Below are 72,089 nucleotides of genomic sequence, written 5' to 3'. Positions count from 1 at the left end.
CTATTCTATTACAGTATACAGTCCTGTACTATTCTGTTACATTCTACAGTCCTGTTTCTATTCTATTACAGTGTACAGTACTAATACATTCTACAGTACTGTACTATTCTATTACAGTATACAGTCCTGTTTCTATTCTATTACATTCTACAGTCCTGTTTCTATTCTATTACATTATACAGTCCTGTACTATTCTATTCTGTTACATTATACAGTACTGTACTATTCTATTCTGCCACAGTATACAGTCCTGTACTATTAAAGTATACAGTCCTGTACTACTACAGTATACTATTACAGTATACCAAGCATCTGCCTCTAACCCTAGGAAGCTCTTTGCTACCTTCTCCTCCCTCCTGAATCCTCCTCCCCCCCCCCCCCCCCCCTCCTCCCTCTCTGCGGATGACTTCGTCAACCATTTTGAAAAGAAGGTTGACGACATCCGATCCTCGTTTGCTAAGTCAAACGACACTGCTGGTCCTGCTCACACTGCCCTACCCTGTGCTTTGACCTCTTTCTCCCCTCTCTCTCCAGATGAAATCTCGCGTCTTGTGACGGCCGGCCGCCCAACAACCTGCCCACTTGACCCTATCCCCTCCTCTCTTCTCCAGACCATTTCCGGAGACCTTCTCCCCTACCTCACCTCGCTCATCAACTCATCCTTGACCGCTGGCTACGTCCCTTCCGTCTTCAAGAGAGCGAGAGTTGCACCCCTTCTGAAAAAACCTACACTCGATCCCTCCGATGTCAACAACTACAGACCAGTATCCCTTCTTTCCTTTCTCTCCAAAACTCTTGAACGCGCCGTCCTTGGCCAGCTCTCTTGCTATCTCTCTCAGAATGACCTTCTTGATCCTAATCAGTCAGGTTTCAAGACTGGGCATTCAACTGAGACTGCTCTTCTCTGTGTCACGGAGGCTCTCCGCACTGCTAAAGCTAACTCTCTCTCCTCTGCTCTCATCCTTCTAGACCTATCTGCTGCCTTTGATACCGTGAACCATCAGATCCTCCTCTCCACCCTCTCCGAGCTGGGCATCTCCGGCGCCGCCCACGCTTGGATTGCGTCCTACCTGACAGGTCGCTCCTACCAGGTGGCGTGGCGAGAATCTGTCTCCGCACCACGTGCTCTCACCACTGGTGTCCCCCAGGGCTCTGTTCTTGGCCCACTCCTATTCTCGCTATACACCAAGTCACTTGGCTCTGTCATATCCTCACATGGTCTCTCATATCATTGCTATGCAGATGACACACAATTAATCTTCTCCTTTCCCCCTTCTGACAACCAGGTGGCGAATCGCATCTCTGCATGTCTGGCAGACATATCAGTGTGGATGACGGATCACCACCTCAAGCTGAACCTCGGCAAGACGGAGCTGCTCTTCCTCCCGGGGAAGGACTGCCCGTTCCATGATCTCGCCATCACGGTTGACAACTCCCTTGTGTCCTCCTCCCAGAGTGCTAAGAGCCTTGGCGTGACCCTGGACAACACCCTGTCGTTCTCCACCAACATCAAGGCGGTGACCCGATCCTGTAGGTTCATGCTCTACAACATTCGCAGAGTACGACCCTGCCTCACACAGGAAGCGGCGCAGGTCCTAATCCAGGCACTTGTCATCTCCCGTCTGGATTATTGCAACTCGCTGTTGGCTGGGCTCCCTGCCTGTGCCATTAAACCCCTACAACTCATCCAGAACGCCGCAGCCCGTCTGGTGTTCAACCTTCCCAAGTTCTCTCACGTCACCCCGCTCCTCCGCTCTCTCCACTGGCTTCCGGTCGAAGCTCGCATCCGCTACAAGACCATGGTGCTTGCCTACAGAGCTGTGAGGGGAACGGCACCTCCGTACCTTCAGGCTCTGATCAGGCCCTACACCCAAACAAGGGCACTCCGTTCATCCACCTCTGGCCTGCTCGCCTCCCTACTTCTGAGGAAGAACAGTTCCCGCTCAGCCCAGTCAAAACTGTTCGCTGCTCTGGCACCCCAATGGTGGAACAAGCTCCCTCACGACGCCAGGACAGTGGAGTCAATCACCACCTTCCGGAGACACCTGAAACCCCACCTCTTCAAGGAATACCTGGGATAGGATAAAGTAATCCTTCTAACCCCCCCCCTTAAAAGATTTAGATGCACTATTGTAAAGTGGTTGTTCCACTGGATATTATAAGGTGAATGCACCAATTTGTAAGTCGCTCTGGATAAGAGCGTCTGCTAAATGACTTAAATGTAAAAATGTAAATGTATACAGTCCTGTACTATTACAGTATACAGTCCTGTACTATTACAGTATACAGTACTGTACTATTACAGTATACAGTCATGTACTATTCTGTTACATTCTACAGTCCTGTTTCTATTCTGTTACAGTATATAGTACTGTTTCAATTCTATTACATTCTACAGTCCTGTACTATTCTATTACATTATACAGTACTATTCTATTACAGTATACAGTAATGTTAGATGATACATAATATATGTTTACTTGGTATGTTCATATACATTTATTATTGGTTTTATGACAAAGTTATGGTAATATTTTGCCACAATGTTCTGACGCAATGTTTCTTATCACTTTGTAGTATCTGACTGTCATTAATGTGATGACATGCTATTTTAACAAATCGATTACCTAACGTTTAATTGATTACGTGATTGAATTAAATCATGTAACAATTAACTCAGTAATAACCTGGGGCACCATAGAGAAGCTTATTTAAAGGAGTTCCGTCTTCCGAATTAACTCTTACAGATCTAAAAATATCTTACATTTCAGTCATCCATTATTCTTGACCTCATTCAGTCTCATCTGAACATCATAAAAGTCTTGGTTATCTGCACGAACTCTAGTTTCCATAATGAATCAGCAATATACAAATTGGCTTATGGGCTAAATTGGCTGTGGGCTAAATAAGGGCACCCTGTCCAGAAATTCCTCAATGGTGACCACACCATCTTTGTTCTTGTCCATTTTCTAACAGAGAAACAGCTGAATATGCAACCCTTTCTCCTCCCCGAGGTGTCTCAGGAGGAGTGGGATATGCAAAAAACACATTTCCATTTCACACCACACACACAATGTACAGGTTACACACTTACATCTGAAACAGGACAAATATAAGCACAACCTATTTGACCTTTTTGGTCCTGGTTGTTCATAAGGTCTGAGTGCACCAATAAGGAGAAGGTTATGTCCCCGGGATCCTTTTAAAACACTTTGGAAAACACAGGATGTAGACGTATCTAACCCTAGGGCCTGGATCCAATTAGAAACCACAGGATGTAGACGTATCTAACCCTGGGGCCTGGATCCAATTAGAAACCACAGGATGTAGACGTATCTAACCCTTGGGCCTGGATCCAATTAGAAACCACAGGATGTAGACGTATCTAACCCTGGGGCCTGGATCCAATTAGAAAACACAGGATGTAGACGTATCTAACCCTGGGGCCTGGATCCAATTAGAAACCACAGGATGTAGACGTATCTAACCCTGGGGCCTGGATCCAATTAGAAACCACAGGATGTAGACGTATCTAACCCTGGGGCCTGGATCCAATTAGAAACCGTGCTAAAGCATTAAAAAGGTCATTTACAATTGAGCCGACATCTGCTGTGTTTACCTTGAATGTGATCTCCACTAACGCAGGAACTTTGCCTTTAAATAAACGTATTGTCTACAAGCACATTAGGATTGAATCAAGGGCCACAGTTGATTCAGAAAGTATTCAGACCCCTTGACTTTTTACACATCTTGTTAAGTTACAGCCTTATTCTAAAATGGATGAAAATGTTTATTTTCCCCTGAATCTACACACAATACCCATTAATGACAAAGCAAAAACAGGTTTAAAAATGTTTGCAAACATGTAAAAAAATACTGAAATATCAAATTTACATAAGTATTCAGACCTGTGGTTAGTTCTGTTACCTGGAATAAGTTGTCGACATGCTCCATGGGTAAATTGTTCTGCATACAGGGGTACGTTTTTTATATTATTTAACCAAGTAAGTTGACTGAGAATACATTCTCATCTACAGCAACGACCTTGGGAATAGTAACAGGGAGAATCAGACAATTGGAAGCTGGGGATGATTAGGTGACCATGATGGTATGAGGGCAAGATTGGAAATTTAGCCAGGACACCAGGGTTAACACCCCTACTCTTACGATAAGTGACATGGGATCTTTAATGACCTCAGAGTCAGGAAACCCGTTTAACATCCCATCCAAAAGAGGGCACCCAACACAGGGCAATGTCCCCAATCACTGGCCTGGGGTATTTTGTTTAGACCAGAGGAAAGAGTGCCTCCTACTGGCCCTCCAACACCACTTCCAGCAGCATCTGGTCTCCCATCCAGTGACCAACCCTGCTTAGAATCAAGCCAGCAGTGGGATGCAGGGTGGTATGCTGATGGCAAACACATTCCCATCATACTGTATCATAGATGGAGAGCATGATATCAGTCATCCCCTGAAACACACACACACACAGCTCTGGTCAAAAGTATTGCACTATATAGGGATTAGGGTGCCATTTGAGACAGAGACAGTGTAACAGAATATGACATTGCCATGTTGTACCAATACAGACATCAGCTTGTAGTGGTATTGTTAGAGAGAGGTAAAGATAAAAGGTCATGTTCAGTCACCAGACAGGTATTAACCCTGCTGAACTGGAAAGAGTAGGATAGATAGAGAACCACTACCAGACAGGTATTAACCATGCTGAACTGGAAAGAGTAGGATAGATAGAGAACCACTACCAGACAGGTATTAACCCTGCTGAAATGGAAAGTGTAGGATAGATAGAGAACCACTACCAGACAGGTATTAACCCTGCTGAACTGGAAAGAGTAGGATAGATAGAGAACCACTACCAGACAGGTATTAACCCTGCTGAACTGGAAAGAGTAGGATAGATAGAGAACCACTACCAGACAGGTATTAACCCTGCTGAACTGGAAAGAGTAGGATAGATAGAGAACCACTACCAGACAGGTATTAACCTGCTGAACTGGAAAGAGTAGGATAGATGGAGAACCACTACCAGACAGGTATTAATCTGCAGAACTGGAAAGAGTAGGATAGATAGAGAACCACTACCAGACATCAGCAGAAGATACTGCCTATAGGGTAGCCTGTTGGCCAGATAGCCAGTGGAGGAAAAGACACCATATAAAAACACACACACACGTCACAGCACGGGGGTAACCCAACCAATAATACCTCACAAAAAATGAATGTCAAAGCAATTCAAAGGCAACTTCCTAGAAACAATGGACAAGAAAGAACCCAGTCATAAAACATAGAGAATTTGGAATAGTCTGTATTACCTCCAAGTGGAGGAGGGAGGGGGTATGAATGGGTGTGTGTGGGTGTGTTCATAGACAACAAAAGTCCTTGAAATGTCAAAATGTCAGTTGTCCCTCACAAAATCAATCAAGTTCAAAAAACAATATACTCACGCAACCTCCCTTTAAGTAAAATGTCAAACAGTCCTAAAGTGCATTTTTAGTTCACTGAAGGCACTGAACATGAAAAGAGAGCACAGCAGAAAGAGAGAACATATTTCACTGTAAACACTGAAGAAGGAGATAGAAAGTGAGATGGGCTTAGCTGTTGTGTCCAGGCTTGAACGTGCATTTCTCCGTCTGACACAATCCTTGGTTGTTCATTTGACAAAAGCTTGCAACAATGTTGCTAGTAATCGATGAGATCGATGTATATCCACTGGGATATATGTAAGAGCAGGACAGATCCACTGTTGACCCCTTCAAGGTACAGATACTATTCTTGGTGTAGGTCACACTCCACTGGAACACAGTTAGACATCACAAGCACATTACATTAAGAGCAAAACCTATTGGTTCACCCTGACAGTAGGGTTTGTTCACACTTTGTTGCTGTTTCGTGTTGCTGTTTGAGTAGGTGTTGCTGTTTGGAATAGGCTGTCCATTTTTATACCAACTGTAGACTGTGATGGGGTCCAGTGTACATTTGGTTCTACATGTCAGTGTGACTCTCTCCCTCTCTGACACAGATGTAGGATCCATCTCCAACACAACATCTAGAGTTAAAGGAAACAAATCATTATTCTCCTCCTATATATGTCCTCTTATGTGAAGTACTAGATTTGTTTTTCCCTGTTACATAATGCTGCAGGGTCTGTATGACTGCCCTTTAATAAGTGAATTACTGTCATTCATTTGATTTATTTAGTCAGGACAGTCAACTCTGTAATCATTTCCCACTGTCCTGGGTTCAATAGAATCAATTTAAACAGATTAAAACTCAACATTCTCATTAGCATACATACAAAAGCACAGCTAAATTCACAGCAGACACTGAAGCACACACATCATATGCATTAGCATACATACATAACCACACTCACATTACAGCTATCTAGATATGTGTCATATATGTTAGATGAGTGACAGATTACCTGTGACAGTCAGGGAGACAGGTGAGCCAGAAAACTTTCCTCCAGATGTTATGAATCTGAACCTGTACCCAGCAGAGTCACTCAATCTCAGGTCTGTGATTCTCAGGGTACAGTTACTCTCCTTATCCCCAAGGTACTCTATATGACCCTCATACCCTGGCACTGAGCTCAGATCTTCAGCATCCATACCAGACCATTTAGTAAACCAGAAAGCTTTTTTGATCTCATGATAACTGGGATATGTGTAAGAGCAGGATATGTTCACTGTTGACCCCTTCAAGACACAGATACTCTGATGGGTGTAAGTCACACTCAAACAGTTCTGACCTGAAATACAAGACAATATAACACCTTTATAAAATTATTTAATTACAATATCTACTGTATACACTTATGCTGTTACGTTCCCCAGCAAGATAACCTAAAATGTCACCCAAACAAAAGGGGGAATTAATAAAAGAGTCACTGACAAAGACAAAAATGAGATCAGTGGGTTTTTAGGATGGGTTCTGAAAGACACTCATGGGGGTGTCCATTGAAAATTGACTAGTATCAACAACTGGAACCAAAAAGACATGGGCGCCCACCACGAGCGCCCCACCACGAGCGCCCACAACATTTTCCCAAGAAGAGGCAAACAAAATAAAAACACACATGCCAGCACAGTTGTAACACATACTGACTAACGTGTGAGGCCAATCAGGGCACCCCACCTCCAAATATAAATAGAAAAAAAAAATCAACAATGTTTAAATCATATGCTGTGAAAGTAACCAGGAAGTGACTATCCCCTCAGCTTTGTAGTTTTTAAGATGACATGATGTATGATGCAAAAATTACTTCCTAATGGATACAATAAAGTCATCATCATCAACAACAACAACAACAACTTATTGATGTCACGTTCTGACCAGTAAAGGGGTTATTTGTTATTGTAGTTTGGTCAGGACGTCGCAGATGTTTGTTTTATGTGGTTCGGGGTTTGTTGGGCTATGTGTTTAAGTAAGAGGGGTGTTTGTTAAGAGTGTTCCGGGGTTTTGGTCTATGTTCTATGTTAGTGTTTTCTATGTTCAGTCTAGTCTATCTATTTCTATGTTAGGTTAATTGGTTTGACCTTCAATTGGAGGCAGCTGTTCTTTGTTGCCTCTGATTGAAGGTCCTATGTATAGGGGTGTTTGTGCTATGGGGGTTTGTGGGTAGTTATCTCCTGTTTTGTGTCTGTTCACATGACAGGACTGTTTAGTGTCGTTCGTTGTGTTTGTACACGTGTTTCTTTTGTTTTTTCCTCCTTTATTAATAAATAAGAAGATGAGTATACACTTTCCCACTGCACCTTGGTCCAATCCTTACGACACCCGTTACAATTGAACAGATGTGTAGTCCTGTAAACACATATTTCTACATTGATTGTTCTGAAGGTGTTCATTCTCAGAACCCCAAATATAGGAGGATAAATGTTCAACTCTTCTACGGTCCGTCAAGCTGTACAGCAGCCTAAAGACTGACCACCAGGTTCAATGATAGCTCCTATCCCCAAGCTGTGAGCACACACACACACACACACACACACACACACACACACACACACACACACACACACACACACACACACACACACACACACACACACACACACACACACACACACACACACACACACACACACACACACACACACACACCCTTTTATATAATAATTGAATGGACTGGGGGCCCTGATCCTAGATCAACACTGGGGGGCAATGACACACTTGTTGAATACTGGCCCTGATGTAACAACCAAAACACAGCTCAAAACATAACAAGAAGTAAATGATACATTACCCTCAAGTACATTACTTATGACTAAATACAAATAACCAAAAACTATATTTCAAGATATTGTCAAGTGTACTTACAGAGTGAAGTGAAGGGGAGAGGTCTTGTACAATGAGTCAACTTACTGGTTGTGCATGAAAACTGACAGTAAGTGTGTGTTCTGTGGTTGATACATATTTAAAGTAGTTAAGACACAAGTATCTGATGCAGAACTTCCTTCCTCTTTAAGTCATTAACATGCATGAGGACCAGACCAGCACATTATAAAGGGGAGGTTTTATTTCAATAGAAAATACACAACAGACTGCATATCTAGTTGTATTTCTTCATTTGAGGAGTGGGCTTACATTTTTTAAATGTGACCCATTTCCAATGTATTCTATTGACTAAATACAGAATCATGTTTACTATAGCCTACTATATGGAATGTTTATAATATCTTAGAATGTGTTGTCTTGTCCCTCTGAGTTCTACATGGAACAGGTCAACGTTTCATTTACATTTGGTCAGTTCCATGATGTCATTCATTCTATTCTACTAACCCATTCAATTTACACTCCTCATCAGCTGTATCAAAGTGCTACTGAAGGCTCCAGTATTCTAGACTAGAGCTCTCCCTACTGGCATCTCAACATTACTGCACCATCCTAATAATAATGTCCTCAATAATGTTGGGCTAATAACAACATTACAAACTGACAGTACATCAGATAGAATAAGCACACAAACACTTGTAGCGAAATCCTGCATGGAGTCTTCACCGTGCACTGCCACTTTAAGAGCGCAGCAGCAGTCAGGAAGGAGGAAATCAAGACGGCTCTTCCGGCTCATCGCGCTACTCCTGACGAGTTGGAAGCGTTCTGGCCTCTGCACTCCATAGGAAAGCCCCATTCATGATGTATCTTCACTCCATAGGAAAGCCCCATTCATGATGTATCTGCACTCCATAGGAAAGCCCCATTGAGTCAAAGTGTGAGCACCTGTAGGTGTGGTGAGGTCATCAGTCTGTTGTCAGGTGTAGTAAAGGGGTTAGCTTATGTTCTTGTCGATGTTTTGATCTTTTTTTGCCCTGCTATGATTTTCTCACATCAAGTTTGCCTGTCTGTGTCTCTCTCTCTCGCTTTATCCTCTGTTTCTCACATACACTCCCCCTTTCTCCCTCCCTCCCTTTCTATTCCTCTCTTTCTCTCTCCCTCTGTTTCTCCTGTGGAAAACCATGTCTGCTGTGGTGCTTGGCATTCTTGCGATTTGACTGGCACTTCCTGTCCTGAACGAGAAGTCCCATAGGGTGGCGCACAATTGGCCCAGCGTCGTCCGGGTAGGCCGTCATTGTAAATAAGAATTTGTTCTTATCTGACTCGCCTAGTTAAAACACACACACACACACACACACACACACACACACACACACACACACACACACAAACCAAAAAGTTATTTTGTTGTCATTTACGTATGTCCCCATTACCAGTAAAACATAACAAAACCTATTTCTTTCACTTACTGGCTGTACTGTTTCATAGTTAATTTGTTCAGTCGTTTCTTTCTCAACCAGGATTTCTATGGAACACCATTTGTGTCTTTGCTAGCTAACTATATAGCTAGGTGTCATCATCTAAAATAACCCTAATTTATAAGACAGTTCTTATTTGATTAATGGTGTTCAGCCCCATCTATGTGAAGCTAGCCACAATAAGGATTAGTCACAATAGTCGACTTTGCAGTTAGCCTTCAAAATAATACTATTTGTATTAATTTGCATCACTGTCAATGACATACATTTATTTTGAAGGCAAACTGCAAATTTCACTATTGTGCCTAATCCTTTTTGTGGCTAGTTTCACAACACATAAGCCGGTCCGGTTGAGCCTCACTAGCCAGATGAAGCTAGCTGGCTGCTTATAACATTAGCTTTGGCAACAGGGTTAAGTACCTGGCTAGCTATTTATTTTCATGAACTGAAGTTCAATTTCAGTAGGCGAACAAGTGGCAACCTAGCTAAAACTTACTCACAAGGATTCCTAAATCATTGCTAAGAATAATGAAAATGACTGCAGTTTCTACTGGTCATTGTTTTCAGGCTGGTTGTATTGGTGCTAGCTAGGTACCAAGCTAAAGCTAGCTACCCCAGAAGTTGCGGTCGAACAAATGATGCTTTATTACCAATACGCTATTGTAAACACATCGTTCGTGGCCAGTGTTTGCTTGTTTGCCGACTTTTTTGTACAGCCCTGACAGTGCTACGGTATCTTTTATGACATGCAAATACCCAGATGGCATTCCATAGTATGTATGACGTGAAGCTAATAGCAGTGATGCTATTACTGTGTAACTCGGTAGGGCAACATCTGAAAAATAGCGCACTTGGTAGTGTGTACCGGTGCTCAACCAGTCGGCAAAAGCCAACATCACCCACGACAGAGAATGGTTGATTGTCAAGGGTAATGAACTCCGTTATCTTGGCTTTAATGGATTTCGCCTTTGAGTTGTGTCGCTGAAATGTTCTTACTCTTTTAAATGACTGCTCGACTTGTTGACTGCTCAACTTGTTGACAGCTCAATCCACACAGCAGACATTTTGGGCTAGGTTAGGAATGCTGTGTTGCATGTGTAGTGCCAAATTTTACGTGGCGTCATTACGTCATGTACCTACGTTATATAGTTATGCACATCAGCTTTGTCATCGGTTTTGCACATCGATGTTAAACTAGACATCAGGCCAATACCGATGTTGGCATTTTTAGCTAATATCGTCCGATTCCGATATGTTCACCGATATATTGTGCATCCCTAGTATAAATATATAGAATAGTATATGTACAGCACTAGTTGAATAGGGTGGACTTGACTAGAACACAGTATATACATATGAAATGGCTAAAATAGTATGTATACATTTTCAAAGTGACCAGTGTTCCGTGTCTATTAACATAAGGCAGCAGCCTCTAAGGTGCAGGATTGAGTAATCGGGTGGTAGCTGGCTAGTGATGGCTATTTAACAGTCTAATGGCTTTGAGATAGAAGCTGTTTTTCAGTCTCTCGGTCGCAGCTTTGATGCACCTGTAATGACCTCGCCTTCTGGATGATAGCGGGGTGAACAGGCCATTGCTCGGGTGGCTGAGGTCTTTGATAATCTTCTTGGCCTTTCTGTGACACTGAGTGCTGTAGATGTCCTGAAGGGCATGCAGTGTGCTCCCGGTGACGTGTAAAGCTTATTGCACCACCCTCTGGAGAGACCTGCGGTTACGGACGGTGCAGTTGTCATTCCAGGCGGTGATGCACCCCGAAAGGATGCTCTCAATGGTGCATCTGTAAAAGTTTGTGAGGGTCTTTGAGGCCAAGCCGAATTTCTTCAGCCTCCTGAGGTTGAAGAGGCACTGTAGCACCTTCTTCCCAACTGTTTGTGTGGGTGGACCATTTCAGATTGTCAGTGATGTGTAAGTCGAGGAACTTGAAGCTTGTCACCTTCTCCAATGTGGCCCTATCGATATGGATGGGGGTGTGCGCCGTCTGCTGTCTCCTGAAGTCCATGATCAGCTCCTTAATTTAGTTGACTTTGAGGGAGAGGTTATTTCCCTGGCACCACTGTGCCAGGGCCCTCACCTTCTCCCTGTAGACTGTCTCGTCATTGTTGGTAATCAGGCCAACCACTGGTGTGTCGTCTGCAAACTTGATGATTGAGTTGGAGGTGTGAGTGGCCACGTAGTCATGGTTGAACAGGGAGTACAGGAGGAGGCTGAGCACGCATGCTTGTGGGGCCCCTGTGTTTAGGATCAGTGTAGTGGAGGTGTTGTTTCCTACATTTAAAACCTGGGGGCGGCCCGTCAAAGTCCTGGACCCAGATGCACAGGGCAGGGTTCAGACCCAGGGGCCAAAACTTAATGATGAGCTTGGAGGGTACTATGGTGTTGAAGGCTGAGCTGTAGTCAATGAGCAGCATTATTCCACACAGTAGATATTCCTCTTGTCTAGATGGTATACGGCAGTGTGCAGTGCGATGGCGATAGCATCATCCGTGGATCTATTGGTGTGATATGCGAATTGCAGTTATTCTAGGGTGTCGGGTAAGGTCCATCTCAAAGCACTTCATGATGACAGAAGTGAGTGCTTCGGGGTGATAGTAATTTAGTTACCTTTGCTTTCTTGGGTACAGGAACAATGGTGGACATCTCAAAGCAAGTGGGGACAGCAGACTGGGATAGGGAGAGATTGAAAATGTCCTTAAACACTCCAGCCAGCTGATCTGCACATGCTCTGAGGACACGGTTAGGGATACCGTCTGGGCCGGCAGCCTTGTTAGGGTTAACACGCTTAAATGTCTTACTCACGTTGGCCACGGGAGCGGCCCATGTCGGCGGCACTGTGTTATCCTCAAAGCGGGCGAAGAAGGTGTTTAGCTTATCAGGTAGCAAGACGCCGCTGTCCGCGACATGGTTGGTTTTCCATTTATAATCTGTGATTGTCTGGAGTTCCTGCCACATACGTCACATATGATAGTGGCATGTTGCACTACTACAGAAATCAGTGTTTGTGTGCTTAAATGTTACTTACAGGTGTGCTGCTGATAGGCAAAGAATTAATACCATTTGCAAAACATTTGGTCTGTTGCAAAACGTTTTGTAACATAAACTGTCTACTGTATACTCTAGTAACCAAACAGAGCAAACAGGGAAAAAACGAGGAGGGACCTACCTGAATTTGTCCAATAGACACTGTTTTTGTTGCAAAACTTTTTCCGATTGTGGTAAACAGTTTCCATTGCAAAACATTTTGCAACAGTCTAAATGTTTCACAACGGTCTGTGACTAATGAAAACACCCCAGTACAGGATTAAGAAACAACAGCCTACACAGTCATTACAGCATCACTATAATGATTATACTGACGCCTCTACTACCAGTACTGTACACAATGGTCAACAGTTAAACATAATTATAGTGGATGTTGTACTACTACAGACATGTGTTGTAATGGTTGTCGTACTGTAGAGAAGACCAAGGCGCAGCGGATTGCTTGCTCAACATCATAATTTATTAAATAATGAGAACACGGAAAAAAACAAGAAAATAACAAACCAACAGTTCTACAGGCTATTTCGATACTTACAGCAGTGCAAAATAAACAACCCACAACCCCAAGAGAAAAACACACACCTAATATATGACTCCCAATCAGGAACAACGATATCCAGCTGTTCCTGATCGGGAGTCACACAGACTAACACAGAAACAGAACAACTAGAAACTACATACAACACACAACTTCTGCTACGTCCTGACCAAATACTAAACAACTACTCCCTCTGCTGGTCAGGACGTGACATGTGTGCTTCAATGTGACTTTGTGAAGTAGCCAGTGTTGTGTTTCACTATTCTATCTGATCTATTTCCAGTTTGTTATGTTTTATTAGTCCAACATTATCGAGGACATTATTATTAAGATGGTGCCGTAATATTGAGATGCCAGTAGGGAGAGCTCTAGTCTAGAACACTGGAACCTTCAGTAGCTGATGAGGAGTGTAAATGTAATTGATTAGCAGAATAGAATGAATGACATCATGGGACTGACCAAATGTAAATGGAACTTTGACCTGTTCCATGTAGAACTCAGAGGGTCAAGGCAACACATTCTAAGATATTATAAACATTCCATATAGAATAATCAACATATTGTTAACATGGTTCTGTATTTATATAAAAGTGGAAATGGGGGACATTTTGTCCATTTTAGAAATATAGGGCCCACTCTAATACAGTAATCTTCCTTTTCTGACATGCTGTTCTGGTCCTCATGCATGTTAATGTCTTAAAGAGGAAGGAAAGGACAGTTCTATACCAGTTTCTTGTATCCTGACTACTTTAAATATGTGTCAACCACAGAACTGACAGTTACTATCAGTTTCCACACACTGCCAATAAGTTGACTCACTGTACAAGACCTCTCCCCTTCACTTCCCTCTGTAAGTACTCTTTACAATATCTTGAAAAATAGTTTTTGGTTTTAAGTCATATACTTTCAGGGTAATGTATCATGTTACTTCTTGTTATGTTTTGAGTTGTGTTTTGGTTGTTACATCAGGCCCAGTATTCATAAAGGTTCTCAGTGTAGGAGTGTTGATCTACATAGGGAAGAAATGATTAACCGGGGTAAAAAATGCCTGTGTGTGCATATGTGTATGATAACAGGCTACATTAGACTATATATGGATAACAGGCTACATTAGACTATATATGGACACTAGGCTAAATTAGACTATGTATGGACAACAGGCTACATTAGACTATATATGGACAACAGGCTACATTTAAGCAATAAGGCCCGAGGAGGTGTGGTATACGGCCAAAATACCACGGCTAAGGGCTGTTCTTATACATGACGCAATGCAGAGTGCCTGGATACAGCCCTTATCCATGGTATATTGGCTTTAGACTATATATGGATAATAGCAGTGTTGTAAATCCGGTCACGAGACCACATATTGAGTGTCTAAGTCTTGTCTCAGAGTTGGATACATTTGTACTTGGTCTTGGCTCAGTCTCGCGAGGACATGTCTGTAATAGTAATAGATATTCCAGAGACCAGCGGAATAAAAAACTAATTGTCAGCTTCCATTTATTCAGTCAGCGCGTAAAACCGCTTTGGCAGGCCAAATATATACACTCCTTTCTTGAAACATTAGCATCTTAATAGTCTTTATATCTATTATAGACATGTTTGCGCAGTGGCAAACCTATAGGCTTTCAGTGTGTGACAGGTTCTGAATTCTGAAAGGACAGCATCCGTAATACCAGTGCAGTCATATAATCCCTACTGGTGCGAATCAAAGTGGTGTAGTGTTGGTACACAATTTATCAATTATGGAGTACAATAGAGAAATTATGCACTTTGATGCACAAAGTAGCCTACACAATAGCCGCACACAACCTAGTTTCAGCGGAATATAATCTACAGGCAGCAAGAGCATGCAGCTCTCAACTGGTTTTGAAATGGAGCAGCTCACAGAAGAATGATTTCGGTTGACGGTAGGGTAGCTATAGCCTAATGTTAGCTAGCTAACATTGAACCTGGTTGGTTAGCTACCTGCAGATTCATGCATGGTAGTAACGTCATGAGTTGTGATAATGGTTCATTGTTTACCTAGCTAGCTAGCTACATGTCTTAACAATAGACTCCACTATGCGTTCGTAAATTCAGTTTGGTCATCTACTCTGATTTCAGAGCACTCTCGTTTGAGTGTGCCAGAGAGTGCAGAATATCTGATGAATTTACGAATGCTCAACACTCGTTGAATATGGCCGGTGTCAGTAAACATCAGTAAACTCATCGGCCAGAGCTTCCGGTGGGCTCTCTGAACGTGAAACGCTCTGAATTTACGAACGGCCACACTTGCAGTCACCAAACACTCTGAATAACATAACAGCCTAACCAGCTCTGCTAGTGCGAGTAATGTTCAGTGAGCTGTTCTCTCTCACTTAGATGTCTGGAAGTAGTTAGCAAGTTAGCCTGCGTGCTTGACTGCTGTTGTTAGTACATTCGGATCAACCCTTAAAGAGATGGGTGGAGCTAAAGCTTAGAGGGTGTGAACGATGCTGAATGGGTGTAGACAAAGAAAGGCTCTCCAATAGTAGTGCCAAAACATTCAAAGGCCATTTTCTCAAAAGTGAGTTTACAAGTTGATCAACTTTCAAAGCAAAATTACTTTCCCATTGTTCCACAGCTGTAGTGTATGATAAATCATTTTGTAGCTCTGAGTTTCTACTTTTATCCAATGTAAAAAAAACACATTTTCTAATGTTGCAACATAATACCGATTTGAGCAGGCCAGTCACATTTGTGATGTGCATTTGTGACCCGATTCAGGAAACTAGGCGTATGTCACAAGTCACGACTTCACAGGAGAGCTGTTTGAACGTAAAAATATTTTTTATCAGAATGCGAACATGTGAAATTTCATGTGCCTTAAAATCAAACTTGTATGCCATCTGTAAATACAAATAAAATTGTTAAATTACGAGCGTAGTTGGTTTAGCCACAGAGAAAGTGAGCAACCTTCCCGCTAGCCATGATTGCCTGAGATAATGAGTGGGCTGGACATGCCAAGAGATGAGTTTGGATTGGTCTGGCATATAGCACGCGTCTGTCTATTGGAGCTGGAAAGTATGTCTAGGTAATCATGTCAAACACAGCTTTTTAAAAAATGTATTGCATAGTAAAACTGCATAAACCTAATGTCAAGTTAGTGTACTAACGTTAGTTGGCTGGCTCGCTAGCTAATGTTATGTGTATGCTCTCCACTTTCTGGAGGACCGAGTTTTGAAATCAGTGGAATTCAAGTATGATAGCTAAGGAGATGGAGAAAACACCAGTCTGGATTATATCACCAAGCTAAGGGCAACCATGCATGGCATCAGACAGGAGACGCGTCCAACCATAATGTATACTGGTAAGATGTTCTAGCTAGCTACATTTTCAGATATTGCATGTTTCTAAAGAGATGGGTGGGGCTAAGGCTTAAGAGGGTGTGAACAATGCTGAATGGATGTAGACAAAGAAGGGCTCTTCAATAGTAGTACCAAAACATTGAAAGACGGTTTTCTCTAAAGTGAGTTTACAAGTTGATCAACTTTCAAAGCAGAATTACTTTCCCATTATTTCTTCAAATGCAGTGTATGATATACAATTTTGTAGCTCAGAGTCTCTACTTTTATCCAATGTAAAAAACAGAAATTCAAATGTTGCTACATAAGACTGAATCCAGGTGGTGAGTCACATTTGTGACCATGCCCTGTTCGCATCAGAGCCATATACATGGATGGGCCTGGGGGGACACAGGCCCACCAACTGGGGAGCCAAGCCCTGACAGTCTGAGCCAATCAAATTGATGTGGTTTATGCATTGTTGTGGACTTAGAATATCACATTTCTGTCTTTTTTCTGTACAAAAAAAATGTGTGATTGTGAGAGTGAAAATCTGAAAAAATCGATAGGAAAACCCATAAAAATCCATGGGAAAACATAGGATTTTTCACACAGGGTGCCTTTCAAATGCATTGAGATGTACAACTGATTAGGTATCCCCCTTTCCTATGCTGGCCGGGTGGGCAGTTTGGGAACTTTTTGACAAAATTTGACTATACCACCTTCTCCAGGCACCTATGCTACTGCATAGGGCCGATGGAAAGACAGCAGTTACACACAGCATGATGTTAAAGAAGAAGCAGATGATTAAATCAAACATAATAAGCCAGTTGGTCCCAGTCATAAGAATACAAAAACACAAACTCTCTAGGTTAGGGGGCAGTATTTGCACGGCCGGATAAAAAACGTACCCGATTTAATCTGGTTATTACTACTGCCCAGAAACTAGAATATGCATATAATTATTGGCTTTGGATAGAAAACACCCTAAAGTTTCTAAAACTGTTTGAATGGTGTCTGTGAGTATAACAGAACTCATATGGCAGGCAAAAACCTGAGAACATTCCAAACAGGAAGTGCCCTCTCTGACCATTTCTTGACCTTCTACACTCTCTTTATTGAAAACTGAGGATCTCTGCTGTAACGTGACACTTCCTACGGCTCCCATAGGCTCTCAGAAGGCGGCAGAACGGTGAATGATGACTCTGGTGTCCCAGGCTGAAAAACAGTAGCGCATTTGGATAGTGGTCGATCAGAGAACAATGAGACTGGGGGCGTGTGCACGAGCCGACACCATGTTTTTATTTTTTTGACTTTGAACGAAAACAGGGTTTCCCGGTCGGAATATTATCGCTTTTTTATGAGAAAAATCGCATAAAAATTGATTTTAAACAGCGGTTGACATGCTTCGAAGTACGGTAATGGAATATTTAGAATGTTTTGGTCACGAAACGAGTTGGGCGCGTCACCCTTCGGATAGTGTCTTGAACGCACGAACAAAACAGAGGATAGTTGAACATAACTATGGATTATTTTGAACCAAACCAACATTTGTTATTGAAGTAGAAGTCCTGGGAGTGCATTCTGACGAAGAACAGCAAAGGTAATCCAATTTTTCTTATAGTAAATCTGAATTTGGTGAGGGCCAAACTTGGTGGGTGTCAAAATAGCTAGCTCGTGATGGCGAGCTATCTACTCAGAATATTGCAAAATGTGCTTTTGCCGAAGAGCTATTTTAAAATCGGACATAGCGATTGCATAAAGGAGTTCTGTATCTATAATTCTTAAAATAATTGTTATGTTTTTTGTGAACGTTTATCGTGAGTAATTTAACCTCTCTGGGCTAGGCGGGACGAATTCGTCCCACCTACGCAACTGCCAGCTGAATCCCGTGGCGTGATTTTCAAATACCTTAGAAATGCTATTACTTCAATTTCTCAAACATATGACTATTTTACAGCATTTTAAAGACAAGACTCTCGTTATCTAACCACACTGTCCGATTTCAAAAAGGCTTTACAACAAAAGCAAAACATTAGATTATGTCAGCAGAGTACCCAGCCAGAAATAATCAGACACCCATTTTTCAAGCTAGCATATAATGTCACAAAAACCCAGAAGACAACTAAATGCAGCACTAACCTTTGATCTTCATCAGATGACAACCCTAGGACATTATGTTATACAATACATGCATGTTTTGTTCAATCAAGTTCATATTTATATCAAAAACCAGCTTTTTACATTAGCATGTGACGTTCAGAACTAGCATACCCCCCACTCACGATAAACGTTCACAAAAAATGTAACAATTATTTTAAGAATTATAGATACAGAACTCCTTTGTGCAATCGAGGTGTCCGATTTTAAAATAGCTTTTCGGTGAAAGCACATTTTGCAATATTCTCAGTAGATAGCCCAGCCATCACGGCTAGCCATTTAGACACCCACCAAGTTTAGCCCTGACCAAAGTCAGATTTACTATTACAAAAGTTTGATTACTTTTGTTGTCTTCGTCAGAATGCACTCCCAGGACTGCTACTTCAATAACAAATGTTGGTTTGGTCCAAAATAATCCATCGTTATATCCAAATAGCGGTGTTTTGTTCGTGCGTTCCAGACACTATACGAAATGGTAAATCAGGGTCACGAGCATGGCGCAATTCGTGACAAAAAAATTCTAAATATTCCATTACCGTACTTCGAAGCATGTCAACTGCTGTTTAAAATCAATTTTTATGCCATTTTTCTCGTAAAAAAGCGATAATATTCCGACCGGGAATCTGCGTTTAGGTAAACAGAGGAAAGAAAACAAAGCATTCGGTTGACGCGGGCACGCGCCTGAGTCTCACAGTACTGTAACCAGCCACTACCCAAACGCGCTACTTTTTTTCAGCCAGAGCCTGCAAAGCCACGATTCAGCTTTTTGCCGCCTTCTGAGAGCCCATGGCAGCCGTAGGAAGTGTCACGTAACAGCAGAGATCCTTTGTTTTGGATAGAGATGGCAAAGAAGGCCAAGAAATGGTCAGACAGGGTACTTCCTGTACAGAATCTTCTCAGGTTTTGACCTGCCATTTGAGTTCTGTTATACTCACAGACACCATTCAAACAGTTTTAGAAACTTTGGAGGGTTTTCTATCCAAAGCCAATAATTATATGCATATTCTAGTTACTGGGCAGGAGTAGTAACCAGATTAAATCGGGTACGTTTTTTATCCAGCCGTGTCAATACTGCCCCCTAGACCTAACAGGTTAATAAATTCAGCGGAAGTTTGCGGTGGGTATGCTAGTTCCTTTATGCAATCGCGGTGTCCGATTTTAAAATAGCTTTTCGGTGAAAGCACATTTTGCAATATTCTGAGTAGATAGCCCGGCCATCACAGGCTAGCTATTTTGACACCCACCAAGTTTGGTACTCACCAAACTCAGATTAACTATAAGAAAAATTGGATTACCTTTGCTGTTCTTCGTCAGAATGCACTCCCAGGACTTCTTCTTCAACAACAAATGTTGGTTTGGTTCCAAATAATCCATAGTTATATCCAAATAGCGACGTTTTGTTCGTGCGTTCAAGACACTATCCAAAGGGTAACGAGGGGTGACGCGCAGACGCGTATCGTGACAAAAAAATTCTAAATATTCCATTACCGTACTTCGAAGCATGTCAAACGCTGTTTAAAATCAATTTTTATGCGATTTTTCTCGTAAAATAGCGATAATATTCCGACCGGGAGTCGTTGTTTTCGTTCAAAGACTGAAAATGCAAAATGGACTCTTCACGTCCACGCGCACACCCGTCTCATTGTTCTCAGATCGACCACTATCCAAATGCGCTACTGTTTTTCAGCCAGAGACTGCAGAGTCATCATTCAACGTTTTGGCGCCTTCTGAGAGCCTATGGGAGCCTTAGAAAGTGTCACGTTACAGCAGAGATCCCCTGTTTTGGATAGAGATGACAAAGAAGTCCAAGAAATGGTCAGACAGGGTACTTCCTGTACAGAATCTTCTCAGGTTTTGGCCTGCCATTTGAGTTCTGTTATACTCACAGACACCATTCAAACAGTTTTAGAAACTTTGGAGTGTGTTCTATCCAAAGCTACTGATTATATGCATATTCTACTTTCTGGGCAGGAGTAATAACCAGATTAATTCGGGTACGTTTTTTATCCGGCCGTGAAAATACCGCCCCCATCCATAACAAGTCAACGACAGTTGTTAAACAAACTGAAAGGGTGCATACAATTGCTGCTGCCCTGTAACAATGGTTAATGCAGTTCTGATGAATAAAAAAGTATACCAGTTTCATTTAACCTGTTGAGGACAGACGTTCCACTAGCGGAACCCCGTGCATCGCACGGCGCAAAATACAAAACCAACTAAAATACCACAATTCAATTTTCTCAAACAATCAACTATTTTACACCATTTTAAAGATAAGACTCGTTAATCTAACCACATTGTCCTATTTCAAAAAGGCTTTACAGCGAAAGCAAAACGTTAGCTTATGTTAGGAGAGTACATAGACACAAATAATCACACAGCCATTTTCCAAGCAAGCATATATGTCACATAAACCCAAACCACAGCTAAATGCAGCACTAACCTTTGATGATCTTCATCAGATGACACTCCAAGGACATTATGTTATACAATACATGCATGTTTTGTTCAATCAAGTTCATATTTATATCAAAAACCAGCTTTTTACATTAGCATGTGATGTTCAGAATTAGCATACCCACCGAAAACTTCCGGTGAATTCACTAAATTACTCATGATAAACGTTCACAAAATACATAACAATTATTTTAAGAATTATAGATACAGAACTCCTTTATGCAATTGCGGTGTCAGCACATTTTGCAATATTCTGAGTACATAGCTCGGCCATCACGGCTAGCTATTTTGACACCCACCAAGTTTGGGCTCACTAAACTCAGAATTACTATTACAAAAATTGGATTACCTTTGCTGTTCTTCGTCAGAATGCACTCCCAGGACTTCTACTTCAACAACAAATGTTGTTTTGGTTCCAAATAATCCATAGTTATATTCAAATAGCTCCGTTTTATTCGTGCGTTCAGGTCACTATCCGAAGGGTGACGTGCGAGCGCATTTCGTGACAAAAAAATTCTAAATATTCCATTACCGTACTTAAAAGCATGTCAAACGCTGTTTAAAATCAATTTTGATGCTATTTTTCTCATAAAATAGCGATGATATTCCAACTGGGCAACGTTGTATTCATTCAAAGGCTGAAAGAAAAAAATGGAGTAGTCTCATGATGGCGCATCTCAGTCTCACTGTCCCCAGGCTGACCACTTACAAATTCTGCTGCTGTTCTTTGCCCAGAGACAGCAGACACCCCATTCCACTTTCTGGTGGCTTTAGAGAGCCAATTGAAGCCTTAGAAAATGTCACATTACAGCATAGATGCTGTATTTTCGATAGAGATACAACAGAAGGACAACACATTGTCAGACAGGGCACTTCCTGTATGGAATCTTCTCAGGTTTTGGCCTGCCAAATGAGTTTTGATATACAGACACCATTCAAACAGTTTTAGAAACGTTAGAGTGTTTTCTATCCAAATCTACTAATTATATGCATATTCTAGTTTCTGGGCAGGACTAGTAACCAGATTAAATTGGGTACGCTTTTTTTATCCGGCTGTGAAAATACTGCCACCTATCCCAAAGAAGTTAAGGACCACAAGAAATGGCAGCTGTGCTATATACATTGCAAAATAGTTGGGAAGAGGTTTTTGATGAACTGACACACAAAATGACACCAGAGTTTTTCAATTTAAATTGTTATAGAAAATTATTGCAACGAATAGAATGTTATATTTATGGGGATACAACCATCCCAGCTCTGCAGATTTTGCTGTGAAGAGACAGAATCATTAGATAATTTGTGTTGGTACTGTCCATAAGTAGCTTGTTTTTGGTCGCAGCTACAGGAATGGATGAAGAATTGTAACATTTACCTGGAGCTAACTCTGCAAATAGCATTGCTAGGTGATTTAAAAAGTCATAGTCAATCTATCAATAATATAATAATCCTCTTAGCAAAAAAATGTATCTTTAATATACAATCTTTATAAACAATGAGAATAGAAAGGTTACAAACTTTTGTGAAACATCACAGCACAGTAGAGAAAAATATAGCAAAAAGAAATCATAACTGGATTGTGTTCAGAGATAGATGGGAGGGGTTGAGTGGAGTTGAAGGGTGGGAGAAAAATAACAAGACAACTAATGTAAAATATACTTTGTCTGTAAAATGTATATAGGTTCAGAACTTTTGTGAAACAGCACAGTTAGAAAATATATGGCAAATAGAAATCAAAACTGAATGTTGGGACAGAAAAAAAGATAACTCTTGTAAAAATGTTATTTTATTTCACCTTTATTTAACCAGGTAGGCAAGTTGAAAACAAGTTCTCATTTACAAGTGCGACCTGGCCAAGATAAAGCAAAGCAGTTCGACACATACAACACAGAGTTACACATGGAGTAAAACAAACATACAGTCAACAATGCAGTAGAAAAATAAGTATATATACAATGTGAGCAATGAGGTGAGTTAAGGGAGGTAAAGGCAAAAAAAGGCCAAGGTGGCGAAGTAAATACAATATAGCAAGTAAAACACTGGAATGGTAGATTTGCAGTGGAAGAAAGTGCAAAGTAGAAATAATGGGGTGCAAAGGAGCAAAATAAATAAATAAATAAAATACAGTAGGGGAAGAAGTAGTTGTTTGGGCTAAATTATACATGGGCTATGTACAGGTGCAGTGATCTGTGAGCTGCTCTGACAGTTGGTGCTTAAAGCTAGTGAGGGAGATAAGTGTTTCCAGTTTCAAAGATTTTTGTAATTCGTTCCAGTCATTGGCAGCAGAGAACTGGAAGGAGCGGCGGACAAAGGAGGAATTGTCTTTGGGGGTGACCAGAGAGATATACCTGCTGGAGCGCGTGCTACAGGTGGGTGCTGCTATGGTGACCAGTGAGCTGAGATAAGGAGGGACTTTACCTAGCAGGGTCTTGTAGATGACTTAGAGCCAGTGGGTTTGGCGACGAGTATGAAGCGAGGGCCAGCCAACGAGAGCGTACAGGTCGCAGTGGTGGGTAGTATATGGGGCCTTGGTGACAAAACGGATGGCACTGTGATAGACTGCATCCAATTTATTGAGTAGGGTATTGGAGGCTAAAATACAGTGCAGTGGGACAGTATTCAGACCCCTTGACTTCTTCCATATTTTGTTACGTTACAGCCTTATTCTAAAATGTATTTTATAAAATCACCCTCATCAATCTACACACAATACCACATAATTAGAAAGCAAAAACGGGTTTTTCGATTTTTGGGAAAATTTCAAAAAAATGTAAAACTTAATTATCACATTTAGATATATATTCAGACCCTTTACTCAGTACATTGTTGAAGCATCTTTGGCAGTGATTACAGCCGCAAGTCTTCTTGGGTATGACACTACAAGCTTGACACACCTGTATTTGGGGAGTTTCTCCCATTCTTCTCTGCAGATCCTCTCAAGCTCTTTCATGTGTGATGGGGAGCGTCGCTGCACAGCTATTTTCAGGTCTCTCCAGAGATGTTCGATCGGATTCAAGTCCGGGCTCTGGCTGGGCCACTCAAGGACATTCAGAGACTTGTCCAGAAGCCACTCCTGGGTTGTCTAGGCTGTGTGCCCAGGGTCATTGTCCTGTTGGAAGTTGAACATTCACCCTGGTTTGAGTTCTTGGGCGCAGGTTTTCATCAACGATCTCTCTGTACTTTGCACCGTTCATCTTTCCCTCAACCCTGACTAGTCTCCCAGTCCCTGCCACTGAAAAACATCCCCACAGCATGATGCTGCCACCACCAAACTTCACCGTACGGATGGTGCCATGTATGATTGGTAGAGTGCTGCAGAGATGTTTGTCCTTCTTGAAGGTTCTCCCATCTCCACAGAGAAACTCTGGAGCTCTGTCAGAGTGACCATTGGGTTCTTGGTCACCCTGACCAAGGCCATTCTCCCCCAATTGCTCAGTTTCGCCGGGCTGCCAGCTCTAGGAACAGTCTTGGTGGTTCTAAACTTCTTCCATTTAAGAATGATGGACACCACTGTGTTCTTGGGGACCTTCAATGCTGCAGAAATGTTTTGATACCCTTCCCTGACTCTGTGCTCTGACATGCACTGTTAACTGTGGGACCTTATATAGACAGGTGTGTGCCTTTTCAAATCATGTCCAACCATTTGAATTTACCATAGTTGAACTCCAATTAAGTTGTAAAAACATCTCAAAGATGATCAATGGAAACAGGACGCAGCTGATCTCAATTTCGAGTCTCATAGCAAAGGGTCTGAAAACGTATGAAATAAGGTATTTCTGTTTTGTATTTTTTATACATTTGCAAAAAATTCTGAACCTGTTTTTGCTTTGTCATTATGGGTTATTGTGTGTGGATGGATGAGATTGATATTTTATTTGATACATTTTTGAATAAGGCTTTAGCATAACAAAATGTGGAAAAAGTCAAGGGGACTGAATACTTTACAAATGCACTATAGATAACAGGCAACATTAAATTATATATGGAAAACAGACACCATTAGATTATATATGCATAACAGGCTATATTAGACTATATGTGGATAACAGACAACGTTAGACTATATATGGATAACAGTCTACATTAGACTATATGTGGATAACATGCTACATTAGACTATATGTGGATAACAGACAACATTATAATATATATGGATAACAGGCTACATTAGACTATATATGGACTGCAGGCTACATTAGACTATATATGGATAGCAGGCTAAATTATATATATGGATAAAAGACAACATTAGACTAAATATGGATAACAGGCTACATTAGACTAAATATGGATAACATGCTACATTAGACTATATATGGATAACATGCTACATTAGACTATATATGGATAACATGCTACATTAGACTATATATGGATAACATGCTACATTATATATATGGATAAAAGACAACATTAGACTATTTATGGATAACAGGCTACATTAGACTATATTTGGATAACATGCTACATTAGTCTATATATGGAGAACAGGCTATTTTAGACTATATTTGGATAACAGGCTACAATAGACTATATATGGATAACAGGCTACATTAGACTATATATGAATAACAGGCTACATTAGACTATATATGGTTAACAGGCTACATTAGTCTATATATGGATAACAGGCTACATTAGACTATATATGGATAACAGGCTACATTAGACTATATATTGATAACAGGCTACATTAGACTATACAGTATATGGACAGCAGCAGTCAATACAGCAGGCAATGGTGATGATGATACTGATTTCTCTGCTAACTAATGCTACTACCAGTACAGAAGGGTCAGGATTGTAACAGAAGATTATCAAATCAAATGTTAATGGTCGCATACACGTTTAGCAGATCTTATTGTCGGTGTAGCAAAATGCTTTTTTCTTAGCTCCAACAGTGCAGTAGCATCTAACAATACACAACAATACATAAAAACCTAAAAGTAAAGTAATGGAATTAAGAAATATTGAAATATCAGGACAAGCAATGTCGTTTTCCGGAGTCTAAATATATAGAATAGTTTATGTACAGCAATAGTTGAATAGGATGGACTTGAGTAGACTACAGTATTTACATATGAAATGGCTGAAACGTGTGTACATTTTTTTAAAGTGACCAGTGTTCCATTATTAAAGTGACCAGTGTTCAATTATTAAAGTGACCAGTGTTACATTATTAAAGTGACCAGTGTTACTTTATTAAAGTGACCAGTGTTACTTTATTAAAGTGACCAGCGTTACTTTATTAAAGTGACCAGTGTTACTTTATTAAAGTGACCAGTGTTCCATTATTAAAGTGACCAGTGTTACGTTTTTAAAGTGACCAGTGTTCCATTATTAAAGTGACCAGTGTTCCGTTATTAAAGTGAGCAGTGTTACTTTATTAAAGTGACCAGTGTTACTTTATTAAAGTGACCAGCGTTACTTTATTAAAGTGACCAGTGTTACTTTATTAAAGTGACCAGTGTTCCATTATTAAAGTGACCAGTGTTCAATTATTAAAGTGACCAGTGTTACTTTATTAAAGTGACCAGTGTTACTTTATTAAAGTGACCAGCGTTACTTTATTAAAGTGACCAGTGTTACTTTATTAAAGTGACCAGTGTTCCATTATTAGTGACCAGTGTTACGTTTTTAAAGTGACCAGTGTTCCATTATTAAAGTGACCAGTGTTCCGTTATTAAAGTGACCAGTGTTCCGTTATTAAGGTGACCAGTGTTCCGTTATTAAAGTGACCAGTGTTACAATATTAAAGTGACCAGTGTTCCATTATTAAAGTGACCAGTGTTACGTTTTTAATGTGACCAGTGTTCCATTATTAAAGTGACCATTGTTCCATTATTAAAGTGACCAGTGTTCCGTTATTAAAGTGACCAGTGTTACGTTATTAAAGTCACCAGTGTTCCGTTATTAAAGTGACCAGTGTTAAATTATTAAAGTGACCAGTGTTACTTTATTAAAGTGACCAGTGTTCCGTTATTAAAGTGACCAGTGTTATGTTACTAAAGTGACCAGTGTTACTTTATTAAAGTGACCAGTGTTCCGTTATTAAAGTGACCTGTGTTCCATTATTAAAGTGACCTTGGTTCCGGTATTAAAGTGACCAGTGTTCCGTTATTAAAGTGACCAGTGTTACGTTATTAAAGTGACCAGTGTTCCGTTATTAAAGTGACCAGTGTTACAATTTTAAAGTGACCAGTGTTCCATTATTAAAGTGACCAGTGTTCCGTTATTAAAGTGACCATTGTTACATTATTAAAGTCACCAGTGTTACATTATTAAAGTGACCAGTGTTAAATTATTAAAGTGACCAGTGTTACTTTATTAAAGTGACCAGTGTTCCGTTATTAAAGTGACCAGTGTTCCGTTATTAAATTGACCAGTGTTATGTTACTAAAGTGACCAGTGTTACTTTATTAAAGTGACCAGTGTTCCGTTATTAAAGTGACCAGTGTTCCGTTATTAAAGTGACCAGTGTTCCGTTATTAAAGTGACCAGTGTTCCATTATTAAAGTGACCTTCGTTCCGGTATTAAAGTGACCAGTGTTCCGTTGTTAATGTGACCAGTGTTCCATTATTAAAGTGACCAGTGTTCTGTTATTAAATTAACCAGTGTTACGTTATTAAAGTGTCCAGTGTTCCATGTCTATTAGCATACGGCAACAGCCTATGTTGCAGGATTGAGTAACCGGGTGGCAGCCGGCTAGTGACAGTGACTAAGTTCAGGGCAAGATACTGGGTGGATGCCGGCTACTGATTGCTATTTAACAGTCTGATGGCCTTGAGATAGAAGCTGTTTTTCCATCTCTCGGTCCCAGCTTTGATGCACCTGTAATGACCTCGCCTTCTAGATGATAGTGGGGTGAACAGGCCGTTGCTCGAGTGGCTGAGGTCTTTGCCTATATTTTTCGTCCTGTGACACTAGGTGGTGTAGATGTCCTGAAGGGCATTCAGTGTGCTCCCGGTGATGCGTTGGGCTGATCGCACCACCCTCTGTAGAGACCTGCAGTTGCGGATGGTACAGTTGCCATACCAGGCGGTGATGACAGCCCAACAGGATGCTCTCAATGGTGCATCTGTAAAAGTTTGTGAGGGTCTTAGGGGACAAGCCACATTTCTTCAGCCTCCTGAGGTTAAAGAGGACCTGGTGCGCCTTCTTCACAACACTGTCTGTGTGGGTGGACCATTTCAGATTGTCAGTGATGTGTACACCGAGGAATTTGAAGGATTTCACCTTCTCCACTGCAGCCCCATCAATATGGTTTGGGGTGTGCTCCCTCTGCTGTATCCTGAAGTCCACGTTCAGCTCCTTCATTTTGTTGACGTTGAGGGAGAGGTTATTTTCCTAGCACCACTCCGCCAGGGCCCTCACCTCTTCCCTGTAGGCTGTTGTGTCATCTGCAAACTTGTTGATTGAGTTGGAGGCGTGCGTGGCCACACAGTCATGGGTGAACAGGGAGCACAGGAGGGGGCTGAGCAAGCATCCTTGTGGGGCCCCTGTGTTGAGGATCAGCATAGTAGAGGTGTTGTTTCCTACCTTCACAACCTGGGGGCGGCCCATCAGGATGTTCAGGACCCAGTGGAACAGGGCGGGGTTCAGATCCAGGGCCCCGAGCTTAACGATGAGCTTGGAGGGTACTATGGCATTGAAGGCTGAGCTGTAGTCAATGAACAGCATTCTTACAGAGTTATTCCTCTTGTCCAGATGGTATAGGGCAGTGTGCAATGCGATGGCTATTGCATCATCCGTGGATTTATTGGGGCGGTATGTGAATTGCAGTGAGTCCAGGGTGTCAGGTAAGTTTGAGGTGATGTGATCCTTAACTAGCCTCTCAAAGTACTTAATGATGACAGAAGTGAGTGCTATGGGGCGATAGTCATTTAGTTCAGTTACCTTCGCTTTCTTGGGTACAAGAACAATGATGGACATCTTGAAGCAAGTTGAGGCAGCAGACTGGGATAGGGATAGATTGAATACGTCCGTAAAGCCAGCTGAACTGTGCATGCTCTGAGGACCCGGCTAGGGATACCGTCTGGGCCAGCAGCCTTGTGAGGGTTAAAATTCTTAAATCTCTTACTCACGTCGGCCACGTAGAATGAGAGCTCATAGTCTTTGGGAGCGGCCCGTGTCGGCGACACTGAGATATCCTCAAAGCTGGCGAAGAAGGTGTTTAGCTTCTCAGGTAGCAAGACGTCGGTGTCCGCGATGTGGCTGGTTTTCCATTTATAATCTGTGATTGTCTAGAGTCCCTGCCACATACATCACATACAATAGTGGCAAGTTATACTACTGCAGACATCAGTGTTTTTATCCTTAAATGTGACTTTGTCAATTTTTTTATATATATTTTATTTTTTATTTAACCTTTATTTAACCAGGTAGGCTAGTTGAGAACAAGTTCTCATTTACAACTGTGACCTGGCCAAGATAAAGCAAAGCAGTGCAACACAAACAACAACACAGAGTTACACATGGAATAAACAAACATACAGTTAATAATACAGTAGAAAAAGTCTATATACACTGTGTGCAAATGAGGTAGGATAATGAAGGTAAGGCAATAAATCTGCCATAGTGGCGAAATAATTACAATACAGAAATTAAACACTGGATTTATAGATGTGCAGAAGATGAATGTACAAGTAGAGATACTGGGGTGCAAAGGAACAAAAATAGATAACAGTGTGGGGATGAGGTAGTTGGATGGGCTATTTACATATAGGCTAGCCAGTCTTGTGTTTCACAATTTTTTTGTGATTTGTTTCCAGTTTGTTATGTTGTTTTTAGCCAAACATTATTAAGGAAATTATTATTAAGATGGTGCCGTAATATTGAGATGCCAGTAGGGAGAGGTCTATAACACTGGACACTTTCGTAGGTGAGGAGGAGTGTACATTGAATTGATTAGTAGAATAGAATGAATGATATCATGGAACTGACCACATGTAAATTAAACTTTGACTTGTTACATATAGAACTCAGAATGTGTTGCCTTGCCCCTCTAAGTTATTATAAACATTTCAAATTGAATAGTGAACAAATGGTTTACATGGTTCTGTATTTAAAGAAGTGTAAGGTCTATCATTTGGAAGTGTATGACCCACTCTTATACACTAACCTCCCCTTTCTGATGTGCTGGTCTGGTAATTATACATGTTAATGTCTTAAGGAGGAAGGATAGTTCTGCATCACCTACCTGTGCCCTGACTACTTTAAATATGTATGAACCACAGTACTCCCATGCACTGTTAGTAAGTTGACTTACAGTACAGACCTCTCCCCTTCACTTCACTCTGTTAGTACTCTTGACAATATCTTGAAATATTGTTTTTAGTTATTTGTATTTAGTCATAAGTCATAGACTTGAGGGTAATGTATCCTTTACTTCTTGTTATGTTTTGAGCTGTGTTTTGGTTGTTACATCAGGGCCAGTATTCAATAAGTGTCAGTGTAGGAGTGCTGATCTAATCAAATCAAATGTTATTTGTCACATGCGCCAAATACAACCTTACCGTGAAATGCTTACTTACAAGCCCTTAACCAACAATGCAAATCAGGAAATAGAGTTACATCGGGTTGACATGATTAACCAGGTGGAACATGACATGCTCAGTGTAACGCTGTAGTGTGTGTGTGTGTGTGTGTGTGTGTGTGTGTGTGTGTGTGTGTGTGTGTGTGTGTGTGTGTATGTGTGTGTGTTCGTGAGTGCGTATGTCGGTGTGTGAGTCACTTGCTGTTTATCCTCATAGCTTGGGGATAGGAGTTATCATTGAACCTGGTGGTCAGTCTTTAGGCTGCTGTACAACTTGAAGGACCGTAGAGAATTGAACGTTTATCATCCTATATTTGGGGTTTTGAGAATAAAACAGCTTCAGAACAATCAAGGTGGAAAAATGTGTTAACAGTACAGCAGATCTACAGATCTGTTCAGGAAGTGATTGTTGTTGATGATGATGATGTATGTTGTATTTCACCAGCTAGTGAGTTGTTGTTTATGTTTCTAAGACTGCAGGGTGGGAGACGCAACAATGGCTTTGAGAAAAGCAGGAAGTGTGTTGGTGGTCTTTTTCTGGTCTGTGGCAGGTATGGTCCCTTTCATAACTGTTTTAGTTGCCCTGTGTTTCAATTTACAAACATGTCTAAAAGGTTAAGAGTCATAATGTTATTCTGCTGTTCTGTTTGGCGTATCTACTTCACTTTATATAGTTGTCTTTCACTCCTCATTGAGAGATGCTTATCTGTGGTTTCCATTCACACTCAACTCAGCAACTATGGCAACAAAATGTGGACACAACCTTCTGCTTTTGTGAGCCATTTTGGCTTAATTGTGATACCCTTGTGTTGTGTGACTGTGGGTTTCAGTTGTAATGGGTCAGGATGGCTGGAGTGTGACATACACCCCTCAGAGTATCTGTGCCTTGAGGGGGTCAACAGTTGACCTGACCTGCTCTTACACATATCCCAGTGGTACAGTCACAACAACCCTCTGGTTCACTAAATGGGAGACTGGTGTAGAACCTGAATATCTAGGACAGGACCCAGAATATGCAGGTCATGTGGAGTATCATGGGGATAAGGAGAAAGACTGTACCCTGAGAATCAAAGACCTGAGAGAGAGAGACTCATCTACGTACTGGTTCAGATTATTAACAGATCAGGAAGGAGGGACATATACTGGAAGTCCTGGAGTCACTTTGTCTGTCACAGGTACAGTAACAAATAGCTTTTCTTTTGAATTCCAATTAGTTCTGGACAATTGTTGTCGTGTGTATGTATAGTAGTCTGTATAACACTGTATTTCTTCCATCTTTGTATTAGAGTGATAAGTCAGTGATAAAGGGATTTACAGTGATATAGTTTTTTCTCCAGGTCTTCGGGTGAAGGTGACTGGTGGACATCAGGATAAGACACTGACCTGTATCACCACCTGTACTCTGACTGACAACCCCACCTACATCTGGTACAAGAACGGACAACATCTAGATGAAAGCACCTCACCCCAGTACAAAAGCTCAGTCTCCAGCAACTACATTGATGGTTATTCCTGTGCTGTAAAAGGCCAGGAGGATCTCCACTCTCCTGCAGTGTGTGAGTGTGAATTTAATACATTATACTGTGTGTTGGCTTCACTTTGTCATTTGAGAACTTTTTGCATTTCTAGGAAGAACTGAGAATACAATCCAGTTGTCCTCTTGTTATGTCACTGTGTTTCAGGTGTTCAGGGTCAGGACTGCAACAGAGTAACTTACACCAAGAGGAGAATCTGTGTCTTGAAGGGGTCAACAGTGGACATATCCTGTACTTATGTTGGGTATAATAGAGTCAAATCATCACTTTGGTTTAGTCCTAAACGGAGTGCTAGTTGGACTAATAAGTTGACACCTGAGGACCTAACCAGAGACCCAGGGTATGCAGGTCGTGTGGAGTACACTGGAAGAGAGAGTGAAACATATGAAGGTCCCTCCTCCCTGAGAATCTCAGATTTGAGAGAGGAGGACTCAGCTGAGTATCGCTTCGCTTTTAAAACTCAAAACTTTGAATGGGGTCATAGTTTCCCAGGAACAACTCTGTCTGTCACAGGTAATACTACACTGTATGATACAACTGTAAATCATATTGAATTACAGGAGAAAATAAATGAACCATCCTGTTAACACAGAGGTGTATGTGGTTTTATACATATTGTTTCAGGTCTGCAGGTGAAGGTGACTCCTGCTGCAGAGGGACAGAAGACACTGACCTGTAGCACCACCTGTACTCTGACGGACAACCCCACCTACATCTGGTATAAGAACGGACAACGTCTAGATGAGCCCACTTCCCAACAACACTCTAGTAATAACTTAGTAGTGTTGGGTCATTCTGCGGACAGTTACTCCTGTGCTGAAAACACCACGAGGACTTCCCCTCTCCTGCAGTGTGTGAGTATGAATTAAACTAGTATTCTACTTAGCAAGTATCAATAATTTAATATCAATGAGAAGGGTATTACTGCTTTATCTATCAATATTCATCATTACATAGAAATTACAGACAATGTCATAGATGTATGCATGTCTATAGTTAGAATGTTCAGTACCTCAAACACTTGAAGAATAGTTTAGTAGACACTCCGGTCCTAAAGTATCTCCAAATGTATACTTGTTCATGTTTTTTGTAAGTGATAGTTTTAGATAGCCCTCTGAATTTAGATATAATTTATTTTACACATGACGTCATTTGAGCTAGTATACAATTGTCCTAACCCTCTGACAAATTCTGCTTTACTAGATGCTCCAAAGAACACCTCAGTGTCAGTCAGTCCCTCTGGTGAAATAGTGGAGGGCAGTTCAGTGACACTGACCTGCAGCAGTGATGCCAACCCACCTGTGGACAAATACACCTGGTACAAGAAGAATGTAGCCTCACCAAAAGCATCAGGACAGAGTTACAGCATCACTAACATCATCTCTGAGGACAGAGGAGAATATTACTGTGAGGCTGAGAATACAATAGCATCTAATAACTCTACAGCTCTGATGATCATTGTAGCAGGTAAAGTTACATCTTCAATACTTCAAAACAAAAAGGTGTTCAATAAGCAATTATGTTTTAAGGTAATCTTCTTCTAGTTTGCCTTGGTACATGTTTGTTTACAACTATACATACATGCTTAAAGGCTTATATATACAAGTATTGTATTGCATTAATGTCCTGTATTGCCGTATATTCATTTTCAGTTTATAATAATATGCACTCATGTCATCTAATGTGAATGCACCAATTTGTAAGTCGCTCTGGATAAGAGCGTCTGCTAAATTACGTAAATGTAAATGTAAATCTATATTCTATTATAGTGAAACAGACCTCAGTTATGACTGCAGCTGTAGGAATCATAGTGATTGTTCTGGTTCTCATCCTCTGTCTCTCTGGACTCATGTGGTTCAGGTGAGTTAAAATGCATATTTTTATGATTGTTAGCACTGTGATTTGTTATTTACTCTTTTCATTCGTTTGTTAATTAATGAATTAATGTTCAAAATTGTATTTGTAACATGTCAACTTCCACTAGAGGTCAGTAGAGAGCAGAAATCACTTTGTTCCTCTTTACAGGAGATCCACAGGTGGAAGTGATGCCACAGCAGACACACAGGTTATTCCATCAGTTACACCAGGGTTTCCCAAAATCGGTCCTGTGGCCCCCCTCTCGTTTGGGTGCACGTTTTGTTTTTTGCCCTAGCACTACACAGCTGATTCAATAAACCAACAAATCATCAAGCTTTGATTATTTGATTAAACTGTGTGGTGTTAGGGCAATAACCAAAACGTGCACCCAGAGGGGACCCAACCACCTTCACACCTGCCACAATTAATTTACTGTGTCACGACAGTCTCTTTCATACTATTTTCATTGTTACCTCTCTCTCTCTCTCTCTCTCTCTACACAGAGTGTCCGTCCTGACTGTAACAGTGACACGTACACAGCTCTGAACATGAGGACCATGTCCCCTGACTACGACACTCTGGCAGTCAGTCTCATATAATTAATTTTTATTGTCTGTGAATGTGTTTGTGTTTTACACATGGATGTGTACAGAGAAAATTATGGAAAGACTGCTGTCTCAAAGAACTCATGCATTTCCTCTCTCCCTCCCTCTCCCCCTCTCTATCTTTCTCTCTCATGCTCTCTCTCTTTCTGTCCACAGAATGTCCATCCTGACCCTAACAGTGACATGTACACACCTCTGAACATGAAGACCAGGTCACCAGAGTATGACACCCTGGCAGTAAGTCTCTTATAGTTCATTTTGACTGTTTGTGTGTGTGTGTGTGTGTGTGTGTGTGTGTGTGTGTGTGTGTGTGTGTGTGTGTGTGTGTGTGTGTGTGTGTGTGTGTGTGTGTGTGTGTGTGTGTGTGTGTGTGTGTGTGTGTGTGTGTGTGTCCAAAGAAGGAATGCTAAATCAGAATGTCTTCTTTCAGAATGTGAGGGGACTCTCCCACTGAAGACAATCCCCACAGGACCTGGACTGAAGAGCTACAGTTCCAAGCTAAAGCTAGGCCTCACTCCTCTATTCTCTTGCTATCATATCTATTATGTTTTCCAGACCATGAACTTTAGCTTTTGAGTTAATGCTGGAATTTATGATAAGCATGTATATTAATGATAAATGGGATGGGTTATGCTTCTGCTTTTTTTCTATGGGATTTTTCCATTTTCATATTTTTGATTATATAAATGGCTTACCTTACTTGTGCACCAATCTGTTTACTACAGTTGAAGTCAGAAGTTTACATTCACCTTAGCCAAATACATTTTAACTCAGTTTTTCACAATTCCTGACATTTAGTCCTAGTAAATATTCCCTGTCTTAGGTCAGTTAGGGTCACCACTTTATTTTAAGAATGTGAAATGTCAGAATAATAGTAGAGAGATTGATTTATTTCAGCTTTATTTCTTTCATCACATTCCCAGTGGGTCAGAAGTTTACATACACTCAATTAGTATTTGGTAGCATTGTCTTTAAATTGTTTAACTTGGGTCAAATGTTTCAGGTAGCCTTCCACAAGCTTCCCACAATACATTGGGTGAATTTTGGCCCATTCCTCCTGACAGAGCTGGTGTAAATGAGTCAGGTTTGTAGGCCTCCTTGCTCGCACACGCTTTTTCAGTTCTGCCCACAAATGTTCGATAGGATTAAGGTCAGGGCTTTGTGATGGCCACTCCAATACCTTGACTTTGTTGTCTTTAAGCCATTTTGCCACAACTTTGGAAGTATGCTTGTGGTCATTGTCAATTTGGAAGACCCATTTGCGACCAAGCTTTAACTTCCTGACTGATGTCTTGAGATGTTGCTTCAATATATCCACATAATTTTCCTCCTCATGATGCCATCTATTTTGTGAAGTGCACCAGTCCCTCCTGCAGCAAAGCACCCCCATAACATGATGCTGCCACCCCCGTGCTTCACGGTTGGGATGGTGTTCTTCGCCTTGCAAGCATCCCCCTTTTTCATCCAAACATAACGATGGTCATTATGGCCAAACAGTTCTATTGTTGTGTAATCAGACCAGAGGACATTTCTCCAAAAAGTACGATCTTTGCCCCCATGTGCAGTTGCAGGCCGTAGTTTGGCTTTTTTATGGCGGTTTGGAGCAGTGGCTTCTTCCTTGCTGAGCAGCCTTTCAGGTTATGTCGATATAGGACTCGTTTTACTGTGGATATAGATACTTTTGTAACTGTTTCCTACAGCATCTTCACAAGGTCCTTTGCTGTTGTTCTGGGATTGATTTGCACTTTTCGCACCAAAGTACGTTCATCTCTAGGAGACAGAACCTGTCTCCTTCCTGAGCGGTATGACGGCTGCGTGGTCCCATGGTGTTTATACTTGCATACTATTGTTTGTACAGATGAACGTGGTACCTTCAGGCTTGTGGGAATTGCTCCCAAGGATGAACCAGACTTGTGGAGGTCTACAATTCTTTTTCTGAGGTCTTGTCTGATTTCCTTTGATTTTCCCATGTTGTCAAGCAATGAGGCACTGAGTTTGAAGGTAGGCCTTGAAATACATCCACAGGTACAACTCCAATTGACTCAAATTATGTCAATTAGCCTATCAGAAGCTTCTAAAGCCATGACATCATTTTCTGGAACTTTCCAAACTGTTTAAAGGCACAGTCAACATAGTGTATGTAAACGTCTGACCCACTGATATTGTCATACAGTGAATTATAAGTGAAATAATCTGTCTGTGAACAATTGTTGGAAAAATGACTTGTGTCATGCTCAAAGTAGATGTCCTATCCGACTTGCCAAAACTAGTTAGATAACAAGAAATTTGTGTAGTGGTTGAAAAATGAGTTTTAATGACTCCAACCTAAGTGTATGTAAACTTCCGAATTCAACTGTATCTATAGTTTAAGATTGTGTTGCTGATCTTTTTCTATGGGATGTTGCTATTTACAGATTATTTATAATATCGATAGTCCTACTTTCCTCAGCAACTAATATGGATAATATTGATAACAGTTTTTTAATATTTTTAGCCCTTAGGCCAAGTTTCTGTTGCTGTTGATGATAATATTAACTAATACTATATTGTTCAGTGTCATGATATTGCTTTTTTTTCATCAGTACATTACATACATTTAAACATTTGCAGTTTTTTACATTGTGGTTCAGTGTCAATACAGTACAAGCGCCATGTTGTAAATAAGATGACGATAATAAATACATTGACTATTTGATCAACTAATAATACATTGATTCATAACTATACCCTCTCAGCTCTTGTTTCTTGTATTTCTGCCTATTAGACACATGATGTCACCATTGAACCACATAACCACGAGTGGCTGGGCTATCGTTTCCTAAACTCGGTTCTGGGGACCCCACGGGGTGCACATTTAGGTTTTTGCCCAAGCACTACACAGCTGATTCAATTAATACAATCTTGATGACGGTTTGATTACACACACAGAGGCAGTGTTACTTAGTTTTCTCATTGACCTCAGAATTATTATTTATATTCTCTAAAATGACCCTGGTTTAACCCTTTGTGTGTGTGCTCCTCCAGAGAAGGATATTCAGCTGTATAAGCATGGCCAGTACTCTCAGGCTGTGGACATGTTCTCTGAGGTTATCCACTAAAACAGATTGTTTTGTGATGAAGGTCTAAAGTAGCCTCAACAGCACCATGTCAACAGATTTCGGGACTGTTAGCATAAAACAAGATTGAGATTTGAATGTGTTCTTATTTCATTTTAGAAGAGATGATAGACAAAACAACCGTTTTCTTAAAAAGGTCTTCTGAATGAGAATGTACCAGTGTTTGAGCTTGCGTGTTGCTGCTGATGTCCACCTGACAGCACTGTAGAGATCACAATGGTGAGTTAGACATCTCTGCATGAGTCAAGAGCCTTCAGTGTAGAGCTTGAGTCTTGCACATAAATAGTATCACCATTGTCCAACACAGAGAGAAAAGTACAACGAAAAGTACAAGTAATATCAGGCTGCAAAGGAAAAACAAGCTTTGTGCCGGTAATAAAACCCTATTCAATGCCATTGGTTCCATTGTATGTATTTTGATTGTGGCTGCTATTTTGTGCTCCTGTCCAGGGGATGGAGCTGGAGAGCACCAGGCTGGTGATCAGGTACCCAGACCACTAGATACAGGGAACCCATCCCTCTCCTCAGAGGACCAACCCTATAAGCCTCAACACCTCAGCCTCCCAGTACGCCTCCACAGGGTAAGGACATCTGTCTGTCAAAACATCAACTATCATTTATCAACATATATAAGCATTTATAATGGTTAATTATGAGTTATTCTAAAGTGTTACCAATCATCTCATTTAAACTTTGGAAATGTACAAAGTGATGGAAGGAGGAAGCAGGAGCACAGGTGCAGGTGTTTGTGTTTTCATACTGTTTGTCTCTCTCTCTCCCAGGACCAGGAGGATGGCTCCCATCAATGGTGACGAGTGTTTCTTCTGGAGGACCACCGGCTGTTTCTATGGTGACAATTGTCGCTTCAAACACAAGCCTGACCAGAGAGGAAGAGACAGGAAACCATGTCAACCCTGTCCACCATGACAACCCTGTCCACCACGCAGTGACTGGATATGAGAGAGGGAGGAGAATGATGAAGATTAAGGAAGAGGATGAGGGACTTTGTCCCTACTTTAAAAGGGAACAGGGGGTTTGGGGGGGTGTCACCCTGTTTGTAGTCCTCTGGCACAGACCACAGATCCCAGACGGAACACTAGACATATATAATGAGCGTGTGAAGTGTCAATCAAAGTGAAGAGGAGTGCAACTCTGATTTCCCTCTCTCTCGGCCTGAGCTGTAAAACATGGAAATTACATCATCATTAGAACCTTGAAGGGATCTTTGCCCAGTGAACCTCCTCTATGATGACCATGTTGTAAACACTAAGGGGGCTGACATCTGTTGTATCATGTGTTTAACTGTGTATGCAAGCTCAGCAAAAAAAGAAACGTCCTCTCACTGTCAACTGCGTTTATTTTCAGCAAACTTAACGTGTAAATATTTGTATGAACATAACAAGATTCAACAACAGAGACATAAACTGAACAAGTTCCACAGTCATGTGACTAACAGAAATGGAATAATGTGTCCCTGATCAAAGTGGGGGTGAAGATCAAAAGTAACAGTCAGTATCTGGAGTGGCCACCAGCTGCATTGAATACTGCAGTGCATCTCCTCCGCATGGACTGCACCAGACTTTCCAGTTCTTGCTGTGAGATATTACCCCACTCTTCCACCAAGGCACCTGCAAGTTCCCGGACATTTTTGGTGGGAATGGCCCTAGCCCTCACCCTCCGATCCAAAAGGTCCCAGATGTGCTCAATGGGATTGAGATCCGGGCTCTTCGTTGGCCATGGCAGAACACTGACATTCCTGTCTTGCAGGAAATCACACACAGAACGAGCAGTATGGCTGGTGGCATTGTCATGCTGGAGGGTCATGTCAGGATGAGCCTGCAGGAAGGGTACCACATGAGGGAGGATGTCTTCCCTGTAACGCACAGCTTTGAGAATGCCTGCAATGACAACAAGCTCAGTCCTATGATGCTGTGACACACCGCCCCAGACCATGACGGTCCCTCCACCTCCAAATCGATCCCGCTCCAGAGTACAGGCCTCGGTGTAACACTCATTCCTTCAACGATAAAAGCAAATCCGACCATCACCCCCGGTGAGACAAAACCGCGACTTGTCAGTGAAGAGCCAGTCCTGTCTGGTCCAGCGACGGTGGGTTTGTGCCCATAGGCGACGTTGTTGCCAGTGATGTCTGGTGAGGACCTGCCTTACAACAGGCCTGCAAGCCCTCAGTCCAGCCTCTCTCAGCCTATTGAGGACAGTCTGAGCACTGAAATAGGGATTGTGCATTCCTGGTGTAACTCGGGCAGTTGTTGTTGCCATCCTGTACCTCTCCCACAGGTGTGATGTTTGGATGTACCGATCCTGTGCAGGTGTTGTTACACGTGGTCTACCACTGCGAGGACGATCAGCTGTCTGTCCTGTCTCCCTGTAGCGATGTCTTAGGCGTCTCACAGTACGGACATTGCAATTTATTGCCCTGGCCACATCTGCAGTCCTCATGCCTCCTTGCAGCATGCCTAAGGCACGTTCACGCAGATGAGCAGGGACACTGGGCATCTTTCTTTTGGTGTTTTTCACAGCCAGTAGAAAGGCCTCTTTAGTGTCCTAAGTTTTCATAATGGTGACCTTCGTTGCCTACTGTCTGTAAGTGTCTTAACGATCGTTCCACAGGTGCATGTTCATTAATTGTTTATGGTTCATTGAACAAGCATGGGAAACAGTGTTTAAGCCCTTTACAATGAAGATCTGTGAAGTTATTTGGATTTTTCCAAATTATCTTTGAAAGACAGGGTCCTGAAAATGTTTCTTTTTTTGCTGAGTTTATGGTCATGTGACTGAACATGTGACCTAACCCTAACCCTAACCCTTGTGATGTCACTGCCAGCCTGATGCCATAGGGTGCCTAGTAATTGCCCCTACAGTGGATAAATAAACACTATTATTTAATTGAATTACAGTTGAATATGGGGCATGTTCCAGGCAGACTATATTGAAGTCACCTGCCTGCTCTCACAAACATTAGTCCTTCTCCTTTTTACCTAAAGGGGTACTATAATTCAAATTCAAATAGCTAAATGATTCATGGTATGACCACCTTAAAATAATTCCATATGTCAGCTAGTAGAACCCCCCCAAACGGCTTAGACTTTTTTAGAGGTATAGAAACACAGTGTCAGAGAGAGCAATGTCCAGTGCCTGAACACACAAATCAAATTGTATTTGTCACATGCGCCGAATACAACAGGTGTAGACTATACTGTGAAATGGTTATTAAGTAACAATGCAGTTGTTTTTATGTAAGAAAATATTCGATTTTTTTAATTATAAAAATGCAACAAAAAATATGAAATCACGATAAAATAACAATAACGAAGCAGCAATAACCAATTACATGAATGATTATTCAATGTCATTTAAAAAGACACGCATCATGTAGACACAATAGGACACAATAATCCCAGACAGACAGACAGACTTAGTTATATACATGTCAGGGTTCACTTTGGGTCCATTGCTGTCACGACTACTGCCGAGGGTTGTTCCTGTTTGGGTGGCGCTCGGCGGTCGTCGTCACCGGCCTACTAGCTGCCATCGATCCCCTTTTCGTTTTTCTGTTAGTCATGTCTTTATTAGTTGCACCTGTGTTCTGTTAGTTAATTAGTGATATTATTGTTGCATATCGTGTTGGACTTTGGATTTGTTACGCCCTGTTGTGTTTGGGCATTTTTCCTCTTTGTGGTACTTATTAAATATATATATTGTACCAAACATTTTTCTGCCTCCTGCGCCTGACTCCACACCCACGACGTCCAAGCGTTACTGAAGCCCGCACCAACAACATGGAGTCAGCAGAAGCAGGGGGAGGAGAGTGTGAGCCTCCTCATCTCCTACCTGAAGGGTCGAGCATTGGAGTGGGCCAACGCTGTTTGGAATGGACCAGACCCATTAACCTCTTACATCTAGACGTTCCCCTAGCGGAACACCTGCTCCAATATCCAATGATGGGCGTGGCGGAATTACAAATTCCTCAAAAGTCCCAAAACTTCAATTTTTCAAACATGACTATTTTACAGCATTTTAAAGACAAGACTCTCCTTTATCTAACCACACTGTCCGATTTCAAAAAGGCTTTACAGCGAAAGCAAAACATTAGATTATGTCAGCAGAGTACCCAGCTAGAAATAATCAGACACCCATTTTTCAAGCAAGCATATAATGTCACAAAAAACTAAACCACAGCTAAATGCAGCACTAACCTTTGATGATCTTCATCAGATGACACGCCTAGGACATTATGTTATACAATACATGCATGTTTTGTTCAATCAAGTTCATATTTATATCAAAAACCAGCTTTTTACATTAGCATGTGACGTTCAGAACTAGCATTCCCACCGAACACTTCCGGTGAATTTACTAAATTACTCACGATAAACGTTCACAAAAAACATAACAATTATTTTAAGAATTATAGATACAGAACTCCTCTATGCACTCGATATGTCCGATTTTAAAATAGCTTATCGGTGAAAGCACATTTTGCAATATTCTAAGTAGATAGCTCGCCATCACGGGCTAGCTATTTAGACACCCAGCAAGTTTAGCACTCACCAAAGTCAGATTTACTTTCGTCGTCAGAATGCACTCCCAGGACTTCTACTTCAATAACAAATGTTGGTTTTGTTCAAAATAATCCATAGTTATATCCAAATAGCAGCGTTTTGTTCGTGCGTTCAAGACACTATCCAAGGGTGACGAAGGTTTACGCGCCCGACGCGTTTCGTGACAAAAAAATTCGAAATATTCCATTACCGTACTTCGAAGCATGTCAACCGCTGTTTAAAATCAATTTTTATGCAATTTTTCTCGTAAAAAAGCGATAATATTCCGACCGGGAGTGGTGATTTTCGTTCAAAGAGAGAGAAAGTAAACATGGAGTCGACTCGGGCACACGCCTCAGTCTCATAGTACTCTGACCGGCCACTATCCAAACGCGCTAATGTTTTTCAGCCAGGGCCTTCAAAGCCACGATTCAGCTTTTGCCGCCTTCTGAGAGCCCATGGGAGCCGTAGGAAGTGTCACGTAACAGCAGAGATCCCCTGTATTGGATAGAGATAATCAAGAAGGCCAAGAAATGGTCAGACAGGGTACTTCCTGTACAGAATCTTCTGTGGTTTTGGCCTGCCAAATGAGTTTTGTTATACTCACAGACACCATTCAAACAGTTTTAGAAACTTTGGAGTGTTTTCTATCCAAAGCTAATAATTATATGCATATTCTAGTTTCTGGGCAGGAGTAATAATCAGATTAAATCGGGTACGTTTTTTATCCGGCCGTGAAAATACTGCCCCATATTCATAACAGGTTAAGGAATAACTACCCTGAGTTCACCCGCCGTTTCAGGGCTGTATTCGATCACCCCCCAGAAGGACGAGCGGCAGGTGAACGACTGTTCTACCTCAGACAGAAGATGAGGAGCGTGCAAGACTTTGCCCTAGAGTTCAGGACCTTGGCGGCTGGGGCTGGGTGGAACGACAGTGCCCTAATGGACCACTACAGGTGTAGCCTCCGGGAGGACGTCCGCAGGGAGCTAGCGTGTTGGGATACTACACTCTCCCTAGATGAACTCATCGACATGTCTATACGACTGGACAATCTGCTGGCTGCCCGCGGGCGTTCAGTAAGGATCCTGTCAGTTCCATCTCCTAGCCTACCTACGCCCATTCCTATGGAGCTAGGGGGAACTGCGTCAAGGGGAACCGGAGGAGGGTGCCTCTCCTGCACCAATTGTGGTCGCTGAAGACACACGGCCGACCGGTGAGGTGGGGGTCCCTCTGGGAGTCAAGAAGGCAGGCAGAACACTCCTCGTTCATCCTAGGTGAGTCAGCACCACACTCACCCAGAATCCTCTGTTGGTCACATGTTTGTCTTAATTTTTTTTCTTGATTTTGCTCCCTTTTCCCAGCATGCACTAGTCGATTCAGGCACAGCTGGGAACTGTATGGATAGCGGACTCGCCCTTAACCTGTTATGGCTAGGGGGCACGATTTAATCACGGCACGATTTAATCTGGTTACCACTCCTACCCAGTAACTAGAATATGCATATACTTATTACATATGGATAGAAAACACCCTAAAGTTTCTAAAACTGTTTGAATGGTGTCTGTGAGTATAACAGAACTCATATGGCAGGCCAAAATCTGAGAAGGTTTCATTCAGGAAGTGGCCTGTCTGACAAGGTGTCGTTCTTCTTGTCTCTGTTTATTGAAGAGTGAGGATCTTAGCTGTCCCGTGACACTTCCTACGGCTGCCATAGGGTCTCAGAAGGCGGTAAAAAGCTGAATCGTGGCTTTGCAGGCTCTGGCTGAAACAAAGTAGCGCGTTTGGGTAGTGGCTGGTTACAGTACTGTGAGACTCAGGCTCGTGCCCGCGTCGACCGAAAGCTTTGTTTACTTTCCTCTGTTTAGCTAAATGGACATTCCCGGTCGGAATATTATCGCTTTTTTACGAGAAAAATGGCATAAAAATGGATTTTAAACAGCGGTTGACATGCTTCGAAGTACGGTAATGGAATATTTAGATTTTTTTTGTCACGAATTGCGCCATGCGCACGACCCTTATTTACCCTTTCAGATAGTGTCTGGAACGCACGAACAAAACGCCGCAATTTGGATATAACGATGGATTATTTTGGACCAAACCAACATTTGTTATTGAAGTAGCAGTCCTGGGAGTGCATTCTGACGAAGACAACAAAAGGTAATCAAACTTTTATAATAGTAAATCTGATTTTGGTGAAGGCTAAACCTGCCGGGTGTCTAAATAGCTAGCCCGTGATGCCTGGGCTATGTACTTAGAATATTGCAAAATGTGCTTTCACCAAAAAGCGGACATATCGAGTGCATAGAGGAGTTCTGTATCTATAATTCTTAAAATAATTGTTATGTTTTTTGTGAACGTTTATCGTGAGTAATTTAGTAAATTCACCGGAAGTTTGCGGTGGGTATGCTAGTTCTGAACGTCACATGCCACTGTCAAAAGCTTGTTTTTGATATAAATATGAACTTGATTGAACAAAACATGCATGTATTGTATAACATAATGTCCTAGGAGTGTCATCTGATGAAGATCATCCAAGGTTAGTGCTGCATTTAGCTGTGGTTTGGGTTTATGTGACATTATATGCTAGCTTGAAAAATGGGTGTCTGATTATTTCTGGCTGGGTACTCTGCTGACATAATCTAATGTTTTGCTTTCGTTGTAAAGCATTTTTGAAATCGGACAGTGTGGTTAGATTAACGAGAGTCTTGTCTTTAAAATGGTTTAAAATAGTCATATGTTTGAGAAATTGAAGTAATAGCATTTCTAAGGTATTTGAATATCGCGCCACGGGATTCCACTGGCTGTTGAGTAGGTGGGACGATTTCGTCCCACATACCCTAGAGAGGTTAAACTGGAGTAGTTTTATTAACAAAACACGAACTCCAAAACCAACGTACAAAATAACATGGTTAAAAATAACCCACCGCACACCGATACAACAACACGAGTACATAACATACAAACAATCACTGACAAGGACATGAGGGGAAACAGAGGGTTAAATACACAACATGTAATGAATGGGATTGGAAGCAGGTGTGTAGGAAGACCAGACAAAACCAATGGAAAACAAAAAACTGATCAATGATGGCTAGAAGACCTGTGACGTCGACCGCCGAGCACCACCTGAACAAGGAGGGGCATCGACTTCGGGAGAAGTCGTGACACACAAAGGAGGAGAATAATGATTTGTTTCCTTTTACTCTAGATGTGTGACTCCCAATCAGCAACAACACTCTACAGCTGTGCCTGATTGGAAGCCACCGGCCAAAATCAACGAAACAAACCAACATAGAAAAATGCACATAGAACGCCCACCCAATGTAACACCCTGGCCTAACCAAAATAACAAACAAAAACCCCTCTCTATGGCCAGGGCGTTACACTATGACATGTCTATAATGAAGGAAAGATGTGATGTGATGAGGGTTTTAAGGAACGGTTCTGGTTCCAAATGGCACCCTATTCCCTATTTATTTCACTACTGGTCTAAAGTAGTGCACTATAAGGGAGTAGGGTGCCATTTGGAACTCACTTTCAGTTTAACATCTGTTTCTTTCTCCAGGCCCATGGTGGCACAAGCAGCTGAGGAGGACCCCTCTGTTCTCTACAGTACAATCAACAAACTCAGAACCAAGAAGACCTGAACACAACAAACCCAGAACCAAGAAGATCTGAACACAACAAACCCAGAACCAAGAAGACCTGAACACAACAAACCCAGAACCAAGAAGAACTGAAAACAACAAACCCAGAACCAAGAAGACCTTGTATATCTGGACCCGTATATTCAAACTAAGTGGAAAAATTAGCAATAAGGTCAGAGGCGGTGTGATATATTGGCCAATATACTATACCACGGCTAATGACTGTTCTTCTGCACAACACAATGCAGAGTGCCTGGATACAGCCCTTAGCCGTGGTATATTGACCATATACCACAAACCCAAGGGCCTTATTGCTATTATAAACTGGTGACCAACATATATAGAAAAGTAAACAAGTATTTTTGTGTCATACAAGTGGTATATTGTCTGATATACAGTACATACGGCTGAAATGCTTATTCAGCCAATCAGCATCCAGGACACAAACTATCTGGTTTATAATAGTATCTAATAATATACAGTGCATTCGGAAAGTATTCAGACCCCTTGACTTTTTCCACATTTTGTTACGTTACAGGCTTATTCTAAAATTGATTAAATAGTTTTTTTCCCTCATCAATCTACACACAATACCCCATAATGACAAAGCAAATTCTGCTTTTTAGAAAAGCTTGCAAGTTGACTAAAAATACAAAACTGAAGTATTACATTACATAAGCATTCAGACCCTTTACTCAGTACTTTGTTAAAGCACCATTGGCACCGAGTGTTTCTTGGGTATCATGCTACAAGCTTAATTTTTTTTTTACAGCAAGTACATTTTGTTGTCTGTTACCCAAATAAATTAAACTAGTTTCTAACCAATTGATATAAGTTTGCTAGATTAAAAAAAAAAAAATCTATTGTTTTTATTACAAAGTTATAGCACAATTTTGCCCAAAAATTCAGGAAATAGTTCTGCTTGACGCAATGTTTCTTATTACTTTTATAAAAACATGACTAATGTGTGAAGTATAAACAAATCATAAACATGCCGCTGTAATTCAGTGGCAACGCACCGTATAGTTCACAATCCACTTCGTTCAGAGCAGCTATGTGATGCACAAAAATGGCAGTTTATGGAAGTCACATCGCTTGATTGTCAGAGGTAAAAGAGTTAACTTCTAGCTGGTGTGGGAGATAAGCAGCTGTGCTGAAGGAGAAAGAACATAAATACTTTGGCTATAGGAGGAGAAGAAGACATCTGGTTCTGATAGAGCAACAGGCCACGGTGGGAGGCATAGCGACCTGACAACCAGACTTGAGTTATGCAGAAAGGGCCCCAAATACTCAAGATAGCCAGACAAAGGGGTACAGAGAAAAGGATGAGCATGCAGTGCATGCATTATTTTTGTACCACATGAGGAGGCCCTGCTAGCATTATAACCTATACAGCTGTCAGATGTGGGCGTTAACAAGCAACAACTGATATAGAGAGATAATGGTAAAGAACGGTCAAGGGAAGCTATTTTCATATAGTGGGAGGGGACTCTATACGTTATGCAAAGACAGAATCATATAAAGATAGGACTCTGTAATATGAGAATTTAGTCTTTTCCATGGAGGGGCTTGGCTCTGTTACGTGTGTAATAGGGTCCTTCCATGGAAGGGCTCGGCTTTGCTACTCTGTATTAAAGTCTATATTGAATTCACAAGTTCTTGTAAGAGTATTATGTTCTTAAGACAATTTTCCACGACACTGGCTAGCTAGCTTTCGGTTTCACTGAACAACGTCTGCTTCATGTCGCTAACAAGCCAGCTGAGATAGCTAGTTCACTGAATTCATATGCCAGACCCAGTCCCATGTCAACGCTTAATAACACAGTATCTTTACATGCGTGGTTTATTCTGTATAGATTTTTTTACATTTTCAAATGTTATTTGACATTTTATTTTGTGTATTTTCATTTGTATCTTTATCCGCTTCCATCTTCTGTTTGAATTCTCCGCTGGTATCCCCTGACTCCACCCACTTATTCCCCGAAGTAGACCTTGTGAGCATCGTAGATTTGCATGTTTCGATCTCTGACCGGATTGTCTGAATTCACTAGTCGAGTGTCAATCACAGAAAAAAACAACATTGATGAAAATACATGTTGAGAAATTGTGAATCCCTCATCCATTTCCCTGACCCCTGGCAAAGACATAGACTGTATATAGGGCAAAGATTTCAGCTTCGCCTGTTCCACTGATATGGATTCAGCTAACAAATATGGAAACTCCAATGTTCACACCAGTCTCATACTTTTAAATCCATGACGGGAAGAGTGAACTTGCACTCTTGGGAAAGGGTTGGGAATCGGGATCTCAGCCTTAGGCACCTTATTACCAGTTTGTTATTCTGTTATTGATCCAAATGGATGAGGACATGATTGTGACATGTGAAGAGAGACAGGAGGCTGCAGTAATGTTGAGATGCCAGTAGGAGGAGCTCTAGTCTAGAACACTGGAACCTTCACTACCACTTTGATGGAGATGATGAGGAGTGATGGGTCACGTTATGTGAGGCAACACATTAAAAAACATATAGAACACAACACTTTGTTATGGATCTGTATTTAAAGAAAATACTACATTGAAAATGGTCTGCATTTAGGCAAAATGTAGGCCCACTCCTCAAATGAAGAAATATAAATAGCTATGCAGTCTTTAGCAGTACATCCAGTACATCCCTTTCTGACATGCTGTTGATGCATGTGACTGTCTTAAATCCCTGACTAGGCTACTTTCAAAATGTGTCAATCACTAAAATGACACTTCTTCTTTCTATGCACTGCTATGATGGTAAGTTGACTCACTGTACAAGACCTCTCCCCTTCACTATGTAAGTACGGTTGACGTGATCATTAAATATATATGTATACATATATATATATACATATATATAATATATATATATATTTATTGTTTTGGTGGGGGGTCATAAATCATATACTTGTGGTTATGTACTGTATCATTTTACTTTTACTTACATTTTTGACCTGTGTTTTGGTTGTTACATCAGGGCCAGTATTCATTCATTGTCTCAGAGTAGGAGTGCTGATGTAGGATCAGGTCCTACCGGTCCATATAATAATGATCTAAACGGCAAAAGTGATCCTAGATCAGCTCTCCTAGTCTACTCTGAGACACTGTGTGAATATGGACCCTGGACTGTTTTAATGTATCAGAGTTATTCACCAGCTATAGAGTGACTTGTTGTTTATGTTTCTAAGACTGCAGGGTGGGAGATGCAACAATGGCCTTGAGAACAGCAGGAAGTGTGTTGGTGGTCTTTCTCTGGTGTATAGCAGGTATGGTCTCATTCATAACTGTTTTAGTAATGTTATCGTAATGTTATTCTGGTGTGTTCAGTGAAATCGTCTGTTAGGGGCTTCTTCTTTTCTGGAATAGTTGTCTTTCACACCTCACTGAGTGATGCTTAGGCCCTTTCTGTGGTTTCCATTCACACTCAGCAAGTAGAGTACGGCAACAAAGTGTGTGTCACGTCCTGACCAGCAGAGGGAGTAGTGGTTTAGTATTTTGGTTAGGATGTGACAGAGGGATGTTTGTTTTGTATGGTGGTGGTTTTTGTGTGTGTTGTGAGGGGTGTTTGATTTATGTGTTCCTGGGTTTTGGATGTATGTTCTAGGTTGTATGTTCTAGGTTGTATTGCTGCATTTTTGTCTAGTTAGGTTTGTTTTTCTATGTATAGTTAATTGGGGTTGGACTCCCAATTGAAGGCAGGTGTGTTGAGTTGCCTTTGATTGGGAGTCCTATATAATGGGGTGTGTTTGTCTTTGTGTTTTGTGGGTAGTTGTTTTTGCACTGCGTTTTGTTAGCCTGCAAAACTGTTCCTGTCGTGTTTCTGTATTTTCTTGTTTTTTTCGTGTTCACGTATTTAATAAATAGTATGTTGAGCACGCAACCCGCTGCGCCTTGGTCCATTCCTGACGACACCTGTGACAGTGTGGACAAACGCTGTTAGTGTGAGCAAATGGGTCTGTAATGTATAATCACTATAATGTGTGATTGTGTTTCAGTGTTACTGGGTCAGTATGGCTGAAGTGTGATGTACACCATCTGTACCTTGAAGGGGTCAACAGCAGAGCTGTCCTGCTCTTACACATATCCCAGAGGTTAAACAGTCACAAAAACCTTCTGGTTTACCAAACTTTATACCGTGACTCTGAGTGATGACCCAGACCACAAAGGTCGTGTGACGTATCGTAAGGATGAAGTAAATGGACACAACCTGACAATCACAGACCTGAGAGAGCGTGACGCAGCTACGTACAAGTTCAGATCAGACTGGAGGGAAATATACTGGCTATCCTGGAGTCACTCTGTCTGTCACAGGTACAGTTACATTCAATAAAGCTAAACTGTTGAATTCATTTAGTTATGGGCATTTGTCTTGGTTTGTGTTTACATCTGTATAAAATTGGATTTCTTCCATCAGTGTATTAGAGTGAAAACTCAGTGATAAAGGGATTTACGGTGATATTGTTTTTTAGTCACACTTTATTTGGATAATCTGGATAGATGCTCTACAGATGGTCATGATATCAACAAACTACCTGTTGATAAGTAACAGATTTTTTTTTTTTACTGTGTCACAATAGTCTCTTTCTACTATTTTCAGTGTTACCTTGACACAGCTCTCTCTCCACAGAGTGTCCATCCTGACCCTAACTGTGACACACACACCACTGAAAATGAGGACGAGACAGTCTGGCAGTAAGTATGTTATAACTTATTCATTTATGTGTTTATTTTGTATACAGTTTTTGTGTTTGTTTGTGTGAGTGGGTAATTGGGTGAGTGAGAGAGAGACACAGAAAGTAGAGGTGAGAGAGAATGCTACAGAGCAGTGTGTAAAGTGCTCATACTGTGTTTCCTGTGTCGCTGTCTCTCAGAGTGTGAGGGACTCGCCCAGTGACACGTTCACAGCTCTTCAGAGAGATGCTCAGCCCTCCGTGTATCAGGCCATCCAGGGGAGAAAACCACCACAGAACCTGGACTGAAGACAACCACCACAGAACCTGGACTGAAGACAACCACCACAGAACCTGGACTGATAGAACCACCACAGAACCTGGACTGATAGAACCACCACAGAACCTGGACTGAAGACAACCACCATAGAACCTGGACTGATAGAACCACCACAGAACCTGGACTGATAGAACCACCACAGAACCTGGACTGAAGAGAACCACCACAGAACCTGGACTGAAGAAAACCACCACAGAACATGGACTGAAGAGAACCACCACTGAAGAGAACCATCACAGAACCTGGACTAAAGAGAACCACCACAGAACATGGACTGAAGAGCTATGGCTCCAAACCAAAGCTAGTCCTTACACCTCTATTCTCTTGCTAATATATTGTTATAATATCTTGAAGGTTCACCCAAATTACAAAATGACACATTGGTTTCCTTACCCTTTACCAGTCTATGAACATGGTGTGACAGCAGTCCATGCTTTGGTTTAGTTTCCCCTGGCACTGTTTCAACTTGCTAACGTTTTAGCATTCGTGGCACAAATCCCATTCAAGTAATGCGACCGATAAGAGGCATTTCTCGTACATAATGTCGAAATCATTCAAATGTAAAAAATGCATTGTGAAGCTCAACAAAGTCACTTATAGATGATTTGAACATGATGTCGGTCCCATGACTTGAATGGGATTTTTGTTACAAATGCTATAATGTTATGTAAATGTGGGAGTGTTCGACATTGCAGCCGACTTTATAGGCGAGTCAAGATCTACAAATCACCTTGCATGATAAATAACTACTCAATATTATTAATAGACCAGTCAGTCACAATTTACCCATCATACATCACAGTTTTGATGCTCTGGAACACTGTCTGTGTGACTGTGGAATGAAGCCCTCTCTGCATAAGTGTCTTAGTTACTGACATAGAGTTGGACAGAGGGTATATCTTGGCATCTTTGTCAAGATGTCTTCTGTGACAGAATGAGCAGCGCCATTGAGGGCTATTTCCATTTTAAAGCAGTTAATGTATTCTTCTTCAACTTCCATAAGTTTAATAACAGTCGGTATACCAATTGAAATGGTGTATTCAATGGCTTAGCCATGCTAAAACAGTATTTTTAGCAAGTGCGCCCTCTATTCAACTCTATTGTCCCTGACTGCTTCAAAGTTGTCAACCACACACATCAAACCTCACACTCAGTGTCTATTTACATAGACTTCCAGTAAGTTAACTTACAACACATCTCCCCTTCACTCTGTAAGTACGCTTGACGATATCTTAAAATATGTATCTTTTATCATTTGTTTGTACCCATGAACTTCTGTATCCTGTTTTGTGCATGACAATGCTATTACAATTTACATTGTTTTATTTTTCTGTTAAGTACAGTATACTTTGTAGATGTATTTTTGGATATTAATCTGATACAGTATTGTACATGTGATTTCACACATAATACTTCTGCATGCTATTTTAAGGACTTTAAGAGTAATAGATTGTTGTGTAGACTTGTTTGAAAATGGCCTAAAGTAAGAGTGATTGGGTGGATGCTTCATAAGAGCTCTCGGAGTAGTATTAACATGAGACACAGTGATGGTGGGTTGTGTTTAGGAGTAGTATTAACATGAGACACAGTGATGGTGGGTTGTGTTTAGGAGTAGTATTAACATGAGACACAGTGATGGTGGGTTGTGTTTAGGAGTAGTATTAACATGAGACACAGCTATGGCTGGTTTTGTTTAGCAGCAGTATTAACATGAAACACAAGGCCTGCCTGCATAGGATTAGGCCTATGGCGGCAGATTGACGAGGGCAGCATTTTCTGAGCTAAACTGACCAAGACCCACCTCCAACAACACAGAAAACCTCACATAATTCTGCCTAAAAACAATTACAATTTCTCTCAATCAGTGGGGTTTTTAGGTGAGCACTGATTCCACCCTGTGATAAGCAGTAACCACTTTGTCAATGGCAGGGATGCAAAATATTTATCTTGTCCGTTCCCAGTGCTCCTCTCCAGGGTGCTGTTGGAGAGACGCATCACTGCTGAGCTCCACCAACATTCTGTAAATAAAGAAAAAGAAAGTGTAGGTGGCCTTTTCGGGAAACTTTTTATATCAGGTTTCTCCTATCAAATAGCCTTACCTAAATGACCCCCAATCACATAAAAAATGTGCTGACACTTAACAAACAACATATTCTAAAAACAAGACAAGTCAAAGTAAAATAGACAATATTGTCTGGACAACCAGGCTAGTCACTGCTGTCCAGGAGATTCATCCATGGGCTAAATTGTCACGATCAGTGGTTTCAAGTTTGTATCCTTCAATTTTTTACTAAGCTGATCATAGCGAAAATAAAATATTTCTGCATTTGTTGCTGTGTAAACACATTGCAAATAGGCTCAGGATAAATCCTCCTGATGAAGTTGGGTAGCTGATTTTCAGAGCTTAATGCGCCAAATTGATTAGTCACAGGAATCAGGACTAATTAAGTTGATGCAACGGCCTGTTTTGCAAATGATGGACCTACCAAATGGATGGGCATTCATAAAATTCAATTGTGCCTAACATCTTTTTGACATATTTGGTCATGTCCGAACTGGCAGTCTTTTTTGGTGTATTACAAATGGTAGGCCTACAACATAGATGGGCGTTCCTAAAATTCTATTCAGACAACACTGTAGGCTATACCTCAGTAAGCACCGTCCAACACTGACAACTTTTGGAGGTCTTTTTTTGGTCCTGTCTGGACTGGATGTTTTTTTTGGTGCATTCCGGACCGGCCCTGATTTCCACATTCACGGACGTTGGTTTTTGGTCTGGTCTGGACCAAATCTGAACCAATCATAGACGTCTGTGTTTGGTTGAGATTTTGCCTGCTCTGGACCAGCTTTCATTTGGCCCAAACAAAGACGTCTATAAATCACGTCTTTTCATCTTTCATTCAGAACCTAAACCTGAACCTAACTTCAACGTCTGGAAAAACAAGTATTTTAAAACCACGACCTAGAGAGGTAACAACGGCGATCAACTTAACACTTTACAACTAAGCACGCTGAAAATAAACAAGACTTCTACCGAGCAGCACACACTGTGTACCAACCGACAGCTCCACACAGAGAGCCAGAAGAGATGTATTTCCTCCTTCCTGACTGCCGATGCGCTCTTAAAGTGGCAGCGCACGGTGAAGGCTCTGTGCAGGATTTCGCCACAACGTTAAACTATATATGGATAACAGGCTATATTAGAATATGTATAGATAACAGGCTACATTCGACTACATATGGATAACAGGCTACATTAGACTATATATGGATAACAGGCTACATTAGACTATATATGGATAACAGGCTACATTAGACTATATATGGATAACAGGCTACATTAGACTATATATGGATAACAGGCTACATTAGACTATATATGGATAACAGGCTACATTAGACTATATATGGATAACAGGCTACATTAGACTATATATGGATAACAGGCTACATTAGACTATATATGGATAACAGGCTACATTAGACTATATATGAATAACAGGCTACATTAGACTATATATGGATAACAGGCTACATTAGACTATATATGGATAACAGGCTACATTAGACTGTATATGGATAACAGGCTACATTAGAATATATATGGATAACAGGCTACATTAGACTATATATGGATAACATGCTACATTAGACTATATATGGATAACAGGCTACATTAGACTATATATGGATAACAGGCTACATTAGACTATGTATGGATAACAGGCTACATTAGACTATACAGTATATGGACAGCAGCAGTCAATACAGCAGGCTATGGTGATGATCATACTGATTCCTCTGCTAACTAATGCTACTACCAGTACTGTACACAAGGGTCAACAGTGTAACATAATATGATAGTGGTATGTTGTAATACTACAGACATCAGTGTTTTTGTGGTTAAATGTGACTTTGTCAAGTAGACAGTGTTGTGTTTCACCATTCTATCTGATGTATTGTCAGTTTGTTATGTTGTTATTAGTCCAACGTTATTGAGGACATTATTATTAGGAGGCTGCAGTAATGTTGAGATGCCAGTAGGGAGAGCTCTAGTCTAGAACACTGGAACAGACAAGTTAATGTCTTAAAGAGGAAGGAAAGGACAGTTCTGTATCAGCTACTTGTGTTCTGACTACTATAAATATGTATCAACCACAGAACTGACACTTACTAGCAGTTCCCACTCACTACCAGTCAGTTAACTCACTGTACAATACCTCTCCCCTTCACTTCACTCTGTAGGTACTCTTGATAATATCTGGAAATATAGTGTGTGTGTGTGTGTGTGTGTGTGTGTGTGTGTGTGTGTGTGTGTGTGTGTGTGTGTGTGTGTGTGTGTGTGTGTGTGTGTGTGTGTGTGTGTGTGTGTGTGTGTGTGTGTGTGTGTGTGTGTGTGTGTGTGTGTGTGTGTGTGTGACATAGTGTATTTATCTGAGGGCCCTTCAGGACCAGACTGATAGGGAGTAGTGTTGACATCTATACTGTGTAGGATGTGTGTTTTAACTTTTCTCCATCCATAACAACCAGCTCTCTAGACTTTGATGGCCTTTTTGGCCTTCCTACAAATGTTTTCTGTATTTGTTTGTATGTGTGTGTGTGTGTGTGTGTGTGTGTGTGTGTGTGCGTTCGTGCAATCGTGCGTGCGTGCGTGCGAGTGAGTGACTGTCTGTCTGAGTCACTTGCTGTTTAGCCTCACAGCTTGGGGATAGGAGCTATCATTGAACCTGGTGGTCAGTCTTTAGGCTGCTGTACAGCTTGACGGACCGTAGAGGATTGAACATTTATCCTCCTATATTTGGGATTCTGAGAATAAAACAGCTTCAGAACAATCAATGTAGAAATATGTGTTTACAGTTCTACACATCTGTTCAATAAGTGATTGTTGTTGTTGATAATGATGATGATGAGTATGTAGTTATTCACCAGCTATAGAGTGAGTTGTTGTTTATGTTTCTAAGACTGCAGGGTGGGAGATGCAACAATGGCCTTGAGAACAGCAGGAAGTGTGTTGGTGGTCTTTCTCTGGTCTGTAGCAGGTATGGTCTCATTCCTGTCATTTAGTTGCTCTGTTTATCAATATAAAGATTTTTCTAAAAGCATAACAACTTGTGTTCTACTGTCAACACATTTGGCATCTCCACTTCACTTTAAACAGTTGTCTTTCACACCTCACTGAGTGATGCTTATCTGTGGTTTCCATTCTCACTCAACCAAAGAGTATCAGTGTCTCAACTTAGCAACTATGGAACAAAGTGTTAATGAGTCAAAAGACCTTGATCTTAATGTAACGTCCTTGTGATGTCTAACTGTGTTTCAGTGGTACTGGGTCAGGATGGCTGGAGTGTGACTTACACCACTCAGAGTATCTGCACCTTGAAGGGGTCAACAGTGGATCTGTCCTGCTCTTACACATATCCCAGTGGTACAGTCACAACAACCTTCTGGTTCACTAAAATGGAGACTGGTGTAGAACCTGAAGATCTAGGTCAGGACCCAGAGAATGCAGGTCGTCTGGAGTATCATGGGGATAAGAAGAATGATCACACACTGAGAATCACAGACCTGAGAGAGAGAGACTCAGCTACGTACAAGTTCAGATTCATAACAGATCAGACTGGAGGGAGATATTATGGCAATCCTGGAGTCTCTCTGTCTGTAACAGGTACAGTAACATTCTATATACTGGTGGTCCTGGAGTCTCTCTGTCTGTCACAGGTACAGTAACATTCTATATACTGGTGATCCTGGAGTCACTCTGTCTGTAACAGGTACAGTAACATTCTATATACTGGTGATCCTGGAGTCTCTCTGTCTGTCACAGGTACAGTAACATTCTATATACTGGTGATCCTGGAGTCACTCTGTCTGTAACAGGTACAGTAACATTCTATATAGTGGTGATCCTGGAGTCACTCTGTCTGTAACAGGTACAGTGATATTATATATATAATGCTAATCTGTTTAATTGTTTCTGGAAAATTGTCTTGATTTGTATTGAAATAATACAATTAATATGAAAGCATGCATTAAATAGGAATGTCTGAATTGATGATTTGAGAACGTCCACTCCTGCCTCATTTGAACTAAACAGGTAATTGAGGGTTCAATGTTATCTACTCCAGACCTGCAGGTGAAGGTGACCACTACATGGTGGTCAATGACACTGACCTGTAGCACCACCTGTACTCTGACTGGTAACCCCACCTACATCTGGTACAGGAACAGTAAGATTGTACAAGAGGACTCCTCCCCCTCGTACTCAGTCTACTTAAAAACTGAAGACAGCTTCTACTGTGTTGTAAAAGGCATCAATTCTCCTGCAGTGTGTGAGTGTGACTAATATACTTTATAAAGTCTGTCAAAATCATCCAATACATCATTGGTCAGTGTTGATGTTTAGTGAAACAGACATCAAATAGGGATACTATTTAATTTATATTAATGGATGTTGATTTTACAGTTCAAAATACTTACACAATTTCATAATGAGAAGCCAAACTTTTAATTTGTCTGTTATCCAGATAGCCCAAAGAACACCTCAGTGTCAGTCAGTCCCTCTGGTGAAATAGTGGAGGGCAGTTCAGTGAATCTGACCTGCAGCAGTGATGCCAACCCACCTGTGGACAAATACACCTGGTACAAGATAACATACAAGAAAATGTCAATGAGACATTCTGGACAGAGATACACCATCCATAACATCAGCTCTGAGGACAGAGAGGGATACTACTGCGAGGCTCTGAACATTATAGGGAGAGAACATATCCCTGTCCATATTAATGTTACATGTAAGTATGTCACATTCTGATCATTTTTGGTGTTCTGTAATTGTACAGATTTCATTCTGACATCATGCATTTATAAACCCATGATCCTGCAGCAGTGTTTCCCTGGGTTCCTGTGGTGGGGGTGGGGGCTGTCCTGACTGCTGGAGCTCTGCTACTCACCATCTACTGCAGTTTGAAGAGGTGAGACTTTCATTAAGATATACTGTTAGTTACACATCAACCTCCACTAGAGGTCAGTCGAGAGCAGAACTCACTCTGTCCCTCATTACAGGAGACACACAGGAGGAAGTGATGCCACAGCAGACACACAGGTAATAATGTCAACAACCAAAGATTTCAATCCTAATACCATAGACAGTAAGCAAATTAATTTACATAAAAATGTTGGAGGGAGGGGTTCGTAAAGTGCTCATTCAGTGTGTCTTCTTTCAGATTAAGGGACTCCCCTGTGACACAGCCCCTCAGATAGATGCTGAGCACTCCGATTATGAGAACTGGGGAGAACAACCACAGAACCTGGACAGTGACACAGCCCCTCAGATAGATGCTGAGCCCTCTGATTATGAGAACTGGGGAGAACCACCACAGAACCTGGACTGAACAGAACCACCACAGAACCAGGACTGAAGAGAACCAAAACAGAACCTGGACTGAAGAGAACCAAAACAGAACCTGGACTGAAGAGAACCAAAACAGAACCTGGACTGAAGAGAACCACCACAGAACCTGGACTGAAGAGAACCAACACATAACCTGGACTGAAGAGAACCACCACATAACCTGGACTGAAGAGAACCACCACTGAATCTGGACTGAAGAGCGACAGCATCAAGGTTTACCAGACAATGATCTTTAACTTTTGAGTAAATGCTGGAATGTAGATTGTTCTCCTAATGATCAATACAGTATGTATATAGATGATCAATACAGTATGTATATAGATGATAAATACAGTTAATAGATGATAAATGGGATAGATTATGCTTCTGCTCTTTTTCTATGAGATTTGGCCATTTCCAGATTTGATTACATTTCACATATAAATATTTGTAATTTTTTATTAGCAAATGATTAATTTAAGTCTTGGCGATATAGGCTCTGTGTCACGTCCTGGCCAGTATAAGGGTTAATTGTCATTTTTGTTTGGTCAGGACGTGGCAGAGGGTATTTGTTTTATGTGGTTCAGGGTGGTGTGTTAGTTAGGAGGGCGTTTGATTTATTATTTCCGGGTTTTGAGTTATGGTCTATGTTGATGTATTTCTATGTGTAGTCTAGTTGATCTGTTTCTATGTTGAGTTAATTGGGGTGGACTTCCAATTGAAGGCAGCTGTGTGGTGTTGCCTTTGATTGGAAGTCCTATATTAGTTGGGTGTGTTTGTCTGTGTATTTGTGGGAGATTGTTTCGTGTTTAGCGTGTGTAAGCCTAACAGGACTGTCAGTGTATCGTGCGTTCGTTTTTTTGTTATTTTGTATGTTCGTTTTGGAATTTATTAAATGTTCAAAATGAACCATCTCAACTCTGCTGCATATTGGTCCTCATTTTCCGATGATGATTTCACCATATCGTCCTCCGACGAAGAAATCCTTGACAGAATCTCCCACCAAACCAGGACCAAGCAGCAGAGGAAGGAGCAGAGGAATTTTGATTTGGACAATCGGGAGAGATGGACATGGGAGCAGGTTATGGCCGGAGAACGCCCATGGAGTAAGGCTGGTATGGACCGGGAACGTTTCCGAGGGACACGACTGGCGGGGGGCACACGGGTAGTTTGGGGGGGGGCACACGGGTAGTTTGGCTAGGCCTAGGAAGAGCCGGAAGCCAGCTACCCGTGGTTATATGGAGGAGCGTATGAGGTGGAGAGCGCCATGTTTCGCTGAGGAGCGCACTATCTCACCCATACGCACGCACAGTCCGGTGCGCGTTATTCCAGCCCCTCGCAGGTGCTGTGCTAGAGCGGGCATCCAGCCTGGTAGGAGGATGCCTGCGCAGCGCATCTGGTCGCCGGTACACCTCCGAGGACCAGGCTACCCAACTCCCGCTCTACGCACGGCTACCATCAGGCCCCTGCACAGCCCAGTCTGCCCTGTACAAGCACCCCGCTCGTACAGGGCTACTAGTTCCATCCAGCCAAGACGGGTTGTGCAGGAAGTAAGATCAAGACCGACTGTGCGCCTCCATAGCCCTAGGTTTCCAGCTCCTGTCTCTCGTGCGGACCCGGAAGTGCGTCAGCCCAGTCCGACTCGTCCTGTTCCCGCTCCCCGCCCTAGCCTGGGGGTGCGTGTTCCCAATCTGGTACGCCCAGTACCAGCACCACGCACAAGGCATCTAGTGCGTAAACCCAGCCTCGCCAGTCTAAAGTTGCCAGAGCTGCCCGCCAGTCAACAGTCACCAGAGCTGCCCGCCAGTCAACAGTCACCAGAACAGCCCGTCAGTCAACAATCGCCAGAACAGCCCGTCAGTCAAGAGTCGCCAGAACAGCCCGTCAGTCAAGAGTCGCCAGAACAGCCCGTCAGTCAAGAGTCGCCAGAACAGCCCGTCAGTCAAGAGTCGCCAGAACAGCCCGTCAGTCAAGAGTCGCCAGAGCCGCCCGTCAGTGAGGAATCGCCAGAGCCGCCCGTCAGTGAAGAGTCGCCAGAGCCACCCACTAGTCAGGAGCTGCCAGAGTGGCCAAACTGCCCGGAGATGTCAGAGTGGCCAGACTGCCCGGAGATGTCAGAGTGGCCAGACTGCCCGGAGATGCCAGAGTGGCCAGACTGCCCGGAGATGCCAGAGTGGCCAGACTGCCCGGAGATGCCAGAGTGGCCAGACTGCCCCGAGCTGCCAGAGTGGCCAGACTGCCCCGAGCTGCCAGAGTGGTCAGACTGCCCCGAGCTGCCAGAGTGGCCAGACTGCCCCGAGCTGCCAGAGTGGCCAGACTGCCCCGAGCTGCCAGAGTGGCCAGACTGCCCCGAGCTGCCAGACTGCCCCGACTGCCCCGAGCTGCCAGAGCTGCCAGACTGCCCCGAGCTGCCAGACTGCCCCGAGCTGCCAGACTGCCCCGAGCTGCCAGACTGCCCCGACTGCCCGCCGGCGATGCCAGAGTGGCCTGACTGCCTGGAACGGCCAGAACCGGAGCCACCTCCAGATATAGGTGGGTTGGGGAGGGGGGGTGTAGCACAGTGCCGTCGTTGACGGCAGCCACCCTCCCTTCCCTCCCTTTAGTAGGGGGGAATTTTTGTTTTGTTGTTGTTTGGGGTTGTTTTTCTTGTTTTTCTTAAGGTGCTTCCGGGGTTAGCACCTTTAAGGGGGGGGGGGGGGGGGGTACTGTCACGTCCTGGCCAGTATAAGGGTTAATTGTCATTTTAGTTTGGTCAGGACGTGGCAGAGGATATTTGTTTTATATGGTTCAGGGTGGTGTGTTAGTTAGGAGGGCGTTTGATTTATTATTTCCGGGTTTTGAGTTATGGTCTATGTTGATGTATTTCTATGTGTAGTCTGGTTGATCTGTTTCTATGTTGAGTTAATTGGGGTGGACTTCCAATTGAAGGCAGCTGTGTGGTGTTGCCTTTGATTGGAAGTCCTATATTAGTTGGGTGTGTTTGTCTGTGTATTTGTGGGAGATTGTTTCGTGTTTAGCGTGTGTAAGCCTAACAGGACTGTCAGTGTATCGTGCGTTCGTTTTTTTGTTATTTTGTATGTTCGTTTTGGAATTTATTAAATGTTCAAAATGAACCATCTCAACTCTTCTGCATATTGGTCCTCATTTTCCGATGATGATTTCACCATATCGTCCTCCGACGAAGAAATCCCTGACACTCTGCTCCTTCAGGGTAGCAGTAAGCTATACCAATCCCCCAGCAGGAACACAGAACCTAACAGGTGGAGGCTGGGGTGGTGGGAGGAGCTAATCTCCTGCTCATGATCAGAAAACACTGCTACTCACTCACTGTATAGCAACACATAGCCTGTATGCTAGTCTAGCATAGACTACTTCTTCCTTGTATGGATGAGGGAGTATTCTCCATGATGGTTCACGGAGCACACTGACTCAGCTCGAAGCTGGTATTGGGAAGAAACAAGTAGGCAGTATGATAGGTTACTCTCGATGCACGGTTCTACTTAGCTAGCTTGTAGCCGGCTATTGACTGACAACAGAGCAGCAACATGGTTGATCCTCGCAATCAATCACATCCCTGCAGCAGTGGAGGAAAAGAAGCCAGCGCATAGTAACAGTAGTAACAGCAGCAGAGTCAGTGGAGGAAAAGAAGCCAGCGTATAGTAACAGTAGTTACAGCAGCAGAGTCAGTGGAGGAAAAGAAGCCAGCGTATAGTAACAGTAGCAGTAGTAGACTGATGTGAGAACAGACCCGGTCAGTTTAAATAGACCACAGAATAAGGTGGTGGTGAATGATACTAGTCTCTAATTGGACACTCGGGTTTCCTTTCTGAACTGGCCTACTTTTCTTGTGTACTTATCTGTATACTGTCTATAGATTGTATTGCTTATCTGTTTTTATGGGATTTTGCCAATTCCAGATTTTTATAACATATTAAGTTTTGGCTTGTCTTAGTGACACAAAAATAAACAATATTGACAGGAGCTTTTAAATATTTGTAGCTCTGGAGTTGCTCCTGATGTGTTTAAAGATGTTTTACTTTGTATTGCTGTCAAATATTATTGGGCATTTTATATTTTGTATTATGTAATACCATATTGTTCAGTGTCATAATATTGCTTGTTTTATTATCAAATTATTCATTATTCATTATTATGTATTTTAGATACATTGAGTACAGTATAAACATCCTGTTGTAAATAAGCTCAAGGTTAGGCAACAAATAAAGTGATTGTTTTATTAACTTACATTGATTCATAACTATTTCCACTTTGATGTTGTTTCTTGTATTTCTACCTATTGGACACAAGATGGTAATACTGAACCATGCAACCGTGAGTGGCTAGACACACACACACAACACAACACAAAGACCCGCACACAACACACACACACACACACACACACACACACACACACACACACACACACACACACACACACACACACACACACACACACACACACACACACACACACACACACACACACACACACACGTCGACCTTGCCAGATTATTTCCCAGTAGTTCAGACATTGTACAGGTGTGTGCGTTTGGATGCCTGTGTGTGTGTGTGTGTGTGTGTGTGTGTGTGTGTGTGTGTGTGTGTGTGTGTGTGTGTGTGTGTGTGTGTGTGTGTGTGTGTGTGTGTCACTCCCTAGACTATTGCAGGAGTACTATAATATAAGTTGTCCAACAGATTTCCTAGGTGGTGAAGATCTGGATGGACTATTTCTACTTTCTTGTATTTCTTTGGGAATGGTTCATACTGCTACTGGTGTCTGGAGCTCTACCCCTCTGCCCTATCCAGAGCCGGGCGGCCCTATAGGCTCACTACGCAAGTTGCGTAGGGCCCCACAAATTACGCAAGGGCCCCGCCTCCCCCTCGTGTTAAAGCGAGTGTCAATGTGTCAATGTTTACAACTTCGATGAAAGGATGAAGCGGAACTATCCTTCTGGTCACAAAAAGAGAAATAAAAACAATGAGAGTGAATTGCGGGAACAGCAATCAGCTAAACTTGTGTTCTCTCCTCTCCAAGTTTGATGTAAAGTTAAATTGATGGGCTAGCTTGCAGTGCATCTGTCTCTAGTCTGTCTGTCTTGTTATCCTAGCTGGGCAGTGCATCTCTTGGTCTGTCTGTGTCTTGCTTGATTACCAGCCACTTCCAGGGCTGTGTTCTGTTACTTTGTGCCTGACAAAAGTGAGAGTGAAATACAACTATCTATTAAGTTTGATAAACACTAACGGGCAACGGTGTTTATAAACTGCAGCTTGGAAAAGAGAACCGCGTCGCGTGTGAACATGCGTTCATATGTGTTCATATGATTGTGCACAAAATGAAACTTGCGCTTTCCAGTGGCAACCTCTGTGGTGACCAGTCCAGACAATATATGGGCGTGATGGCACTCCTCTTATGCGCACACTCATTTTAAAGCAAGACAATGATTATCTAGTCTCTCAGTCAAGGTTTAGTTACAACTCTGGACTAATGCATTATGGAAAGCAATGGATTGACATTGACTATAGATATATATATGTAATTTAAAATGTTGATTAGCTGGACATACTGGGCAATATGGATACACATCTCTCAGTAAATAATAACCATCAATTATTCATCCAAGCCATAGTGTAAATAGTATTTTATATTTTAAAATGTATAAAAAGCTAATCTGGGGGAGCCAGTTTGAATGGGCCTGAAGCAGCTGATAAAATTAATAATAGTATTGATATCTTTAATTTACAGGTGCTATGCTTAAGTTTGTCAGTAGAGGAGATGCTGGATCATCAGCCAGTACAAGCACAGACTCAGTTGATCCACATCCAGCTTCAGCCAGTACTAACACAGACCCAGGACAGCTCGGCTTCAGCAAGTACTAACACAGACCCAGTGCAGCTGGCTTCAGCAAGTACTAACACAGACACAATACAAGTACTAACACAGACCCAGTATGGCTGGCTTCAGCAAATACTACCACAAACCCAATACAGCCGTCTTCAGCAAGTACTAACACAGACCCAGGTGAAGTACAGGCAGCCTCAGCCAGTACTAGCACAACCAGAGGTGTACAGCCAGCATCAGATACAAGCAGCTCAGACCCTAATAGAACAGTTGCTGCTCCACCAAATGACCCAGCAGACTGGCCCCCCAGTCTTAACAGACTCTATGAGGACTGAGTTAGTGTGCGGAGGTCCATTCAAACCAGGACTGGATTTTTCTTACCCTAAAGTCAAGTCTAGAAGAGGTTTCCATTCAGGCTTATTACAGAGACAGCTGTCAAATGGGGAAAAGATTACCAGGAGCTGGCTAAATGGGGAAAATATTACCAGGAGCTGGCTAAATGGGGAAAAGATTACCAGGAGCTGGCTAAATGGGGAAAAGATTACCAGGAGCTGGCTAAATGGGGAAAATATTACCAGGAGCTGGCTAAATGGGGAAAAGATTACCAGGAGCTGGCTAAATGGGGAAAAGATTACCAGGAGCTGGCTAAATGGGGAAAAGATTACCAGGAGCTGGCTAAATGGGGAAAAGATTACCAGGAGCTGGCTAAATGGGGAAAATATTACCAGGAGCTGGCTAAATGGGGAAAAGATTACCAGGAGCTGGCTAAATGGGGAAAAGATTATCAGGAGCTGGCTAAATGGGGAAAATATTACCAGGAGCTGGCTAAATGGGGAAAAGATTACCAGGAGCTGGCTAAATGGGGAAAAGATTACCAGGAGCTGGCTAAATGGGGAAAAGATTACCAGGAGCTGGCTAAATGGAGAAAAGATTACCAGGAGCTGGCTAAATGGAGAAAAGATTACCAGGAGCTGGCTAAATGGAGAAAAGATTACCAGGAGCTGGCTAAATGGAGAAAATATTACCAGGAGCTGGCTAAATGGGGAAAAGATTACCAGGAGCTGGCTAAATGGGGAAAAGATCACCAGGAGCTGGCTAAATGGAGAAAAGATTACCAGGAGCTGGCTAAATGGGGAAAAAATTACCAGGAGCAGGCTAAATGGGGAAAAGATTACCAGGAGCTGGCTTTCATACTCAATTAAAAACAACGCTGTGTATTGTTTTTGCTGTAAGCTCTTTTCTACAAAAGACTACAAAATAATAAGGGAAGGCGTGAATGACTGGTCAAATATCAACGCCATTCTGAAACACCATGAGGGTAGTCCTGAACACACAAGCAATATGATTAAGTGGAGAGAACTTGATCTGCGCCTAAGTCGGGGACAGATTCTTGACCAGATACAAATTACAATTTTGGAGGCTGAAAGAAAGAGATGGCGGGATGTCCTTACACGTTTAATAAGTATCATCACCCAGTCTCTGGCTGAAAGAAACTTAGCATTCAGGGGTTCATCAGACAAACTCTTCCAACCAGATAATGGAAACTTCCTAAAAGAGGTTGAATTAATGGCAAAATTTGACCCCGTTATGGAAAATCATCTTAGCAGAATTAAAGATAGAGAGACACATGCTCATTACCTTGAAGTGCAAACAGAATGAACTGATACAGATCGTGGAAGCAATAGTGACTCAAGTAAGAGACAAAGTACTTCTCCATTATCGTGGACTGTACACCTGACATTAGTCACCAGGAGCCCTATGTCCATTATTCTGAGAAGCGTGGCTTTAAAGGGAAAGCCAGAGATCAAGGAGCACTTCCTCTGCTTTGTGAATTTAGAGGTTACAACAGGCTTGAATCTGTCCACTGTCATCTTAGATAAGCTCAACGAGATGAAGATTCCATTTGAAGATTGCAGAGGGCAAGCTTATGACAATGGGGCCAACATGAAGTGCAAGCACCAAGGAGTACAAGCCAGACTTCGCAAAGAAAATCCCAGAGCCGTGTTGGTCCCATGTGGAGCACATGGCTACATTAGACTATATATGGATAACATGGTTTTTTAGACTATACATGGATAACAGGCTACATTAGACTATATATGGATAACAGGCTACATTAGACTATATATGGATAACAGGCTACATTAGACTATATATGGATAACAGGCTACATTAGACTATATATGGATAACAGGCTACATTAGACTATATATGGATAACAGGCTACATTAGACTATATATGGATAACAGGCTACATTAGACTATATATGATAACAGGCTACATTAGACTATATATGGATAACATGCTACATTAGTCTATATATGGATAACAGGCTACATTAGACTATATATGGATAACAGGCTACATTAGACTATATATGGATAACAGGCTACATTAGAATATATATGTATAACAGGCTACATTAGACTATATATGGATAACAGGCTACATTAGACTATATATAGATAACAGGCTACATTAGACTATATATGGATAACGTGTTTTTTTAGACTATACATGGATAACAGGCTACATTAGACTATATATGGATAACAGGCTACATTAGACTATATATGGATAACAGGCTACATTAGACTACATATGGATAACAGGCTACATTAGACTATGTATGGATAACAGGCTACATTAGACTATATATGGACAACAGGCTACATTAGACTATATATGGATTACCGGCTACATTAGACTATATACGGATAACAGGCTACATTAGACTATATATGGATAACAGGCTACATTAGACTATATATGGATAACAGGCTACATTAGACTATATATGGATAACAGGCTACATTAGACTATATATATATAACAGGCTGCATTAGACTATATATAGATAACAGGCTACATTAGACTATATATGGATAACAGGCTACATTAGACTATATATAGATAACAGGCTACATTAGACTATATATGGATGACAGGCTATATTAGACTATATATGGATAACAGGCTACATTAGACTGTATATGGATAACAGGCTACATTAGAATATATATGGATAATAGGCTACATTAGACTATATATGGATAACAGGCTACATTAGACTATACAGTATATGGACAGCAGCAGTCAATACAGCAGGCTATGGTGATGATGATACTGATTCCTCTGCTAACTAATGCTACTACCAGTACTGTACACAAGGGTCAACAGTGTAACATAATATGATAGTGGTATTTTGTAATACTACAGACATCAGTGTTTGTTTGCTTCAATGTAACTTTGTCAAGTAGACAGTGTTGTGTTTCACCATTCTATCTTATGTATTGTCAGTTTGTAATGTTGTTATTAGTCCAACGTTATTGAGGACATTATTATTAGGAGGCTGCAGTAATGTTGAGATGCCAGTAGGGAGAGCTCTAGTCTAGAACACTGGAACAGACAAGTTAATGTCTTAAAGAGGAAGGAAAGGACAGTTCTGTATCAGCTACTTGTGTTCTGACTACTATAAATATGTATCAACCACAGAACTGACACTTACTAGCAGTTCCCACTCACTACCAGTCAGTTAACTCACTGTACAATACCTCTCCCCTTCACTTCACTCTGTAGGTACTCTTGATAATATCTGGAAATATAGTGTGTGTGTGTGTGTGTGTGTGTGTGTGTGTGTGTGTGTGTGTGTGTGTGTGTGTGTGTGTGTGTGTGTGTGTGTGTGTGTGTGTGTGTGTGTGTGTGTGTGAAACAGTGTATTTATCTGAGGGCCCTTCAGGACCAGACTGATAGGGAGTAGGGTTGACATCTATACTGTGTAGGATGTGTGTTTTAACTTTTCTACATCCATAACAACCAGCTCTCTAGACGTTGATGGCCTTTTTGGCCTTCCTACAGATGTTTTCTGTATTTGTTTGTATGTGTGTGTGTGTGTGTGTGTGTGCGTTCGTGCAATCGTGCGTGCGTGCGTGCGAGTGAGTGACTGTCTGTCTGAGTCACTTGCTGTTTATCCTCACAGCTTGGGGATAGGAGCTATCATTGAACCTGGTGGTCAGTCTTTAGGCTGCTGTACAGCTTGACGGACCGTAGAGGTTTGAACATTTATCCTCCTATATTTGGGGTTCTGAGAATAAAACAACTTCAGAACAATCAATGTAGAAATATGTGTTTACAGTTCTACACATCTGTTCAATAAGTGGTTGTTGTTGTTGATGCTTTTTATGATAATGACTTTATTGAAACCATACAACATGTCATCTTAAATAGACAGACGTAGACAGACATGCAACACGTCACACACATTACATACATAGTGCAATAGACTTACAGACAGACAGTATTCACATAGACAACCATATAGCACAATACAACACAACACAATATGAGCCTGGTTCATTTTCAGTAATGAGGCCCTGTACACCATTTACAGTTTCTACTTCAATGTATCAGGTGGAGTTATTCACCAGCTATAGAGTGAGTTGTTGTTTATGTTTCTAAGACTGCAGGGTGGGAGATGCAACAATGGCCTTGAGAACAGCAGGAAGTGTGTTGGTGGTCATTCTCTGGTCTGTAGCAGGTATGGTCTCATTCTTATCTTTAAGTTGCTCTGTTTAATAATCTACAGACATTTCTAAAAGGATAAGAATCATAATGTTATTCTGGTGTGTTCTGTTAGGAGTCTCCACTTCACTTTAAATAGTTATCTTTCACACCTCACTGAGTGATTCTTATCCCTGGTTTCCATTCACACTTCTGCACGTCAGCAGCAGCAGCAGTATAATGTTGTCAACCACCAGCAGGGTTGGGGTCAATTCCATTTCAATTCCACTCAATTCAGGAAGTAGACTGACATTCAAATTCCAATTATTTTCAATGCTTTTCAATTAGGAACATTTAGAAAATGTGGAATTGGAATTTGGTTTACTTTGTGAATTGACTGGAATTGAAAAGGGATTGGCCCCAACTCTTGCCACCAGTGCTTTTTACTTCCATGATGTATACTGACATGAATACTAGAATGATATAAGGGATTGTACATTAGAGTAGATGGGTCCTACAGTATCCTGTACATGTTTACATGCATTTGGATGTAATATTGTAATGTCTGTTTTTTTATAGTCTTGATGTCACAGATGAAGTTCTCTCATGGTTGAGTCCTGTGACACTGTGTTTCAGGTGTTCTGGGACAAAATACTGTGAGGAGTGTCTGTGCCTTAAAGGGGTCATCAGTGGACATGCGCTGTCCTGTTCCCAGTGTGACCCAAGTCACAGAGATAGTCTGGTATAACAAATGGTTGAATCATGAGCCTTATGATCTGAGATGGGACCCTAAGTATGAAGGTCGTGTGGAGTACAGTGGAACTACAGAGAAAGACTGCATCCTGAGAATCACAGACCTGAGAGAGAGTGACATAGCAACATATTACTTCAGATATAAAACAACCCAGTATTCAGAATGGAAATATTCATATGGATTCACTCTCAGTCTCACAGGTACTGCATAAATAGTATAGTACAACTCAAGTTATTTATTACATGTTCTATGAGAACAGTGAAAAGGTGGTGACTGACAGACTTCCTCCATTATTGTTTCATATCTAAAGGTGGAGAGGATATATGACAACACACTGACCTGTATCACCACCTGTACTCTGACTGACAACCCCACCTACATCTGGTACAAGAACGGACAACGTCTAGATGAGAGCACCTCCCCCCAGTACAAAGACCCAGTCTCAAGTATTTATGTAGACAGTTACTCCTGTGCTGTAAAAGGCCATGATGATCTCCACTCTCCTGCAATGTGTGAGTGGGAAAAAAAGTGTTGATTCAAACACAGTGTTTCCCTCTAGCAATACCAACAGCTAAAATGGTTATGATTTATACTGAAATGACTTGAAATGAAAAGTTTACTTCTTTACTTTGCACCTAAAGGTGCTCAGGGTCTCAACTGCTGGAGAGTGACTTACACCAAGAGGAGAATCTGTGTCTTGAAGGGCTCCACAGTGAACATATCCTGCTCTTACACTCATCCCACTAGTTATATAGAACAAGGTTCATTCTGGTTTACACAGAAACACCCTGTAGATCTCAGTTCATATCCAGAGTATGCAGGTCGTGTGGAGTACAATAGGAACACAGAGAACCACCACACCATGACAATAACAGACCTGACAGAGAAGGACTCAGCTGAATACAAATTCAGATTACTAACAACAGATGAGGGGAGATTTTCTGGTCTTCCTGGTGTGATGTTGACTGTCACAGGTAATACTCCACCTACAGTTAGTACTGTAATAGGACAAGTCTAATCACATGACAAGCCTGTCTGGAGTCAAATATGACTGATGTTTCCTCTTAGATATCCTGTTGGAGATGGATCCTACGTCTGTGTCAGAGGGGGAGAGAGTCACACTGAGATGTAGAACCAAATGTACAGTCGGTCTCAACCCCACCTACATATGGTACAAGAACGGACAACGTCTGACCAACCCAATCACCAGTTATAACAGCCTGATCCTAGACCCAGTCACCAGTTATAACAGCCTGATCCTAGACCCAGACACCAGTTATAACAGTCTGATCCTAGACCCAGTCAGCAGTTATAACAGCCTGATCCAAGACCCAGTCACCAGTTATAACAGCCTGATCCTAGACCCAGTCAGCAGTTATAACAGCCTGATCCTAGACCCAGTCAGCAGTTATAACAGCCTGATCCTAGACCCCGTCAGCAGTTATAACAGCCTGATCCTAGACCCAGTCACCAGTTATAACAGCCTGATCCTAGACCCAGTCAGCAGTTATAACAGTCTGATCCTAGACCCAGTCAGCTGTTATAACAGTCTGATCCTAGACCCAGTCAGCAGTTATAACAGCCTGATCCTAGACCCAGTCAGCAGTTATAACAGCCTGATCCTAGACCCAGTCAGCAGTTATAACAGCCTGATCCTAGACCCAGTCAGCTGTTATAACAGTCTGATCCTAGACCCAGTCAGCAGTTATAACAGTCTGATCCTCGACCCAGTCAGCAGTTATAACAGTCTGATCCTAGACCCAGTCAGCAGTTATAACAGTCTGATCCTAGACCCAGTCAGCAGTTATAACAGCCCGATCCTAGACCCAGTCAGCAGTTATAACAGCCTGATCCTAGACCCAGTCACCAGTTATAACAGTCTGATCCTAGACCCAGTCAGCAGTGAGGATGCAGGGAACTACTCTTGTGCTTACAACCAAACATACTAATCAGCAATGAAACAAAAATGTGTGACATTTTTAGAACTGTATTGTTTGCATGTTGATAGCATTTTAATGTAGGACTATAGGGAAGATAGGTGCTGTGGAGATGTTTATATTGAAATATATCTTATTTTTATGTTCCATAATTGTTTGATTAGATTAGTACAGATTTTCTCAGGGGACCCCACATGGGGGCCTGACCCCACGTTTGGGAACCACTGTAAACTGATTCCAATATCTTTTTCCCAAAATGTTGTATTTCTGAAGTAGGCAACCTCAAGGTCCAGTTATATTTTAGATATTCTATATGTTTTTATGTTATATTTCTGAAACAATCATCAGACTTGTGAGACTATATGCTGTATGAAGGCAAAGAACAAGAAAGTAATTCTATCTGTTTCTATTATATTGTATTACTTCATATGGTACTGTTAGATGATACACATAGTATAAGTTTTGTATATTTT

At 41.7% G+C, this 72,089-nt stretch overlaps 2 protein-coding genes and 3 long non-coding RNA genes across 9 annotated transcripts; 3 read left to right on the top strand and 2 right to left on the bottom strand.

The window, feature by feature from the left end:
- Positions 1-5,308: 5,308 nt before the first annotated feature.
- Positions 5,309-6,833, bottom strand: LOC145862439 (uncharacterized). The gene is made up of 2 exons (XR_014381903.1): positions 6,446-6,833; positions 5,309-6,067 (listed from the first exon to the last, which is right to left on the bottom strand). It is a non-coding gene; the product is annotated as an uncharacterized LOC145862439 (long non-coding RNA).
- Positions 6,834-14,084: 7,251 nt separating this feature from the next.
- Positions 14,085-41,947, top strand: LOC106600058 (uncharacterized). Of its 5 annotated transcripts, XM_082966634.1 has the most exons (15): positions 15,406-16,706; positions 23,568-23,663; positions 31,304-31,381; positions 31,661-32,005; positions 32,156-32,386; positions 32,513-32,878; positions 32,990-33,219; positions 33,569-33,832; positions 34,135-34,225; positions 34,391-34,430; positions 34,726-34,806; positions 34,984-35,064; positions 35,258-35,911; positions 38,394-38,524; positions 38,726-41,947. In XM_082966634.1, exons 1-8 carry the CDS (start codon positions 16,661-16,663, stop codon positions 33,614-33,616), a joined length of 1,440 nt encoding a protein of 479 aa, XP_082822760.1. In that variant the 5' UTR covers positions 15,406-16,660; the 3' UTR covers positions 33,617-33,832; positions 34,135-34,225; positions 34,391-34,430; positions 34,726-34,806; positions 34,984-35,064; positions 35,258-35,911; positions 38,394-38,524; positions 38,726-41,947. The 5 variants fall into 5 exon arrangements, with proteins under 5 accessions (XP_045564850.2, XP_082822764.1, XP_082822760.1 ...); XM_082966638.1 differs by lacking the exons at positions 15,406-16,706; positions 38,394-38,524; positions 38,726-41,947 and adding an exon at positions 14,156-14,222 and having other exon boundaries at positions 35,258-37,553; XM_082966632.1 differs by lacking the exons at positions 38,394-38,524; positions 38,726-41,947 and having other exon boundaries at positions 35,258-37,553.
- Positions 41,948-49,117: 7,170 nt separating this feature from the next.
- Positions 49,118-52,529, top strand: LOC123738317 (uncharacterized). The gene is made up of 4 exons (XR_006767492.2): positions 49,118-49,448; positions 50,178-50,493; positions 50,810-50,874; positions 51,054-52,529. It is a non-coding gene; the product is annotated as an uncharacterized LOC123738317 (long non-coding RNA).
- LOC123738318 (uncharacterized) lies at positions 52,498-54,259 on the bottom strand. The gene is made up of 2 exons (XR_014381902.1): positions 53,840-54,259; positions 52,498-53,210 (listed from the first exon to the last, which is right to left on the bottom strand). It is a non-coding gene; the product is annotated as an uncharacterized LOC123738318 (long non-coding RNA).
- Positions 54,260-58,075: 3,816 nt separating this feature from the next.
- Positions 58,076-65,626, top strand: LOC145864218 (uncharacterized). The gene is made up of 4 exons (XM_082969442.1): positions 58,076-58,163; positions 58,255-58,294; positions 58,416-60,809; positions 64,840-65,626. The coding sequence occupies exons 3-4, from the start codon at positions 59,821-59,823 to the stop codon at positions 65,624-65,626; spliced, it is 1,776 nt and encodes a 591-aa protein (XP_082825568.1). The 5' UTR covers positions 58,076-58,163; positions 58,255-58,294; positions 58,416-59,820.
- Positions 65,627-72,089: the final 6,463 nt, after the last annotated feature.

The sequence above is a fragment of the Salmo salar genome, chromosome 02 (genome assembly GCF_965601325.2).
Source record: "Salmo salar chromosome 02, fSalSal1, whole genome shotgun sequence".
NCBI classification, from domain to species: Eukaryota; Metazoa; Chordata; class Actinopteri; order Salmoniformes; family Salmonidae; genus Salmo; species Salmo salar.
Note: the sequence above shows the minus strand (reverse complement) of the source record. Positions and strands in the feature narration are given on the sequence as shown.

Coding starts and splice junctions, on each gene's coding strand:
- LOC106600058 (XM_082966634.1), top strand. CDS start 16,661: ATGCATGGCATCAGACAGGAGACGCGTCCAACCATAATGTATACTG. Junction 32,006..32,155: donor AGTCACTTTGTCTGTCACAG/GTACAGTAACAA, acceptor ACAGTGATATAG/TTTTTTCTCCAGGTCTTCGG. Junction 33,220..33,568: donor CTTCCCCTCTCCTGCAGTGT/GTGAGTATGAAT, acceptor CTGCTTTACTAG/ATGCTCCAAAGAACACCTCA.
- LOC145864218 (XM_082969442.1), top strand. CDS start 59,821: ATGGAGGAGCGTATGAGGTGGAGAGCGCCATGTTTCGCTGAGGAGCGC. Junction 60,810..64,839: donor GACTGCCCCGAGCTGCCAGA/GTGGCCAGACTG, acceptor GTTTCCATTCAG/GCTTATTACAGAGACAGCTG.